The following is a 60,948-nucleotide window of genomic DNA, read 5'->3' on the forward strand; positions in this document are numbered from 1 at the left end:
TATAATAATATATATTCTTAATTAAATGACAACATGTAAATTATCTGATTCATTATATTTTCTATCAAACACTTTCTAAAATATTTTTAACATTATATTAACATTTGATATCATGTTGATTTCATAAACCAATATGATTTATATTAAATATGGATTAAGATATACAATTATACATTTTATCTATAAATTATATTTAGCTTCATCACACATTTAAAATGAGTTTGCCTTCATGCATTAATTTATCTTCCACTAAAAGACATATTTATCATCATAAACACACAATTATCATGAGATACATTTTACCATTTACAAATATATACTGTATATTTAACACACAATATATTTATCACTATTTGCTTCTAAAATGACATTTAGGAACATTTATTAAATGATGTTTCACATCATATATCATCTTGTTTTTAATAAACAGGAGCTGCTGCTGAATCAGTGAGATTATTAAATACTGTTTATTTGTAACATTACTGATATCAGACTTTTTGGCTGTAAACAAACTTTGATGTGATGCATAAATAAAGAAGAACTTGTGGTGTGCAGTGAGATTTGAAGCTCTTTTCAGGAGTTATGATTAGTTTTATGGAAGAATGGCTGCATCAAGAATTCTCTACTAAATATGAAAAAACTAACATGTAAAGCCTGAAGCAGCAGAAACTAAAACTAAAAACACATTTTCAACTTGTTCAATAAAACAACTGAAGGAAAATGAAAGTTTAGTCTTACCTACATACAGTTTAGTTCCAGAGCCAAAGATGAGGTCCTCACAGTGAATGAGACTGTGACAAAAACCTGTCTGCTGTTGAATGTGTCAGCTGAGGTGAACGAATCCAAATTATGAACCAGTATCATATTTCATCTCCATGATGTGTTTCTCTAATGTTCATATCAACATGACTGTCTCTTCTTTTATTTGATTTTAGCCACATTAGCAGTGTGACTATATGGATGCTAATGTCAGTCGGTTGGTCGGTCCACCACTTAAGTGCAGATCCATTGGATCTGATTTTGGATCAAAGGACGGATGGATTGTTCATTAAATGTTGTGCAGACGTTCACGGTCCCCAGAGGATTCAATTATTTATTTGACTTGATTGATTCTAACTTTGAATCTAGCGTCACCAGCAGGTTGACATGTTTGGTCCAGACTGAAATATCTTTCCATCTATTGGATGGATTGTCATGTAATTTAGTAGAAATATTCATGTTCCCCTCAGGATGAATTATAATAACTTTGATCCTCTGACTTTTCCTCTAGCGCCACCATCAGGTCAACATTTAAACTCAACTAAGAACTCATTTAAAATCAAACTGACATTTGTAATGATGCAAATTACTAAAAGCTGCTATAATCAATATTTTTATAATAACCATGATGTGTCAGTGTGTAATGTGTTGGTCGTGGCTCGTAGTGATGAACCTACAGAGAATTATCAGTGACTCTGCAGCTCCTCTCGGCTTTACGGAGCTTTATAGTGAGTTTCAGCTCATTGTTTATCTGTCCGGCTGCAACTTTACTGTTTTGTTAAATAAAAAAAAAATTAAAGTTCAAAAGTTGTAAAGTTCACATTTGAGGAGATTTGTTGGTATTATGAACTAAACCAAGTTAGGATGACATTAGTACCTGTGCTGCCATGCAGGTACATTTTCATAGGAGCCGTAGTTTTTGTTTGCTTGTCAATCAATTGATGTTTAACATTTTGAATCACATAAAGGATTAAATTTCTAATAGTAAATGCTGTAGTGGAGCCATTTGTCTTAGAATATGGACAGTAAACATCAGAACCTGTGGTTAAGGTTTAGTTAGGTTTAGGTAAAGATCATGGTTTGAGTTAAAATGACTTCCTCCTTAAGATGAGGGGAGCTGCGTCGTCATGGTTACAATAATAAACACGTGGTTAAAGTTCGGAAATGATGGTGGTCGTGTTAAAAGAAACAAACAGTGTCTGCTGTCGTTTCTCTTGTGAAGACAGTCTCAGCTGCTCACAGAGCAAAATCCATTTACATTTACCACATTTCTGTTGAGGGGAAATTGTCATAAATCCAAGAATTGTGTTGAATCTTTTACTAAAGTGAAATTATCTGTTGAAATCTGCTCAAAGATGTGATGTGAAGAATGCTGCCTGAAGGCTTTTATTGTGAAAGAGCCATAGGAGGTGTTTTCATTATTATTGTGAAGGAGGAATGAACTTTATTCCAGCAGCAGGTCAAAGAAGACCATTTTTATCTTCATCTCAAACTTTCAACTCTGTCAAACATCTTTTTCTATTTATTATTTTCTCAATTTTTGTTATTAAATCAAATGTTAATAAAGTTTCACTTTTCATCTCTCCATTATTTGTCTGTTTTATCTGTGTTATATTGTTGTTTGTTTGTTTGTTTGTTTGTCTTCATCTTGTTGTATCATTGTGCTTCTGTGTTGCTCCTTTGTTCTCACTGTGTGGAACAACAGGAAACCTGCTGAAATAGCTGATAAATAATATCAATGAAATATAATGTTTAAATCAAAATCCTGACACCAACAGACAAACATTTAGTCCTCAGCTCAGTTTGTTAGTGACTCTGGCTGAGATGGAGGTGAAATATGTGAACCTGGGCTGTGGTTTACTGCTCTCTTCCTGTCACAAACACTGTTTGACATCTGTTCATCTGGAGGTTTTTGTACAGGCTGCAGGGATCATTTCTCACTGTGGGAGCCAGTTTTATAACAGGCGCAGTAGTAGGTGGCTGAATGTGAGAGTTGAACTGTCTGAATCTGCAACTCACTGCTGTTCTGTTTATTTACAGCTGAGAAATCATCTTTCTGAGGATGATTGTGGCGACTTTTGGTTATGTCACCATTACTCTTGTTAATATCAAGAATCACTGTGAATGTGTCTGTGTCTTTCTTCTGGTACCAGAATACATATGGGAGTGTACTGTCACACTGGTCAGTTCCTCCACAGCTGAAGGAGACTTTTTCACCAGCTCTCCTGGTCAATGTTAAATCATCCTGAATCAGGTCTGCTGCCATGGCAACCAGCGCTGTAGAGAAACAGACACACAGATGAAGGTCAGTGTGACAGTGTTTGTTAAAGGTTGAGTTTGTTGGCTCCTGATTGGCTGGAAACACTCACCTGAACACAGACAGCACAGAGCAGCAGCTGGGATGAAAAGCATTTTGTGCAGTGGTGTTTCCTCTGGTGAACCTGGGGAGAAGTGGCGCTCTGATGCAGCTGAGGCCAAACAAGGACGAGCTGTGAGATCAGACGAGGGCCACGTGGTTTCTAACAGCTCCTCAAACCTCCCATCAGCCCCTGCGGCGGACAGATAAGGCTGCTGCTGCTGCTGCTGCTGCTGCTGTGTGGTTTTCCTCTGAGTGGAGGAGCAACAGGCTGCACACAGTTACCATGGAGATGGACGTCACTGACACATCACTGTTTGATTGTTCACAGGTGTTAATGTGAGAATTTATCAGCTCTATTCAAATATTTACAATCATTACAGCTGCATTTAAAAGAAGCAGAAACACAAACTCATATTAGTTTAACAGTGAAAGTGATGGAGAGCAGAGACGGACTGATATTATCTCAACTGGTTTTTAAAATGATTTGACTCTTATTTTTTAATCACATGTTTTCCTCCATGTCTCTGTTTCTCTGTGTGCTTCAGCTTCACTTTCTTCATCTTGATTTTAATCTGGCAGCAGATCAAAAATCTGGGACACAACAAAACACAAAAACATTCATGGAACCACAAACACGTTCAGGTTGGTGGTGAATTTAGCAACACAGATTGTTCTCTGTTGTTTGTAGAACAGATGTGATGAAAATAAAAAAAAACTACAAATCCACAAAGCTCCTCCCGAACTGTGATTTTAACCTTTAAATGTTCCCCTTATATTTATTTAATCCACTTTAATAAATGAATTGAATTTCCTGCATCATCTGATGGTATCATGCATTCATTGACGCTCTCTTTTAACACTGAGTTTAGACACATTTCCTCAAATTTCATCCTGACAGATTTGATATTTTTGGAAGCTTTTCTTATTATTCTTAATAATAATAATAATAATAATAATAATAATAACTTTCAGCTTCATATGCTTTGATACAGATAAAACTGTATTTAAAAATATGTTTTTCAGATTCATTATTATCTCTTCTATGTTTTTATTTCAGAGTTGTTTTAAGTCTAATATTCTAATGTTAATTTGTGTATAATATTCAATAATAATTCTAATATTACAAAATCTACAATAAGAGAAAATTCAGCTTATTTGTAAATAACTGAATATTTATTCATGATTATTTAATAAAAGGTTGGTACCAAATACAACCTGCACCAGTCTACATGTTCAGCTGTTTCCAGGAGCAAAACCAAAAGTAACTCTCTCCCTTTTTATCATATAATATTTATAATATATTTTACACATTATATTATATATTATTTATATTGTTCCAACATTTTATTAGACTTTAAAGCTGTAGTTTACATCTCATTCTCCACTTTATATTATATTACCTCTATCTGCTCTGTGCTGAGCTGTCAGTAATAAAACCTTTACACTGCTGCCCTCATGTGGCTGCAACAACACATTGCTTCTACTACTACTAGTCTCTTCAAACTTTTGTTTTCATGACCCCAAATGTGTATAAACAGTGTATATATGTGTGTATATATCATGTGTACATATAGTTTCATTTAATATTGTTTTAATTTCACTTACTTTGACACTTTCTTGTGTTTCTAATTCTTTTTTTAAAGTGTTTCCAAAGCACATTGAAACTGCCTCACTGTATGAACTGTGTTATATAATCAGACTTACTACTACTGTTACTGCTACTAGTACCAACAGACCTTTCTCACATCAGACATTGTGACTTATCTTAGCAGGAGAAGCAAGTGTGAGAACAAATGTTAATAATAACAAGAACTGCAACGACTAGTCAGTTGTATTGATGAGTTGATCGTGCAGCAAGGAAGGACTCACACATAGAGAACAAACAAGAATTCAGACTAAAGTCTAGATTTTAAATATTTCTATTTGTTACATTACAGGCCATACAGACAGTGAAACAATGTCCAAAAGTTCATACAGTGCAAGAGTGCAAATGTTTCAGTCAATGTTGAACTTTCCTCAGTGCAAAACCAGACATGCATGGTGAGTCACCCTGTATGTGGGTTACTCTACAGGTGCACCTAATCAATGATCCAGGGCTTGAACACCCATGAAGCCAATTGCTTGCAGATCCAGTCATTACAAAGTGATTAGGATAATATAATTCCATATCATGAACATATTCTCATACCCATACTGACATATAAACATACAAATGTTAGCTTTTACACTGGGAATGGCACCCACCGGTGCAGAAAGACAATAAGATGGAGTGACAGAAACAGGTCATATCTAATTCTTCATTCAAGCCACCAGAGTGTAACGTTTTAAGGTAGAAGATACACTGATCAGCCAAACCATTAAAACCACTGACAGGTGAAGTGAATAACATTGATTATCTCATTAAAATGTCACCTGTCAAGGGGTGGGATATATTAAGCAGCAAGTGAACAGTCAGTTCCTGAAATTGATGTGTTGGAAACAGGAAAAATGAGCAAGCGTAAGGATCTGATCCACTTTGACAAGGGACAGATTGTGATAGCTGGATGACTGAGTCAGAGCATCTCCAAAACAGCAAAAGTGGTCCAAGGAAGAACAAGCGGTGAACCTGTGACAGGGTCATGGGCACCTAAGGCTCACTGATGCACGTGGGAAGCGAAGGCTAGTCCATCTGGTCTGATCCCTCAGAAGAGTTACTGTAGCACAAATTGCTGAGAATCAATGCTGGCTATGATAGACAGGTGTCAGAACATGCTGACCTCTGTCCACCGCTGAAAGCACCTACAATGGGCACGTGAGCATCAGAACTGAACCATGGAGCAATGGAAGAAGGTGGCCTGGTCTGATGAATCATGTTTTCTTTTACATCATGTGGACAGTAAGCCTGCAACAGTCGTCGATGTTACCGGTGTTACACAGTGTTGGGACAGACACCAATTACATTACTTGCCCACCGTCCATACCATAGTTTTTCTTTTCTTTATACAAATAAACCCCATTCAGTTAAATTTAGTATATCATCAGCACCCACATTCATCAAATGAAAACTTTAATTTGAGGACGACTCACTGGCTGCAGCCTGAAGCCCACCGTCACTAACTCTTAAGAGAAAAGAGATGGTACCAAGATGCACTATGGGAGGAAGACAAGCCTGTGGAGGCAGTGTGATGCTCTGAGCAATGTTCTGCTGGGAAACCTTGGGTCCTGGCATTCATGTGGATGTTACTTTGACACGTACCACCTACCTAAACATTGTTGCAGACCAAGTACACCCCTTCATGGTGTTGGGCCTCAACCATAGGGTCAGACAAAGGCAGGCCTACATGTAAACTCTGAAGCCTGACCACGAGGCTTCAGAATTCATCATTGCCTTTACATTGTAACCGTGCCTGAAAGAAGCTTTGCTTTCTCCATGAGCCAGTTTACTAAAGGAGGTAACCCTGTGCACGTGTAATTCCCCTCACCGACTTTGCCCCATGTTCACCCGAACACAATCACCAGATCCAAGAGAGAGACCGCTGTTTGCAACCCACTGTTAACTGTGGCTGCAGAAGGAAAAAAGATTTCTTCACAGAGATGCGGAAAACTTCTGTGCCTGGCTGTCTATCAACTGGGTCGACTACCAGCCACCATCAGCCTTGAGGAACTAAGGACGGCACCGCTAGGACCACTCACTGTAGGACCCGTGCTGGATTTTACTGACAGACTGAAAAACACATCGATTCACTTCCAAGAACGATAAAAGTTAGAAGTCGTCTTGGCAGAGACTGTATTAGATTTTATGTGTTAATAAGCTTGTTGCTTGTATTTTGTTGTGTGATTTGACGGGCCGCCGAGTCCTTTTGCCTGCTATACTCTGAGGAGTATTTGAAGTTGCTGCCTGTTTAGTTTGTTTTCACCACTCTAGACTATTTGTGTTGTCTGCTGTGTTTGTGCCACCGCGAGTGAAAAGTAAGTTGACAACGTGCGTACCGTTTACCGTCCGTATGCACGCTCTCTGTAGATAAAGCAACCACTGCGGTTGTGGGACCCCGCAGAGAATCGTTTTTTCCTCCTCTTTCTTCCCTCTCTCACTACTAACCCACCCACACACACACACACACATACACGCACCTCTATTACACATCTGACAGTCAGATAGCGTGTGACACAGAGCCACTCTGCCCCTCGTCATCTGCCATCAGACACGTGTGTTTGATAAGTTGAATTGGGTGAAATCGAGACACCGATCATCGGTTGGCACCATCTTGCTATTGTTTAACAGAAACACTGCGGTCACATCCTCCACTTGATTCTTACGTGACATGACTTCCTCCAAAAGTCACACCAGCCATGTTGGATCTCGTGCGATGTCCTCTCGCCAGATCACATCCACCATCTTAGCTCGCGTGACGTCATCTGGCCAGATCATGTCCGCCATCTTGTCATCCACACACACATGCTTCTGCTTACATGTGGTTGACCGTACACAGCTGCTGTTCTATGTGTATTGTTTGATTAGTATTTGTTGGTAGTATAGTGTTTGTTAATTGAAACATTAGTTGACTTTATTGTTTCTTGTGGAGATTAATGAACACAGTTATAGCTTTAAAGAGAAGTCTTTTGTCATTATTGTGCATATTTATTGTGATAAGTGGCTGATTGAGAGTCAGAACTCTGGATTAAACCGTCACTGTTCACTCGTGGATGCTGACATCCCAGATATCAGCTCTACTAAGTGAACTATTTTGTTTATGAGAGTACCTTATTGATGCCTCGTATTATTAATTAATATTAATAATTTAATGGTTTAATAATTAATCATTATCTCTGATCATTATTATTTATTGCTAATAACCAAACACACTCATGCCAGCATAGACAATGGAAAAGGTATTCCCTGATGGCAGTGGCCTCTTTCAGCAGGATAATGCCACACTGCCTCACTGCAAAAACTGTTCAGGAATGGTTTGAGGAACATGATCAAGAGTTCAAGGTGTTGCCTTGGCCTCCTAATCCCCCACATCTCAATCTGATCAAGCATTCGTGGGATGTGCTGGAAAAACAAGGTGTAGAGAGACAGACAGAGACTCCTTCCATTTATGTTAGATATATTCAATTGTAATTCTAATATTACAAAATCTACAATAAGAGAAAATGCAGCTTATTTGCAAATGACTGGATATATTACTGAGATTATCACAAAAAATGACAACTGTATAACATGTTGCATTAAAAACAAGATAATTAACTAAAGAAAATGATAAAAATGTAAATTATTTAACCATAGTTATAATTGAATTGTAGTTTTTTTATTGTACATTCAGAAGTTAATCTTTATTGGAAATAAACTAGAGTATCATAAAACTACAATGAAATTACATAATCAGTAACTGTTAAGGCTTTATTTACAAATATACTGTGTATTTTTGGGGCATAACGCATTAAAATCAGTACAAATACAAATTTTAAAGAAAAATCAACAAAAGACAAAGATCTTCATAAACCACAAACGTGATGATGTTACAGTTTATTGAGAATATCACAGTTATGAATTAAAAAAGACAAATTTAACTTTGCAGAATGAATAAAACACCAATAAACATAATAAAAGTTTGAAAATACTAAAAACTAAATATATTTCTTTTTTATTTTTTGCATAATACAAGTCAAAGTTAAAAGTAGGAAACAAAACAAACCTGAGCTAAAAAAGCAACTGTTAAGGTTTAATTTGTAAATATATATGTGTATATATGTATTTATATATTCAGCACAACTGTATCTAACTTGTGCATAAAGAGAGAAAATGTAAAACCAACCACAACACGTCATAAGTGACATTTGTGAACACTGATCAAAGTGATAAATGAGATGAATTGATGAGATGTGATGGTGAGAAAAGGTGAGCAGAAAACAGTCAGTCAGCATGTGTGCAGTTGGTGGACGGTCCCTTGTTTCTGAGGATCATCAGCAGAGAGAGTCCACAGCAGTACACCAGACTCTTCACTATCAGCACTGTGTACAGCACACAGAGCAGCTTCACCTGGTACTGAGACTGGAAGGACACTGACACACACACACACACACACACACACACACACACACACAGGTCAGTCTTCTCTCCACACTGTTTCAGTCTGTTCAACTGTGGACATTTCATCACAATATCATCACATTTTCTTCAGTAGAACTTGGACTTTTCCAGACGGGACGACCAGCTTTACATGAAGACAGGGGTCGACTACAGTTTGACTGACAGCTCAAAGGCCCTTATTAAATACAACAAGTCAGGGCCGGACCCAGCTTTTTAGGGGCCCCGAACAGGATTTGATTTCCTGTTTTCAACTTAAAATAACTTTTGAATCCACAACTAACTACAATTTATAACAATTAAAATCACTGAAGGATAAAAAGCAAAGTCCAAATACTGTTTAAAAACACACAGGTTACTATAGATTTGAAGTTTTTACCACTTGGGGGCAGAAGAACTCCACAACAAGCTAACAAACTCCTCTCTGACATATTATGGTCTGTCTGCTGTTTGCTGCTGGGCAGGTAGTGTACAGTGGGTTTATCAGAAAACAGCTGCTGCTGCTGCTGCTGGAAACACTGAGACTGAAGCAGACAGGAAATGTGCTGCAAAACCACAACTAGGAGCTAAAAGAGGCTAAAAAGCTCATTTAGTCATTAGATTCATTCTTAATATAAAACTATTGATTAGTGGAGCTTTAAGATATACTCCCTAAACTTGTTCTATCACCCTGGAGGCCTAAAACTGAGTATAGCGCCCCCAAAAGGTGTTATTTGTCAGCCTGTGAAGTGAAAGCTCTCTCAGTGGGACTTGTTGTGCTGTGGGACACTCTAACAGAATCAGGGAGTGTATGTTTAAATCCTTCAATGATGAGCAGAAAGTGAACAGACTGATATGCAGCCCTAACTGCAGCAGGACATTGGAGCTGTCAGAGCATGCAGAGAGGCAGCAGGTGATCTTACAGTCAGCTTGCTGCAGAGCTGGCAGGTCTGCTGGCTCTCTCTCTGGAGGACAGGAGGCTGCTGGAGCTGGAAGCTCTGAAACACAAAAGGAGTCAAATGTTTGGAGTTGCAGTGAGAAATGTCAGTGCTCTGCTCCTCTGCTCTCTCTGACAGCGTCTCCAGATGAAGCTGAATCACTGCTGAACACAGTCACCAAGCCTTCATTACCTTGTTCTGTTTGGGCCTCCACTGTTCCCCCCTCGTGCTTGATGATTCATTGAATAACAAAACCCAAATTAATAATACTATTAACATTTTATAAAATTACATTTACTAATTTAATAATTGATACATATTATTTAAAAATATAGATTTTATATTTAATAGTTGTATTACTTTATTGTTGCTGTTTGTTTTATTATCAGTTTCTCTTATGAAGTTGTTTTTGTTAATAAAACAAACCAGTTTTTAAATTGTGGTGTTTCTGAAATCTTTCTTCTTCTTCTAAATTGAGGTTTTTACCTGCAGAGTGTTTAAATTCACACTGTAAGAACATTTTTAACATTCACTTCCTCTCTGCAACATTTAAAAAAATACATCCTACATTTGTTATCATCAATCAGAGCAGCAGAACACAAACTACACTGAGACAAACAAGTCATCTTTACTTGTATTAAAAAGAAAATACACCAATAATATAAGAACACAAACAGTCAGACAATAACACAATAAAGTTTCAAATGTGTATAATCAAGCAACATCAGCAGCTGGTCAAAGCAGAAAATGCTGTTGTTTTTCTCCCAAAAACCTCTTTAATGTTTTCACACTAGAAAGCTCCTCACATAGAGGTGATAACCAACTGATGACAGTTATTTCTGCAAATACTTTACCCAAAGGATGATTGGAAATCTGAGCCCAAAAGCTGCTGAAGCCTTTCTTGAGTACATTTATTATTTACTTTTAAATTAATGTTGCAAATGTCAGCAAAATCTTCTAGTATCTTTTATTGACTGTAGAAATCCTAAGTGTAATATTTAATGATGCCAAAAATGTAAAAATGAAAAGAAGAATAAGAGTAAAGGCAATAATTATTTTGCTTCTAGCAGTGCAGGGCTCATGAGTTCCTGGGTTTATTTGGTTAAAAAGTCCTTTTACTGTAAGAATAATTTATTTGCATGACCATGATCTTCTGACAACTGAAGGTAGTTTAGTTGACAAATCAGACGTTCAGATCAGAAAACACTCATATGTGTTATATTTGGAGGATACTGACAAACAGCCCCTTCTGTCATTTATGTATGAGCACTCGGCAATGACAAGTGTAAACTGTAAAGCAGTGATGGAAGAAGTGTTGAACTGTTTTACTTAAGTAAATGTACCAATAATACAATATAAAATACTACTTTACAAGTAATGGTTTTACTTTCAAAATTACAGAGGTACTATTCACTAAATGTACTTAAAGTATCAAAAGTAAAAGTACTCTTTATGTAAATTGGCCCCACACACTGTTACATTGATCATATACATATATACAGAGCCTGTGAAAAGTATTCACCACTCTTGAAATGTTTCATGTTGTATTGTTTTAAAACATAGAGTCAAAGGGGATTTAATGTGGCTTTTTGTACACTGAAAAAACCCTTATATGTAAAATGTTCTCTACAAAGTGATCTAAATGTATTTCAAATATAATAATAACTAACTAGTACTTATAGCTGTGAAGTAAGTGTAGTGGAGTAGAAAGTAAAATATCTCCCTCTGAAATGTAGTGGAGTGGACGTATAAAGAAGCATAAAATGGAAATACTCATGTAAAATACCTCACAATTGTACTTTATTACATTCCTCTCCTGCTGTAAAGTGCACCTTTGCTAAAAACTCCAAAAAAGAAAAAGTGACAAGACCTCCAGATGTGTGGCCTTTGTTGGTGGCTGGGCTCAGTTTGACTGTGTGGGTGGAGGGCTCAGTGGAAAAAAGGTTTACAGACAACAAGAGAAAAGACCCACATGACAAATGAGAGGGAGGGAAGTTCATGAGTGTACAGCAGCAGGTATGAATCTGTTCTCGGCGGTTATTAGGACTCATATAAAACTGTTGACAGTGAATCAACACTTCCTTTCCTGCAGCAGACGGGCCGTGTGGGTTTCTGCTCAGCAGCCTCCACACTGTTCACTGTGGTTTTTCATTTTATTAACACAATGACGGTTACAACCATCAACTCTGGTTAAAGAATGGTTCCAGGAACTTCAGTATGAATTCAGCGCTCGCTGTCTCAGTTTTAATCTGTGTTATTAATGTGTGAGAGAAGCAGCTGAAATCCTAAACTCAGAGCTGAGAAACTGACATCATTAAATAAAGGGAGACGTTCAAACTCCTGCAGTCTGCTCAGGTCCCACAGTCTGTACTGAGTTCACAAATAAATCACTCAATTCACTTTAAACAAATCGATGACAATAAAATGGTTGAAATTGTGATTGAGGTGCTAAACATCCTAATAATAATAATAAATAATGCATGACTAATATTAAGAATCCAACTTAAATCATATAACTTAAGATATTTTTATTAAATATAAAACACAAACAAACATATGTTATATATATTTACAAAGCAACATAAACATCACATGTATGTAAAAAAAAACAACTCCTGCTCATTTTTAATGAATAGAGCACACACAGCAATACATCTGTTGGTGTCACATATTCCACCTTAATTATAATAAATGATTAATTGAATAACAAAACCCACATTCATAATAATATTAATATTGTTCATAATTCCAATTTTCTTTGTATCTTCCTGTACACTTGTTTTTAGCACTATGTGAAAGTTTACTGAGATCTACTCAGGACAAGAGTCAATTTACTTGTAGGTATCAGCAAACTTGGCCAATATAGTTGATTCTGTGTCTGATTATTTGTATTATGTGAAGCCAAACGGAAATCAATAAAAACAAGAATGACTATAAATGACAGAATCTGTGATATTTCAGTTTATTGAGGATGTTACTTTGAATGACTTTGACAAACCTGCCACCCTCTGTATAATGTATTAAAAAGAAAATGCACAAGAAAGAAAAAATACTATAAGCAGCAAAATCAAGCATCAAGATAACAATATTCTACTGAATGTACATGTTTGTGTGTGTATTTATAGTTTTAGGACAACTGTGTCTTAACCATAAATTTACAACCAACCACAACACGTCATTACTGACATTTCTGAACGATTGTCAAAGTGATAAATGAGATGAATTGATGAGATGTGATGGTGAGAAAAGACGAGCAGAAAACAGTCAGTCAGCATGTGTGCAGTTGGTGGACGGTCCCTTGTTTCTGAGGATCATCAGCAGAGAGAGTCCACAGCAGTACACCAGACTCTTCACTATCAGCACTGTGTACAGCACACAGAGCAGCTTCACCTGGTACTGAGACGGGACAAGAGCTGCTGGTGGATCTGCTGATGGAGCTGGTGTCGGAGATTCTGATGGAGATGGTGTCGGAGATGCTGATGGAGCTGCTGGTGGAGTTGCAGTTGGAGCTGTTGTTGGAAGAGTAGAAAGATCTGAAACAGAAAAAAGTTAAAAACAAATTAGTCAGTGCTCTGCTCCTCTGCTCTCTCTGACAGCGTCTCCAGATGAAGCTGAATCACTGCTGAACACAGTCACCAAGCCTTCATTACCTTGTTCTGTTTGGGCCCTCACTGTGCCCCCTTCGTGCTTGACGGAGCAGCGGTATTTATATGTGCTCCTCTCTTGCTGATGGAGCAGCAGGATGGAGGCAGTGCGTCCCGTCTCTCTGAGCTCCAGCTGCTGTCCCTCAGCAGGGTTCAGATCCTCCAGCCGGCCGTTCTTCTGTCTTTTCCAGGAGAACTGGACCAGAGGAGGAGACATGGCTGAGGCCAGACACAGCAGGGAGCTCTCACCACCCTCCAGGTGGGCTGCTGGGTACACGCTCACCACGGGCTTCACTACCTGCTCATCTGAAGTTTGACAGCAGCAACAAGCAGCACAGACACACATTCACACAGTCAACAGCAGCTTACAGCACTGCACTGCATTCAGTCTGATCCTGGAAACTACATGATCACTAAACTACTCATCAATACACCACAAACATCATCTACACTGATACATATTTTCATTTATATCTTCATCTAGATAGAAGTTCAAGAAAAAATGGAAAGATGACAATAAAAAGTTCTGTTCATTATTATTTAAATTTTTACATATAATTCATGAAAAACAATGTCATATAAAATATAATAAAATTACATTTGTAGAATGCAGAATATTAACCTTCATCATAAAATAGGTATAAATTGTGTCTGCTATATTTTATGATATATATTACTAAACTTTATGCCATGCTTCATCATACATGAGATTGAAAAACTATACATATGCACAGCAATACATATGTACAGTATATTGATACATAAGTGTATCAATCAGTTTTCTTTAAAGTGCAGAGTCACCATGCAGCATGGTCCCAACACATTTACAATTAAAGAGAATACAATAAAAAACAAAACATATAGTAAGAGAATGAAATAATAATGAAATAAAATAAAACAAACACATTAAAAACACACACACACATATATATAAACTGGTATCACCACATACATGTCTGCAGATAAATAACCAGAAATAACACAACAAAGATGACAAAGATAATCCAGTAATACATAGTTTGTCCACCAGACAGCACTAACAAGTTTTCAGCTGTAAAATATCCTGCTTATTTCACACTTTGGTCACAATTCTTTTATAATAATAATTTTAAAAAACAAATATTTAAATTTTGTTTAATATAATAATTTTCAACATTAGTCAAGCTGCACTTTATATCATATTAAATATATCTTATAAAAAACAACATATTTACCTCCATATATACCATAACACCATATACCATAATAAATCTATGATAAAATACAATATATAAGTCCTAATTTGCTGACATTAAATCTGTGTTCATACTTTGTACTTCCTGACCATGTTGATGAAATTAGTGATTGTAGTTTTCATTGAAATGTAGTAAATGAAATGACGGACTGAGACTGAGAGCTTAATGAAATCAACACTGAATCTGTATGAGACTGAAGAATCCTGCTCATCAATGAAATTTACTTAAATTATCTCAAGATTGTGTATAAAAAGTCAACGGATGATCAGAGCAGGAAAATCTGCCACAATCATTCATCTAGAATTTAATTTCTTTCAGGAGAGAGAAGAAGTTTCATTGAACAGCAGCTGATGAGAATACAGAATGAAATTAGAATATCAGTGCTGAGTTTCTCTGAGTATTTGGAAGAGTTTAAAGATTTTAGTTTCCAAGAAACTTATGAAGACAAACTCCTTTTTGGTGCTTATTTAATGATAGAATGGTTGCACAATGAATTCTCTAATAATTATGGAAATTAATGTGTAAATCCTCAAGCAGCAGAAAATAAACTTAAAAACTTGTGCAATAAAACAACTGAAGGAAAATGAAAGTTTAGTCTTACCTACATACAGTTTAGTTCCAGAGCCAAAGATGAAGTAGAGGTTTCCTCCCACAGTGAATGTGACTGTGACAAAAACCTGTCTGCTGTTGAATGTGTCAGCTGAGGCGAATAAATCCAAATTATTAACCAGTATCATATTTCATCTCCATGATGTGTTTCTCTAATGTTCATATCAACATGACTGTCTCTTCTTTTGTTGTATTTCTCTTTATTTCAGCCTACTGAGGTAGAGAGAGGCGGGATCCTGCTATATTTCTAATCAGTCCAATACATGACACATGTTGTCTGTCAGTTTAATAAAATATGATTTTACATCGGGATCAGTAGCTGTGAAAAAAATAGAAAAATAACATAAATATGGGATATGAAATTCAGCCGCTCTGTAGCCTGCAATAGTAAAAAGTGTCCTCCATAAAAGTCAAAATACTCTTCCTGACTTGTACTTTATCCTCAGACTGTCATTTGAAATTAGAATCCTTTAGATTTTGGTCCTTGTTGATAACTTGTGTTTACTGTTGGTAACAGCCAGTGTGTTATAATAATACATCTACTGGAGCTTTGACAGAAAAGCCTTATCAACCACTGGGGGCAGCAAACACATCTTGTCACTCTGTCAAAAATGAATGAATGAATGAATGAATGAATGAATGAATGGACTTTTTTTGCTTTATGCTTTAAAATGCTTTTAAATTCATCAGCAAATTTTAAAAAAAATGCCAGTTTAAAACTGTACACATACACAAGGAGGAAAGGAGAAAATGAGAACAATGAGTGTCACTGTTTATAAAATATAATTTACATGGTTTCTTTGGAAAGAAAGTGAGGACAGTACATATGAAGAAGTCATTACATAAAAATTTGAGAAAATCATAAAAGATTGAAACAGGCAACTACAACGGCGTATTAGGGCCATCATAGGTTAAAAAATAAAAAAAAAAGGGGGCCGGGGAAGAGGGGTAATATTATGAGAAAAAAAATTTCAAACAGAATTTTCATGATTAAAGTCTTAAATTTTCAAACAAAAACTCAAATACTCTCTGAGATTTTAAAGTCATTAATTTTTAACTATCATTTGAATTGGCCGTAGATGTAACCAGTGATATTCTTACATCTGTCCATTGTGTTGTAGTTCCTGATGCACAAAAGCCATCCCCTCATCCAAATCACTATGTTGTTTTCTTCTGAATAGGCCCAGTTCACTGCAATGTCTCTTCAAAGTTTGGATGCTTATGATAATATGGTGATTCTGGGCTAAAATCATAAGTATTTCCTTATTGCTAACTCCAATTGCAAAGTATAATTTGATTAGGTCATCCACCGCAGCATAATTGTACAACTGTGGTGCTGATTTGTATCAAGCTGCATGGCGTGGCTCTGAGGAATTGTAGTTTTTAAAAAATATTAGTGTTTTTCCTTGCACTGGAAGGTATAAATACTGAATTGAGAGTACACTGTGGAGTTTAAGGGGATGGTAAATACATTTGTGTAATCAGAGGTCAAGAAACAAAGGTCAGTATTTCACAGCAGGAGCCATGTAGAAGCTTTATACTGACATACTGAATGTTACTCTCCAGGTCAAGACCTTTCCAAGAATGTATTTGGTTTAGCTCTTCGACAAAGTTTTGATGTTCTCATTTCATGGACACAAGCCTCCCTACGTCTAGTTTCAGGGAGTATATGTAACATTAATGGGAAATAAGTTAATAATAAAACACATAAATATAAGTGTAGGACTCTACAGCCATGCTAATAGCTCTGTGAGGCTGTACTCTAGCACAGTAGTGCTATGAGCTAACATTAGCATGCTAACATACTCATAATGATAATGCTAACATGCTGATGCTAAGCAGGGTGATATTTATCATGTTCACCATTAGAGTTTAGAATGCTAACATTAGCTAATTAGGGTAAACACAAAGTACTGGATGAACTGAAATTTACACCAAATAATGGTGCAAGATTAAAAGTTCACCGAAGTGATAACATTTCATCTCAAGGGGAACATTAATGTCTGTAGAAAATTTCATGTTAATCAATCAAATATTTGTTGAGTTAAGTCACTTAAAAACACAAATGTGAACCTCATGGTAGCGCTCGAGGAAAAGCCAGAGGATCTGAGAACCATGAAAAATTTGTGACAATGCATCTAATAGACATTGAGATATTTCACAATAAGTGAAAGCTTTGACCTGCTGGTGTTATTAGGTCAGAAATGCACCAAAGTCATTAAAATGGGCATTATGAACATCTGTACAAAAATGTCAGAGATATCCATCCAATCATTTCTGAGATATTTCAGTGTGGACAAACATACCTAGATTCACTCTACTAAAAACAACAACACGGGTCACCCTGTGGCTTCAGGATTAAGACTCAGACTATGACCCCCATTCAAGTACAACTGGGGACTCTTATTGCAACTCTTTCTCCCCTCATTTCCTGTCATCTTTCTACTGATGCTATCTAATAAAGGATTTGAGAAGTTGATGTTTATAGTACAGAAGGTCAAAAAGAAGTGAAGGTTTGTTTACATTGCCTCCGGAGCCACAGGAAGCTTCCTGAAGCTGACCAATCAGAACAGACTGGGCTCATCAGGAGGGGGGCCTTAAAGAGACAGGAGCTAAAATGGCCTGTTTAAGACAGAGGCTGAACTGAGGGGCTGCATAAATGGCCAGTATAAGATAAATAAGAAGTTTTCAACTGGAAATCTTGCAGATATTCCAGTAGAGCCCCAGAATATAAATATGAACCTGGAAATATGCAGAATATGTTGACCCTCATTGTTGACCCTCTGCTTCCATGCAGTCCTGCACATAATCTGAATTTTCCCTCCATTTAACACGTTCCTCTGTCAGCACCTGACAATGTCATCAAACGACATCACCACATGTTCCAAGTGAACTTAATGTGAACGGGAGCTCAGTTACAATAATGATTGACAACTGTACCAAGAGTATAATATGTAATACGTATAGTTATTATTTATTTGTTTGATCCAAAAGCCACTCCAGACCCATATGGTAACATTAACAAATTTGCTTTTGTCAATGAACAACAGTCTCCTCCCCCTGAGTGGCATATGAAAGAATATCTCAGTATTTGCTATTATACATCCACATGGAAGATTACAAATTAAATTAAAAGTAGATGGAGGTGAAATATGTGAACATTGGCTGTGGTTTATAATAATAATAATAATAGACCCTTTACAAAGGAAACAACAACACAAAAAGAAATAATGTCCATGAGTAAAGTGAACATATTAGAAGGGAGGAGAAGAACACAGTTCGTTAGAGATTGCAAGCAGTTTTGAAGAAGTGTGTTTTGAGCACCCCCGTGCACATCGAACCGCGGCGCAGTTGAAAGGCTTCTGACACGGGTATGTAGATGTCTTCAGACCCGGCCTGTTTTCAGACAGTGCAAGAAGGAGATAAACATCACTTTCTTTGTCCACTATTTTGCCTGCTGCGTCACGATGAGTCACAAGACTTTGACCTACAAATCATAAATTTACATGTGTTTTCTATCCTTTACTGTTCGAGGCGTGGCACAGTCCAAGGGCTTCTGTCACAAGCATGTAGATGTTGTCAGACCTGGGCTGACAGGTCTGACTTTACAAACATGTAAAGTTTGGTGCAGATTGGAGCATGTACAATAAACTTATAGCAACTTCCTGTGTCATGGTAAAACATCAAAACTAAACGGTTAGGTGGTCACTGTAATTTCAATTCATAATTTGAAAACCTTTGATGATTTTGTGTGTAAAAGAAATTCACTTCCTAATTTTCATCAAGTCTACTTTTAGAAAAGTAAAGACTTTTAACCCACATGACCTGGCCAAAGTTAGGGATTTCAGGGATAAACTGCAGTACAGAGCTACAAATTTTAGTTTTGATTTTATTTATTTTTTTTTTTTTATCACTAAACTGTCACTCTTACTCCATGTTTTCCCTTTCCCTCATAGGTCATCGCCACTACTGAATTATACATATAAGACTCATAATTATTATAACATAAATAATAATAACAACTTCATACAAAATTTGTATATAATGTACTGTATGTATATAGACCTTTCTGCTGTATCCTTCAAAAATGAGCTCCATTTATCCGTGACACCCATCCCCCCACTTTCTTCCCTCCCTCTCCCTCTCAGCTGGAGAGAAGGATTTCAGAGCAGTCTTCTAGTGGAAATATCTTCATAAATCCCATGACTTTGGCCAAATCTATTGATACAGGTTTGAAAGTGGTCTGACTTATAGTTTAGACATCAGAAGCCTCTGTTTGACACAAAGTTCATGCCCATAGATTGCCTCCCCATTGTTTTACATTGTAAGGGTGATGTGGCACTGCTACTTTCAGGGCTTATTAAATCCAAACCGTTCGAGTTATTACAAAATTTTTAACAACTTTTTTCAGCACAGTGTCATAAGTCATGTATCAAAGTTTGAAGCCGATACCATTAACGCCCTCGGAGGCGATAGCATTCGTTTGGGGTCCAAAATTGGGGCAAAGTCTTATTTTGAAAGGCTGATTGTGGACTTCCTGTTGAATTTAAGTCAGGTGTGTCTGCAGGTCTTGATGAGACGAATAATTGAGCAGCCATTGTTGTTAGATAGGTGGTGCTAGAGAGCACATTTTGGCACTTTGGGGGTTAATTTTTATTATCAAACCTCCTACTGTGTAAAACAGTAGTCCTCGCCTAAGAGCAAAGACCCTGTTGTTTTTCGTGTTTGTTTGTTTGTTTCTTTCTTTCTTTCTTTATTATTACGCCACTAAAACCTTAAATTTGACCCCCTAAACATGCTCAAAAACTCACCAAATTTGGCACGCACATTAGGTCTGGTGAAAAATTTGATAAAATGTAAAAATGAATCCCTAAATTGCCAAAACGTGCTGTCTAGTGCCACCTATCTAACAACAATGGCTCATGAAGACCTACAAATCATACACTAACACCCCTGACCTAAATCCAACAGGAAGTACGCAATTAGCTTTTCAAAATAAGACTTTGCCCCAATTTTGACCCCTGAACAAACGTTATCTCCTCCGAGGGCGTTAATGGTATCGGCTTCAAACTTCAATAGATGACTTATGACACTGTGCTGAAAAAAAGTTGTTAAAAACTTTGTAATAACTCGAACGGTTTGGATTTAATAAGCCCTGAAAGTAGCAGTACCACATCACCCTTACAATGTAAAACAATGGGGAGGCAATCTATGGGCATGAACTTTGTGTTCACACTCATTATAAAATCACGGGAGGAGCAAGAAAAGACTTTAAAACTCACACTCTAATATCTCAAAAACGGTAAAAGATAGAAAAAACATGTAAATTCAAGATTTGTAGGTCAAAGTCTCGTGACTCATTTAAAGTTCAAATGAAGTTTGTATCTAAAACTATGTGGAAGCAGTAAATGTTCAAAAAGGTGTGGGTTCACTCACACTCTCCATTCAAATATACGAGTATTTTTCTGTGTCCAGCTGCAGTTACTTATTGTCTCTACACACCTGACAGTACACATGTTAATCAAACTTTCAAAATAAAAGCACACCACACTTGTAAGAAATATCCCTCATTTTTAAAAAGCAAAATGATCTGATCCCGACGGGCCAGAGTGCGAGGTCCCGACCAACGCTGCTTGCAGCTTTAATTCAACATGTATTTTCTGACTTGCCGGAAAATAGACTTTGATTGTTAATTTTTCTTTTTTTACATTGTATTTTATTGGTATTAAACAGAGACTAAAGTTAACATTTGAATAAATTGACATATGAAAGGTTGTCACAATAACTGTTAGGTAATGTGCTCTGTTAAAACCAACTATCTGCTTTAAAGTTTTCAAATCTCATGTTCGTCCTTCTTTCAGTTTGTCGATTTGGGTGACAAGACTCAAGAGTTTAATGACAGAGTAACACTCAAACCTATCTTTGGATCATCTCAAAAACTTCCGTTTTTCGTTTTCATTTATTTTTCATCAGCCCCTGAATTTATGGAAAGATATTTCACTTTGACATCAGAGCTCACCTGAGAACCTGCCGCTCACCTGTCTGTGTGTCTCTGTGCTGTAGATTTTCATAATGAAATGATGCCTGACTGTCACAAACAGATCAGTTGAACAAGCTTTGGCTACTTATCTTATCAATCATTTTCATGTCTTATCGACACATATGCAATAATAACTCATGGAAAAATGGAAAGATGAGGTTAAATATGAAAAATTTATCCCACTAATTTCAAAGAAGATTAATGTTTGGATTGATTACAGAACATTCTTGTTAGCTAAGCTCAGTTGTTACTGACACTTTGGTTCTTCTTTAAAAACGACTTGATGTCTTCATATTATTTTGGGAGGACTTATAACAGTAATGAAGTTGTTTATTAAAATGACATGTCTGAGCAACAATCACAAATTAGCTACCAATACCTAACACTTGAAATTTAAATATAGTATCAGATGATCTTATATTCGTCCAGTGAAGACATTTTCATATTCTGTTATGTTTAAAACATTTAAACTATAAATACTAACCGCTTCAGATTCACCACCGTTCATTCATCACTGACTCTGCTGCTGCTGCTGCTGAGCTGCAGCTAGTCAACAATGTGTAAAACAGCTTGAAGTTGGGTTGCCAGATCATCAGGTCAGGGATCCCCCATATCAAGTTTTCTCTTTATCATAATAACCCACTTTTTGCAGAAAACACACAAACCTGGAAACTCTGCAGAGATCTCACCGTTAACATTATGGCAACTTAAAATAAAAAGATGTTTGAGATCAGTGAAAATGTTGGTAGGGACAATTCAGCAGCACCTTGACATTGGTAGCCACATGTCCCTTCTGTAATCACTCAAATCTACACCAATAATTTACATAAGTGATATTATATCATGAAATCTGCTGACAGATGTGTAGGGAAGAGCACAAGAAGGTTTTCATTGTGAAGGAGCAACAGGAAGATTTTGCATGTAGAGCAGATTAGCATTGTGATGGAGGAATGAACTTTATTGCAGCAGAAGGTCAAAGAAGCATCCATGTGTTCTGTATTCATCCTTTGTTCTCACTGTGTGAAACAACAGGAAACCTGCTGAAATACATAATACACATATAAATAAATATAATATTAAAAAAACACTGACAGCAGCAAAACAAGAAGATTGTCCTCAGCTCAGTTTGTTTGTGACTGTGGCTGAGATGGAGGTGAAATATGTGAACCTGGGCTGTGGTTTACTGCTCTCTTCCTGTCACAAACACTGTTTGACATCTGTTCATCTGGAGGTTTTTGTACAGGCTGCAGGGATCATTTCTCACTGTGGGAACCATCTTTCCAACACGAGCAGTAGTAGGTGGCTGAATGTGAATGTGTAACTTTCTGGATCTTCAACTCACAGCCTTTCGTTTTTTTTACAGCTAAGAAATCATCTCTCTGAGGATGATTGTACCCTTTATCTATTTTACAGTTACTCTTGTCAATATTTAGAATCACTGTGAATGTTTCTGTGTCTTTCTTCTGGAGCCAATATACATTATCCCTGTCACACTGGTTAGTTCCTCCACATCTGAAGTAGACTGTTTCACCAGCTCTCTTGGTCAATGTAAAATCTTCCTGAATCAGGTCTGCTGCCATGGCAACCAGCGCTGTAGAGAAACAGACTCACAGATGAAGGTCAGTGTGACAGTGTATGTTAAAGGTTGAGTTTGTTGGCTCCTGATTGGCTGGAAACACTCACCTGAACACAGACAGCACAGAGCAGCAGCTGGGAGGAAAAGCATTTTGTGCAGTGGTGTTTCCTCTGGTGAACCTGGGGAGAAGTGGCGCTCTGATGCAGCTGAGGCCAAACAAGGACGAGCTGTGAGATCAGACGAGGGCGTCGTGGTTTCTAACAGCTCCTCAAACCTCCCATCAGCCCCTGCGGCGGACAGATAAGGCTGCTGCTGCTGCTGCTGTGTGGTTTTACATTTCAGTTTAATAAATAAATTGAATTTCCTGCATCATCTGATGGTATCATGCATTCATTGACGTTCTCTTTTAACACTGAGTTCAGACACATTTCCTCAAATATCATCCTGACAGATTTGGTATTTTTGGAAGCTTTGTGATCTCTACTAGAATTAGAAATAAAGTTCTGAGGGTTTAGTTTGTGAAGACGAAGCCACCGGAGGGTTCAGAACAGTTTAAAGTCAGGTGTCGTCTACATGTCTCTTTGGTGGAACTGATAACAACCCATCTGCAACATGAGGAGACACAACTACACACTGCTTTACCCATTTAAAATATTAATAAAATATAGAAAATATTTAGACTAAATATTACTTTAACAATCCAAATATGTTTTTACACTGTAAATATTTTGTGCAGCATACATCATTTCAGTCTGATCTGAATATTTGTGTTACAGTTACAATAATTTAGAGGCTATTTGTAGTCTAATGACTGCATCTATTCAATCTGTATAATCCAATATTTTTAATAAAATTTCACAATATTATCTGCTACTGAATGTCTGCTTATAATTCAAAGCTCAGTTTCACAGGCTTCAACACTACAAAGTTTTGTAAAAAATGTCTGTTTTCAGATTCATTATGATTTCTATTTTTTAAAGTTTTTAATTCTGATATTCTAATATTAATTTCTATATATTCAATTATAATTCTAATATTACAAAATCTACAATAAGACAAAATGCAGCTTATTTGCAAATAACTGAACAGATTATCATGTCTGTATAACATGTTGCAGAATAAATTATAAATGATATAATTAACATAGTTAATAGTTTTTTTATTTATAAAAATAATACATATCTTCACATATGTGTGTGTGTGTATGTGTATTTTTTTAATTCAAACAATATTTTTTTTTTCTACGATCAGAATATGGAAATAAACTGGAGCACCATAATAACACTGAACTAAAAAATGTATAATCAGTAACTCTTAAGTCTTTATTTGCAAATATTTGTGTGCATATGGATTTATATATTAGGACAAAACATCAAAATCAATACAGAGACATAAATCTTGACAGAAATCAACAAAGACAAAATACTGTAACTTTATTAAACACAGACACTGTGATGTTACAGTTTATTAAGAATATCAAAATTATGATTTAAAAAGACAAATTTAGCTTTGCAGGATGAATAAAACGCAAAAAAATAAATGTAATAAAGGTTTGAAAAATACTAAAAACTAAATTATATTTTCTATATTTATTTTTATTTTTTGTATAATACAAGTAAGAGTTAAAAGTGGGAAACAAAACAAACCTGAGCTAAAAAAAAGTAACTGTTAAGGTTTAATTTGTAAATATATATGTGTATATATGTATTTATATATTTAGCACAACTGTATCTAACTTGTGCATTAAGAGAGAAAATGTAAAACCAACCACAACACGTCATAAGTGACATTTGTGAACACTGATCAAAGTGATAAATGAGATGAATTGATGAGATGTGATGGTGAGAAAAGGCGAGCAGAAAACAGTCAGTCAGCATGTGTGCAGTTGGTGGACGGTCCCTTGTTTCTGAGGATCATCAGCAGAGAGAGTCCACAGCAGTACACCAGACTCTTCACTATCAGCACTGTGTACAGCACACAGAGCAGCTTCACCTGGTACTGAGACGGGACAAGAGCTGCTGGTGGATCTGCTGATGGAGCTGGTGTTGGAGATGCCGGTGGAGATGGTGTTGGTGGAGGAAGAGCAAAAACCTCTGAAACAGAAAAAAAGAGAAAAACAAATGTCAGTGCTCTGCTCCTCTGCTCTCTCTGACAGCATCTCCAGATGAAGCTGAATCACTGCTAAACACAGTCACCAAGCCTTCATTACCTTGTTCTGTTTGGGCCTCCACTGTTCCCCCCTCGTGCTTGACGTAGCAGCGATATTTATATGTGTAGAGAGCATCCCAATCAACCACCCTGATGGCGACGGTGCGTCCCGGCTCTCTGAGCTCCAGCTGTTCTCCCTCAGCAGGGTTCGAATTCTCCAGCCTGCCGTTCTTCTTCTGTCTTTTCCAGGAGAACTGGACCACAGGAGGAGACATGGCTGAGGCCAGACACAGCAGGGAGCTCTTCCCCTCCAGGTGGGCTCTGGATGCTGCTGGGTACACGCTCACCACGGGCTTCACTACCTGCTCATCTGAAGTTTGACAGCAGCAACAAGCAGCACAGACACACATTCACACAGTCAACAGCAGCTTACAGCACTGCACTGCATTCAGTCTGATCCTGAAAACTACATGATCACTAAACTACTCATCAATACACCACAAACATCATCTACTGGACACTGTATCAATAATCATATCAAACTAAAGCATCATAGAAGCTCATCATATGTCATATATAAAGATTAAAACATCATTTAACACTTTATCAATATTTACCACAACATTAGTTACTAATATAATAGAGTTTATAAAATATAAAATATATCATGACATAACAGCTTCACATAAAATACATTTGCTGATGATTATAGTGTTTTATGTAAAATATATTTACCAACATATACTTTAATTATTAAAAATCAATAAATAATTTTAACATGAGTTTGATCTTTTACTTAAAACAATATTACCACCACCACGACTACCATGTTCAGATACGTCTAATATAATATAATATAATATAATATAATATAATATAATATAATATAATATAATATAATATAATATAATATAATATAATATAATATAATATAATATAATATGATGACGTTTGTCTTAGTGAAATTTAAAGTATAGTTTTATTACTTGGTTAAAATATATTATATTTATGTTACATTTGTAAATGATTATAGTGTTTTATATGAAGTATATTTACCAGCATATACTTTACTCTAATCAGACACACAATACATCAATACTTTTAACAACTTTTTAAAGAGTTTTAGCTTTTATATAAAACACAATTACCACAACATGTTCAGATATGTAAATAAAATGTAATATAATAATATAAAAATAATTAAATGACAACATGTAAATTATCTGATTCATGATATTTTCTGCCAAACACTCTCTTAAATATGTTTTAACACTATATATTTGACAATATGTTGATTTCATAAACCAATATGATTTATATTAAATATGGATTAATATATACAATTATACATTTTATCTATAAATTATATTTAGCTTCATCACACATTTAAAATGAGTTTGCCTTCATGCATTAATTTATCTTCCACTAAAAGACATATTTATCATCATAAACACACAATTATCATGAGATACATTTTACCATTTACAAATATATACTGTATATTTAACACACAATATATTTATCACTATTTGCTTCTAAAATGACATTTAGGAACATTTATTAAATGATGTTTCACATCATATATCATCTTGTTTTTAATAAACAGGAGCTGCTGCTGAATCAGTGAGATTATTAAATACTGTTTATTTGTAACATTACTGATATCAGACTTTTTGGCTGTAAACCAACTTTGATGTGATGCATAAATAAAGAAGAACTTGTGGTGTGCAGTGAGATTTGAAGCTCTTTTCAGGAGTTATTGATTAGTTTCATGGAAGAATGGCTGCATCAAGAATTCTCTAGTAAATATGAAAAAACTAACATGTAAAGCCTGAAGCAGCAGAAACTAAAACTAAAAACACATTTTCAACTTGTTCAATAAAACAACTGAAGGAAAATTTTAGTTAAAAGTTTAGTCTTACCTACATACAGTTTAGTTCCAGAGCCAAAGATGAAGTAGTCCTCATCTCCTCCCACAGTGAATGAGACTGTGACAAAAACCTGTCTGCTGTTGAATGTGTCAGCTGAGGTGAACGAATCCAAATTATGAACCAGTATCATATTTCATCTCCATGATGTGTTTCTCTAATGTTCATATCAACATGACTGTCTCTTCTTTTATTTGATTTTAGCCACATTAGCAGTGTGACTATATGGATGCTAATGTCAGTCGGTTGGTCGGTCCACCACTTAAGTGCAGATCCATTGGATCTGATTGTGGATCAAAGGACGGATGGATTGTTCATTAAATGTTGTGCAGACGTTCACGGTCCCCAGAGGATTCAATTCTTTATTTGACTTGATTGATTCTAACTTTGAATCTAGCGCCACCAGCAGGTTGACATGTTTGGTCCAGACTGAAATATCTTTTCATCTATTGGATGGATTGTCATGTAATTTAGTAGAAATATTCATGTTCCCCTCAGGATGAATTATAATAACTTTGATCCTCTGACTTTTCCTCTAGCGCCACCATCAGGTCAACATTTAAACTCAACTAAGAACTCATTTAAAATCATACTGACATTTGTAATGATGCAAATTACTTAAAGCTGCTATAATCAATATTTTTATAATAACCATGATGTGTCAGTGTGTAATGTGTTGGTCGTGGCTCGTAGTGATGAACCTACAGAGAATTATCAGTGACTCTGCAGCTCCTCTCGGCTTTACGGAGCTTTATAGTGAGTTTCAGCTCATTGTTTATCTGTCCGGCTGCAACTTTACTGTTTTGTTAAATAAAAAAAAATTAAAGTTCAAAAGTTGTAAAGTTGACATTTGAGGAGATTTGTTGAGTATTATGAACTAAACCAAGTTAGGATGACATTAGTACCTGTGCTGCCATGCAGGTACATTTTCATAGGAGCCGTAGTTTTTGTTTGCTTGTCAATCAATTGTTGTTTAACATTTTGAATCACATAAAGGATTAAATTTCTAATAGTAAATGCTGTAGTGGAGCCATTTGTCTTAGAATATGGACAGTAAACATCAGAATCTGTAGTTAAGGTTTAGTTAGGTTTAGGTAAAGATCATGGTTTGTGTTAAAATGACTTCCTTGTTAAGATGAGGGGAGCTGCGTCGTCATGGTTACAATAATAAACACGTGGTTAAAGTTAGGAAATGATGGTGGTCGTGTTAAAAGAAACAAACAGTGTCTGCTGTCGTTTCTCTTATGAAGACAGTCTCAGCTGCTCACAGAGCAAAATCCATTTACATTTACCACATTTCTGTTGAGGGGAAATTGTCATAAATCCAAGAATTGTGTTGAATCTTTTACTAAAGTGAAATTATCTGTTGAAATCTGCTCAAAGATGTGACGTGAAGAATGCTGCCTGAAGGCTTTTATTGTGAAAGAGACACAGGAAGTGTTTTCATTAACAGCAGATTATTATTGTGAAGGAGGAATGAACTTTATTCCAGCAGCAGGTCAAAGAAGACCATTTTTATCTTCATCTCAAACTTTCAACTCTGTCAAACATCTTTTTCTATTTATTATTTTCTCAATTTTTGTTATTAAATCAAAAGTTAATAAAGTTTCACTTTTGATCTCTCCATTATTTGTCTCTTTTATCTGTGTTATATTGTTGTTTGTTTGTTTGTTTGTCTTAATCTTGTTGTATCATTGTGCTTCTGTGTTGCTCCTTTGTTCTCACTGTGTGGAACAACAGGAAACCTGCTGAAATAGCTGATAAATAATATCAATGAAATATAATGTTTAAATCAAAATCCTGACACCAACAGACAAACATTTAGTCCTCAGCTCAGTTTGTTAGTGACTCTGGCTGAGATGGAGGTGAAATATGTGAACCTGGGCTGTGGTTTACTGCTCTCTTCCTGTCACAAACACTGTTTGACATCTGTTCATCTGGAGGTTTTTGTACAGGCTGCAGGGATCATTTCTCACTGTGGGAACCACTTTTATAACAGGAGCAGTAGTAGGTGGCTGAATGTGAGGGTTGAACTGTCTGAATCTTCAACTCATAGACGTTTTCATTTTTTTCACCTGAGAAATCATTTTCCTGAGGATGATTGTAACCTTTACCTACTCTACCATCATCCATGTCAATTCTCAGAATCCTTGTGAATGTTTCTGTGTCTTTCTTCTGGTACCAGAATACATAATAATTACTGCTACACTGGTCAGTTCCTCCACAGCTGAAGGAGACTGTTTCACCAGTACTCCTGGTCAATGTTAAATCATCCTGAATCAGGTCTGCTGCCATGGCAACCAGCGCTGTAGAGAAACAGACACACAGATGAAGGTCAGTGTGACAGTATTTGTTAAAGGTTGAGTTTGTTGGCTCCTGATTGGCTGGAAACACTCACCTGAACACAGACAGCACAGAGCAGCAGCTGGGAGGAAAAGCATTTTGTGCAGTGGTGTTTCCTCTGGTGAACCTGGGGAGAAGTGGCGCTCTGATGCAGCTGAGGCCAAACAAGGACGAGCTGTGAGATCAGACGAGGGCGTTGTGGTTTCTAACAGCTCCTCAAACCTCCCATCAGCCCCTGCGGCGGACAGATAAGGCTGCTGCTGCTGCTGCTGCTGCTGTGTGGTTTTACATTTCAGTTTAATAAATAAATTGAACTTCCTGCGTCATCTGATGGTATCATGCATTCATTGACGTTCTCTTTTAACACTGAGTTTAGACACATTCCCTCAAATATCATCCTGACAGATTTGGTATTTTTGGAAGCTTTGTGATCTCTACTAGAATTAAAAATAAAGTTCTGAGGGTTTAGTTTGTGGAGACGAAGCCACTGGAGGGTTCAGAAGAGTTTAAAGTCAGGTGTCGTCGACATGTCTCTTTGGTGGAACTGATAACAACCCATCTGCAACATGAGGAGACACAACTACACACTGCTTTACTGATTTATTGTATTTTTCAAGTTACTATATCTTTTTTTTTTAATCTAAATTTAAAATATTAATCTCAAAAGTAACTACAGCAACAAAAATACAATATTTTCCTCTGAAGTGTTGTGTAGTAGAGGTTTAAAGTAGTTTAAAATGGAAAAACTCAAGTTAAATACAAGTACTGTAAAACTGTACTTGAGTACATTAACTGAGTAAATGTACTTATTTACTTTTCACCTCTGTAGGAAAAAACAGCTGGATGTAATTTCATCATTTTTCATTCTTTTTTTGTTATTTTTGTGTCATTTATTTTTCCACATGTTGCGCCCTGCAGTTAAACAGCCCGATCATTTGACATATACATTCTATATACAATATGAATATATAAAATAAAGTATATAAGATATTTAGACTAAATATTACTTAAATATGATCAAAATATGTTTTTCCACTGTAAATATTTTGCGTAACATACATCATTTTAGTCTGATCTGAATATTTGTGTTACAGTTACAATCATTTAGAGGCTATTTGTAGTCTAATGAATGAATCTTTTTTACCGCCATTCTGTATAATCCAATATCTTTAATAAAATTTCACAATATTGTCTGCTACTGAATATCAGTTTATAAATCAAATTTCAATTTCACGTGCTTTTAACTAAAAAAGGTTTTAAAAAATGTCTGTTCTCAGATTCATTAAGATCTTTATTTTTTAAAGTTGCTTTTAATTCTGATATTCTAATATTAATTTGTACTAGTGCAGTGCTTGTTCAAAATATGTCTGTTATGAATGGGTTGATTACTTGGCCTCTGGTGTTGCTGCTTGCAGATTTCTCGAGAACCGCTCATCCAAACAACTTCACACTCGACACTGCACTTCATTGTGTCCTCAGCAAAACACCAGACAAGTGTGAAGTCGATCAGATGAACTGTTGTAGAGAAAATCGAAGGACACACATACATACAGACAGACAGAGACTCCTTCCATTTTAGTTAAATATATTCAAATGTAATTCTAATATTAGAAAATCTATAATAAAAGAAAATTCAACCAATTTGCAAATAACTAGACAGAATATTGAAGTGATCACATTTAAAAATGACAATTGTATGATAAGTTACAACAACAAGATAATCAACTAAATAAAAAATTTAAAGGTGTAAAATATTTAACCATAGTTCTTATTTAATTATATGTTTTTTTTATTGTTCATTGAGAAGTTACTATTGATTGGGAATAAACTAGAGCATTATAACACTGCAATAAAATTATATAATTAGTAACTGTTCAGGTGTTATTTGCAAATATACTGTATTTTTTGGGGCATAACACATTAAAATCAGTTCAGAGACACAAATTTGAACCCTATTTTGAAGGAAAATCAACAAAAACAAAGAACTTCATAAAACACAGACACTGTGATGTTACAGTTTATTAAGAATATCAAAGTTATGAATTAAAAAGACAAATCTAACTTTGCAGAATGTATTAAACACAAAATAATAAATGTAATAAAGGTTTGAAAAACACTAAAAACTAAATTATATTTTCTATGTTTATTTTTATTTTTTGTACAATAAAAATCAACATTAAAAGTAGGAAACAAAACAAACCTGAGCTAAAAAAGTAACTGTTAAGGTTTAATTTGTAAATATATATGTGTATATATGTATTTATATATTCAGCACAACTGTATCTAACTTGTGCATAAAGAGAGAAAAAGTAAAACCAACCACAACACGTCATAAGTGACATTTGTGAACACTGATCAAAGTGATTAATGAGATGAATTGATGAGATGTGATGGTGAGAAAAGGCGAGCAGAAAACAGTCAGTCAGCATGTGTGCAGTTGGTGGACGGTCCCTTGTTTCTGAGGATCATCAGCAGAGAGAGTCCACAGCAGTACACCAGACTCTTCACTATCAGCACTGTGTACAGCACACAGAGCAGCTTCACCTGGTACTGAGACGGGAAGGACACTGACACACACACACACACACACACACACACACACACACAGAGAGAGACACACACACACACACACACAGGTCAGTCTTCTCTCCACACTGTTTCAGTCTGTTCAACTGTGGACATTTCATCACAATATCATCACATTTTCTTCAGTAGAACTTGGACTTTTCCAGACGGGACGACCAGCTTTACATGAAGACAGGGGTCGACTACAGTTTGACTGACAGCTCAAAGGCCCTTATTAAATACAACAAGTCAGGGCCGGACCCAGCTTTTTAGGTGCCCGAAACAGGATTTGATTTCCTGTTTTCAACTTAAAATAACTTTTGAATCCACAACTAACTACAATTTATAACAATTAAAATCACTGAAGGATAAAAAGCAAAGTCCAAATACTGTTTAAAAACACACAGGTTACTATAGATTTGAAGTTTTTACCACTTGGGGGCAGAAGAACTCCACAACAAGCTAACAAACTCCTCTCTGACATATTATGGTCTGTCTGCTGTTTGCTGCTGGGCAGGTAGTGTACAGTGGGTTTATCAGGAAACAGCTGCTGCTGCTGGAAACACTGAGACTGAAGCAGACAGGAAATGTGCTGCAAAACCACAACTAGGAGCTAAAAGAGGCTAAAAAGCTCATTTAGTCATTAGATTCATTCTTAATATAAAACTATTGATTAGTGGAGCTTTAAGATATACTCCCTAAACTTGTTCTATCACCCTCGAGGCCTAAAACTGAGTATAGCGCCCCCAAAAGGTGTTATTTGTCAGCCTGTGAAGTGAAAGCTCTCTCAGTGGGACTTGTTGTGCTGTGGGACACTCTAACAGAATCAGGGAGTGTATGTTTAAATCCTTCAATGATGAGCAGAAAGTGAACAGACTGATATGCAGCCCTAACTGCAGCAGGACATTGGAGCTGTCAGAGCATGCAGAGAGGCAGCAGGTGATCTTACAGTCAGCTTGCTGCAGAGCTGGCAGGTCTGCTGGCTCTCTCTCTGGAGGACAGGAGGCTGCTGGAGCTGGAAGCTCTGAAACACAAAAGGAGTCAAATGTTTGGAGTTGCAGTGAGAAATGTCAGTGCTCTGCTCCTCTGCTCTCTCTGACAGCGTCTCCAGATGAAGCTGAATCACTGCTGAACACAGTCACCAAGCCTTCATTACCTTGTTCTGTTTGGGCCTCCACTGTTCCCCCCTCGTGCTTGATGATTCATTGAATAACAAAACCCAAATTAATAATACTATTCATAATTTATAAAATTACATATACTAATTTCATAATTAATATATATTGTTTAATCATATAGATTTTATATTTAATAGTTGTATTACTTTATTGTTGCTGTTTGTTTTATTATCAGTTTCTCTTATGAAGTTGTTTTTGTTAATAAAACAAACCAGTTTTTAAATTGTGGTGTTTCTGAAATCTTTCATCTTCTTCTAAATTGAGGTTTTTACCTGCAGAGTGTTTAAATTCACACTGTAAGAACATTTTTAACATTCACTTCCTCTCTGCAACATTTAAAAAAATACATCCTACATTTGTTATCATCAATCAGAGCAGCAGAACACAAACCACACTGAGACAAACAAGTCATCTTTACTTGTATTAAAAAGAAAATACACAAATAATAATAGAACACAAACAGTCAGACAATAACACAATAAAGTTTCAGACGTGTATAATCAAGCAACATCAGCAGCTGGTCAAAGCAGAAAATGCTGTTGTTTTTCTCCCATAAACCTCTTTAATGTTTTCACACTAGAAAGCTCCTCACATAGAGGTGATAACCAACTGATGACAGTTATTTCTGCAAATACTTTACCCAAAGGACAATTGGAAATCTGAGCCCAAAAGCTGCTGAATCCTTTCTTGAGTACATTTATTATTTACCTTTAAATTAATGTTGCAAACATCAGCAAAATCTTCTAGTATCTTTTATTCACTGAAGAAATGTAATATTTGTGTATATGTATATATTTAGTGTAACATTAAACGATACGAAAAATGTAAAAAAAGAAAAAAGAGGTCCTTTTACTTTAAGAATAATTTATTTGCATGACCATGATCTTCTGACAACTGAAGGTAGTTTAGTTGACAAATCAGACGTTCAGATCCGAAAACACTCATATGTGTTATATTTGGAGGATACTGACAAACAGCCCCTTCTGTCATTTATGTATGAACACTCGGCAATGACAAGTGTAAACTGTAAAGCAGTGGTGGAAGAAATATTGAACTGTTTCACTTAAGTAAATGTACCAATAATACAGTATAAAATACTACTTTACAAGTAATGGTTTTACTTTCAAAATTACAGAAGTATTATTTGCTAAATGTACTTAAAGTATCAAAAGTAAAAGTACTCTTTATGTAAATTGTCCTCACACACTGTTACATTGATCATATACATATATACAGAGTCTGTGAAAAGTATTCACCACTCTTGAAATGTTTCAATGTAGTGGAGTGGACGTATAAAGAAGCATAAAATGGAAATACTCATGTAAAATACCTCACAATTGCACTTTATTACATTCCTCCTGTACCTTTGCTAAAAACAAAAAAGAAAAAGTGACAAGACCTCCAGATGTGTGGCCTTTGTTGGTGGCTGGGCTCAGTTTGACTGTGTGGGTGGAGGGCTCAGTGGAAAAAAGGTTTACAGACAACAAGAGAAAAGACCCACATGACAAATGAGAGGGAGGGAAGTTCATGAGTGTACAGCAGCAGGTATGAATCTGTTCTCGGCGGTTATTAGGACTCATATAAAACTGTTGACAGGGAATCAACACTTCCTTTCCTGCAGCAGACGGGCCGTGTGGGTTTCTGCTCAGCAGCCTCCACTGTTGACAGTGAACAGCCACTGTTCACTGTGGTTTTTAACTTTACACAATGACGGTTACAACCATCAACTCTGGTTAAAGAAGGGTTCCAGGAACTTCAGTATGAATTCAGCGCTCACTGTCTCAGTTTTAATCTGTGTTATTAATGTGTGAGAGAAGCAGCTGAAATCCTAAACTCAGAGCTGAGAAACTGACATCATTAAATAAAGGGAGACGTTCAAACTCCTGCAGTCTGCTCAGGTCCCACAGTCTGTACTGAGTTCACAAATACATTACTCAATAAGTTTAAACAAATAGATCAAAATAAAATGGTTGAAATTGTGATTGAGGTGTTGAACATCCTAATATAATAATAATAATAATAATAATAATAATAATAATAATAATAATAATAATAATAATAATAATAATAATAAATGCATGACTCATGGAGTCATGCATTTATGTTTCCTATTATGTAAAAATACGAGTGCACATATACACATATGTTGGTGTGAACCAAGTTCATTTTCTCACATATTCCAGCTTAATTATAATAAATGATTGATTGAATAACAAAACCCACATTAATAAGAATATTACTATTGTACATAATTATATATATTAATTTAATAATGAATTAAAATTATTTTAAAATAGAGATTTTATATTTAACGGTTGTATTACTTTTTTGTTGCTGTTTGTTTTATTATCAGTTTCTCTCATGAAGTTGTTTTTGTTAATAAAACAAATCAATTTTTATATTGTGGTGTTTCTGAAATCTTTCATATTCTTCTAAATTGAAGTTTTTGACTGCCGTGTGTTTAAATTTACAGTGTTAGAATATTTTTAACATCCACTTCTCTCTGCAACGTTTAAAAAAAAATACATCCTATATTTGTTATCATCAATCAGAGCAGATGAACAAATAAATAATCTTAATTTTCTTATAATCATATTATATGTGAATGTACCAAACGATTTTGTCTTGATAAAACTGCAAGAGCTGATCAGTGTTTTGTTGATTTAGAAAAAAATAAAAAAACACCCCCATCATTTTGACAAGATTCAGGCTTCAGTCCAGACTAATCAAGCCGCTGTGTGATCATTTTTATAGCAGCTGTAGCTTCAAAGTAGCTCTCTGCTGTTTCGTCATGTGTGTAAACAACAGTTTCTTCAGCATAGAGTTGTACATTCACACTTAAACAATTATAAAAGATGATCAATACACAAGCTAAATAATCAGGGACCCATCACTTATTTTTGCATCATTTATTTTTGCTTCTCTTGACTTTGTTGTTTCTGTTTAGCTGTAAACTTTTCTTTGTATCTTCCTGTACATTTGCTTTTAGCACTATGTGAAAGTTTACTGAGATCTACTCACGACAAGAGTCAAATTACTTGTACGTTTCAAACTTGGCTAATTTAGTGGATTCTGTGTCTGATTATTTGTATTATGTGAAGCTAAAGTCAAATCAATAAAAACATGGATGATTATAAATAACAGAAACTGTGATGTTTCAGTTTATTGAGAATGTTTCTCTGAATGACTTTGACAAACCTGCCACCCTCTGCATAATGTATTAAAAAGAAAATACACAAGAAAGAAAAAATACTGTAAGCACTTCAATATCTACCAGGTAGCTAATGATTCAACTTCATTTTACACTATTATACAAGTCATGATTAAAAGTGGAATTAAAATAGAGCATCAAGATATTAATATTCTACAGAATTTACACTTAATAACTGCAAATATACTGTATGTGTGCGTGTGTGTATTTATAGTTTTAGGACAACTGTGTCTTAACCATAAATTTAACCACAACACATCATAAGTGACATTTCTGAACACTGATCAAAGTGATAAATGAGATGAATTGATGAGATGTGATGGTGAGAAAAGGCGAGCAGAAAACAGTCAGTCAGCATGTGTGCAGTTGGTGGACGGTCCCTTGTTTCTGAGGATCATCAGCAGACAGAGTCCACAGCAGTACACCAGACTCTTCACTATCAGCACTGTGTACAGCACACAGAGCAGCTTCACCTGGTACTGAGACGGGACAAAACCTGCTGGTGGAGCTGCTGGTGGCTCTGCTGATGGAGCTGGTGTTGGAGATGCTGATGGAGCTGGTGTTGGTGATGCCGGTGGAGCTGGTGTTGGTGGAGGAAGAGCAAAAACCTCTGAAACAGAAAAAAAGAGAAAAACAAATGTCAGTGCTCTGCTCCTCTGCTCTCTCTGACAGCATCTCCAGATGAAGCTGAATCAAGCTGAATACAGTCACCAAGCCTTCATTACCTTGTTCTGTTTGGGCCCTCACTGTGCCCCCCTTGTGCTTGACGTAGCAGTGGTATTTATATGTGTAGAGAGCATCCCGATCAACCACTCTGATGGCGACGGTGCGTTCTCGCTCTCTGAGCTCCAGTTGCTCTCCCTCAGCAGGGGGCAGATCCTCCAGCGGGCCGTTCTTCTTCTGTCTTTTCCAGGAGAACTGGACCAGAGGAGGAGACATGGCTGAGGCCAGACACAGCAGGGAGCTCTTCCCCTCCAGGTGGGCTGCTGGGTACACGCTCACCACGGGCTTCACTACCTGCTCAACTGAAGTTTGACAGCAGCAACAAGCAGCACAGACACACATTCACACAGTCAACAGCAGCTTACAGCACTGCACTGCATTCAGTCTGATCCTGGAAACTACATGATCACTAAATGGAAACTAATGGTTTCATATATGTCATATATCTTCATCTGGATAAAAGTTGACAACAAAAAGTTCTGTTCATTAATATTCAAATTGTGACATATAATTCATGAATAACAATAAGAATATAAAATACAATAAATTTACATTTGTAGAATGTCGAATATTAACCTTCATCATAAAATAGGAATAAATTGTGTCTCCTATATTTTATGACAGTGATTCTCAACTGGTGGTTCACGACCCAAAAGTGGGTGGCAGAACCATTCTGGGTGGGTCGCGGGCAGCTGGTCAAAAATAAATAAATAATATTTAATACGCATCGGATATTGGACTTGTCTTTTATTTTGAAAAAAATATATTCTGACAGGGAAAGATGTGCAGCAGTCTCGCGCCGTAGCCATGGTAACCATCATTTGATTGACGTTCACTTTAAGTTTGTGTTGACGTTCAGAGGCAATATGGCGAAGCAAAATATGACCCGGAGTATTTAAAATGTGGATTTTCGTACATTGAGGATAAAAAGGGATAGAAACCCCAGTGTTTGATATATAGTGACGTGCTTGCAACTCAGAGTATGAAATAGGGCTGTGCGATTACTCGAATCTTATTTTCCATTACGATTTTGGCTACCCTCCACAGACTCCACTTCACTCAGCTGCCCGACAGACCCGCTGCTTCTTCCCACTTTAACCTGAGTAACAAACTGGCTGAGTGAGGTGGAGCCTGTGGAGGAAGCACCTGGGCCGTCAGGATGTTATAGTCCGTGGAGGTGCTGCGGTATTCGGCTGCACAGATGGAAAACCCCTCGGCTGACAAGATGTACCACTCTGTTTGAAAAACCTTTTTCTTCTTCTCCTTTTTGGTTTATATCAGCGGTTGGCAACCAGCGTATTAGGTGTATTACCGCCACCCTCTGCCTCGGACTGTGGACCAAAGATTAAATCCTACACATTAATCCTGTCTGTCTAATAAAGTCAAAGAAAACTACTGCTCCACCCACTTGGCAGGATCATTAAAGTTTTAATGCTGAACTCCAGTCTTCCTTAGTTCCTCTCTTATATATTGTCTGTCTTGATCATTAGTACAATCTATGATTGCATGTGTAATATTCTCCTCAGCCAGGTGGAAAAAAATATGTGCATTTATCGGCATTGGCAATCAACAAAATGAGAGTCAAAAAGTAAATGTTGTGGTAAATAATCGTAATCTCAATATTGACCAAAATAATTGTGATTATGATTTTTGCCATAATATCTAATTTTGTGGCCTTATTTATTTTGTGCAGTTTTGATATTTATTTTAGTGTACATGCAGTTTTTATTGTCCTCCTCAGTTTCTTAATAATGTGCTCTGAAATGCACTTTGTACATGTAAATATATGTATTTATGTTATAAAAAAAAGGTGACATACGTGTGTTTTCAAAGGATATTTTTGAAAAATAAATTTTCTTGGTTTGAATTCTATAAAAGTGGGTCGTGACTTAATGACCATGGGAAAATATGGGTCCCAGAGTGAGACCAGTTGAGAACCCCTGTTTTATGATATATATCGCTAAACTTTATGCCATGCTTCATCATACATGAGATTGAAAAACTATACATATGCACAGCAATACATATGTACAGTATGTACATGTATTGCTGTTTGTTGTGTATGTACACAACAAAGATGAAAAAGATAATCCAGTAATACATAGTTTGTCCACCAGACAGCACTAACAACTTTTCAGCTGTAAAATATCCTGCTTATTTCACACTTTGGTCACAATTCTTTTATAATAATAATTTAAAAAAAAAAAACAAATATAGATGTTGGTATGGTCTCCAATTTTTAACATTAGTCAAGCTGCATTTTATATCATAGTAAATATATCTTATAAAAAACAACATATTTACCTCCATATATACCATAACTCCATATACCATAATATATCCATAATAAAATACTTTTATACTTTTTAATGTTGATTAAATTAGTGATTGTAGTTTCCATTGAAATGTAGTAAATGAAATGACGGACTGAGACTGAGAGCTTAATGAAATCAACTCTGAATCTGTATGAGACTGAAGAATCCTGCTCATCAATGAAATTTACTTAAATTATCTCAAGATTGTGTATAAAAAGTCAACAGATGATCAGAGCAGGAAAATCTTCCACAATCATTCATCTAGAATTTAATTTCTTTCAGGAGAGAAAGAAGAAGTTTCATTGAACAACAGCTGATGAGAATACAGAATGAAATTAGAATATCAGTGCTGAGTTTCTCTGAGTATTTGGAGGAGTTTAAAGATTTTATGAAGACAAACTCCTTTCTGGTGCTTATTTAATGATAGAATGGTTGCACAATGAATTCTCTAATTATTATAGAAAATTAATGTGTAAATCCTGAAGCTGCAGAAAATAAACTTGTAAACTTGTTCAATAAAACAACTGAAGGGAAATGAAAGTTTAGTCTTACCTACATACAGTGTAGTTCCAGAGCCAAAGATGAGGTAGTCATCAGCTCCCACAGTGAATGTGACTGTGACAAAAACCTGTCTGCTGTTGAATGTGTCAGCTGAGGCGAATAAATCCAAATTATTAACCAGTATCATATTTCATCTCCACGATGTGTTTCTCTAATGTTCATATCAACATGACTGTCTCTTCTTTTGTTGTATTTCTCTTTATTTCAGCCTACTGAGGTAGAGAGAGGCGGGATCCTGCTACATTTCTAATCAGTCCAATACATGAAACATGTTGTCTGTAAGTTTAATAAAATATGATTTTACATCGGGATCAGTAGCTGTGAAAAAATAGAAAAATAACATAAATATGTAATGTGAAATTCAGCCGGTCTGTAGCCTGAGTGTCCTAGACACTCAGTGTGACAAAAGTGTCCTCCATAAAAGTCAAAATACTCTTCCTGACTTGTACTTTATCCTCAGACTGTCATTTGAAGTTAGAATCCTTTAGATTTTGGTCCTTGTTGATAACTTGTGTTTACTGTTGGTAACAGCCAGTGTGTTATAATAATACATCTACTGGAGCTTTGACAGAAAAGCCTTATCAACCACTGGGGGCAGAAATGAATGAATGTCACTCTGTCAGAAATGAATGAATGAATGAATGAATGAATGAATGAATGAATGAACTTCATTTATATACCACCTTCCATGCACAGAATGCAGCTCAAAGTGCTTTACAATTCATCAGCAAATTTAAAAAAAGACGTGTTTAAAACTGTACACATACACAAGGAGGAAAGGAGAACATGAGAACAATGAGTGTTACTGTTCATAAAATACCATTTACATGGTTTCTTTGGAAAGAAAGTGGGGACAGTACATATGAAAAAGTCATTAAATAAAAATTAGAGAAAATCATAAAAGATTGAAACAGACAACTACAACAGCGTATTAGGGCCATCATAGGTTAAAAAAAAAAGTTACGGAGCTCAGGGAGGGAGGGTAATATTCTGAGGAAAAAATCAGAATTTTCAAGATTAAATTCTTAAATTTACGAGAAAAAAATTTGAATACTCTCTGAGACTATAAAGTCATACATTTGCAAGAAAAAGTGTGTTTGAATAGAATAGAATAGTGATTGATGATCTGTCGTATTTCTGTACCACAAATATCATTTGAATTGGCCGTAGATGTAACCAGTGATATTCTTACATCTGTCCATTGCATTTTAGTTTTTGATGCATAAAAGTCATCACCATCATCCAAATCACTATGTTGTTTTCTTCTGAATAGACTCAGTTCACAGGAATGTCTCTTCAAAGTCAGGATGCTTCTGATAATATGGTGATGCTGGGCTAAAATTATGAGTATTTCCTTGTTGCTAAATCCAATTGCAAAGTATAATTTGATTAGGTCATCTACTGCAGCATTGTTTCTCAACCCGTGGACTGCAGACCCCTAGTGGTATGTGGTGTAATTGCAAGGACTCTGTCAAACAATACAATATATATTTTAAAAAGATGCTATGGCCCTTATAGACATAGTCTATATATCCTCAAATAGTGACCCGAGCCTTTACTTACCTCAGGTATCAGGCCTTTATTTCTAATTCCCTATGTTTGATAAGTATAGTAATTGCTCATATTTTAGTACGAAGCCACATTTTGATCCGTTCTCATTTGCCCTGCATTACACTGTTAATACAAACTCAACACTCCCTGTATCCATTTGAAATTAAAAGCCTTCTAGCGTTTCAGTGGACAGAATCCCTTTCTTAACAAGGCTTTTATTGTGACACATCTGCAGGAACGTGGTGTGGAAAACTTATTGACTTACGAGGTTCAGTATACGGCACTTAAAATGTAGCTACAAACACACAAACACACAAACACACAAGCATAAAGAAGAGGAGGAACTCTTTTTATTATTATAAATTTTAGAATTAGCAATATGGAGAAATGACTAAAACTAAACAAACGGTTGTCTATTTTGGACACTGGTCAAACAGACTCTGGTCCACGTGAGAAGAAAACCAACACAGAGAGCAAAGAGAGGCAATATAAAGAGGATTACATCATCTTCATATCGATAGTGTATACATATGCTGTTTAATGCAGTTGTATTACAATAAACAACCCAGTCTCACATCAAAATGTATAATAGCTACGTTGGTCCACAGCGCAAAATGTATTACTTTTACAATAACAGCTCTAAAATAGTGAGATTCCTACAATATTTGTGGCCTATTCTTTGTTATCGGCCTGCATCCACGTAATGTTACTGTCAAGTTTCTGTCTGCTCAAACAAAAAGTCATGGCTGCCATTCCTTTTATTCTCAGTGGAAAATGTAATATTTTAAGTTTCTGCATTAAAATGTGTTTTGATAACATTTCTAGCAGGATATTCGTTCAGTGAATGTATATGATTAGTTTGTTGTTATTATGGAGATTCTTGCAAGCTTTCTGTTGTTGCTATGGTAGTTGCTATGGACACTGCTGAATTGTCTTTGTGTCATGTAGGTATCTGAGCTGTTATGTTATTTGTGTTGTTTTATGTAACTGTATGATGATGTTCTTTCAAAAAAAAACAACATAGATTTTAGAGCTTCTCAGGGACGAATTGAATTTGAAATCCAGAATTTGAAACTTTGCAATTGGCTGACCAGAGGACCCGCCACTCAGAAGTATTTTCCTCTATTTCGCTGTGTTACAGTTGTTTTTCAAAGTATGTTACCATAGAAACCAATAGATCAGTTCTAGTTGCAGGAAAGTTAGGCATTAATCTACTGCAATTGTTAACATATTGATAAGCATTCAGGAGGCAGTTTAATACATGATGTGGCTGAACAAACATTTTGAATCCATAACAAACAAACTCCTTAAACACAGTTTGAAGCACTGCATAATTCCTGCCAACACTGAACACCAACCGAAAACCCATTTCTAGAATACTAGCTAAAATATCTGCTATAAACCAACATTCTTACTTTTTCTTAACATAGATCATCCAGATGCAGTGTAATTACTAATTTGGCTGTACTAGATATTTGATATATCCGGTAGATATATCTTTTTACGACCCTATTTTGCAACCCACTTTGCAACTAGGAGAACTACAACTTTGGTGCTGATTTGTATCAAGCTGCATGGTGCAGCTCTGAGGAATGTATTCAATTTCAATTTCATTTTTATTAAATTTTATTTATATAGCGCCAAATCACAACAAAAGTCATCTCAGGACACTTTTCACATAGAGCAGGTCTAGACCATACTCTTTAATTTACAGAGACCCAACAATTCCCCCATCAGCAGTGCTTGGCGACAGCGGTAAGGAAAAACTCCCCTTTAACAGGAAGGGACACAAAGAAGCAGAACAACAAGAGCAACAACAACAACAACAACAGATACATGGCTAGCAACAACAAACAGCAGCAACAGCTGGAGAAGGACATCCCCATGGCTAAGGGCCACAGCTTGGTCCATGGGGTTTCCTGCGGATGAGAAAGCAGGAAGAATTCCAGGGAAGAAGCCAAGTTAGTAACATACAGTAATGGTATATGAATACATACAGATGGAGAGGAGGAGAGAGTAGCTCAGTGCATCATGGGAAGTCCCCCGCCAGTCTAGGCCTATAGCAGTATAACCAAGGCCTGGTCCAAGGTGAGCTTGGTCAGCCCTAACTATAAGCTTTATCAAAAAGGAAAGTTTTAAGCCTACTCCTAAACGTAGAGAGGATGTCTGCCCTCCGGACCGAATCCGGAAGATGGCTCCACAGGAGAGGAGCCTGTTAGCTGAAGGCTCTGCCTCCCATTCTACTTTTGGAGACTGAAGGAACCACAAGTAAGCCTGCAGTCTGGGAGCGCAGTGTTGTAGTGGGGTATTAGGGTACTATGAGCTCTTTAAGATATGATGGTGCCTGACCATTAAGAGCTTTGTAGGTGAGAAAAAGGATTTTAAATTCTGGATTCAATTTTGGATTTTACTGGAAGCCAGTGCAGCGAAGCTAAGATGGTAGAAATATGATATCTTTTTCTAGTTTTTGTCAATACATGTGCAACAGCATTCTGGACCAGCTGGAGAGTCTTTAGAGACTTGTTAGGGCCGCCTGATAATACAGAATTGCAATAATCCAGCCTAGAGGTAACAAATGCGTGGACTATTTTTTCTGCATCTTTTTGGGCAAGGATGTGCCTGATTTTTGCAGTATTATGTAAGTGAAAAAAGGCAGTCCTAGTCCTTGAAATTTGTTTCATGTGGGAGTTAAAGGACATATCCTGATCAAAAATAACTCCCAGATTCCTTACAGTGGTGCTGGAGGCCAGGGTAATGCCATCTAGAGAGCTATATCATTAGTTAATGTGTTTCTAAGGTGTTTAGGGCCAAGCACAATAATGTTTTGTCTGAGTTTAGTAGCAGGAAATTGCGGGTCATCCAGGTCTTTATGTCCTTAAGGCATGTTTGGAGTTTACTGATAAGTGTCATCTGGCTTCATTCATAAATATATTTGGGTATCATCTACATAGCAATGAAAATTTATGGAGTGTTTCCGAATAATATTACCTAAAGGAAGCGTATACAAGGTGAATAGTATTGGTCCAAGTACAGAACCTTGTGGAACTCCGTGTCTAGCTCTTGCCTTCATGGAGAATTCATAATTAACGTGTACAAACTGAAATTGATCTGATAAATAGGACTTAAACCAGATTAATGCAGTTCCTTTAATTCCTTTAAATGTTCCAGTCTCTGTAATAGGATGTGATGATCAATTGTGTCAAATGCGGCACTGAGGTCTAACAAGACAAGTACAGAGAGAAATCCTTTGTCTGATGCATCATTTGTGACTTTCACCAGTGCTATCTCTGTGCTATGATGCGCTCTAAATCTTGACTGAAAATCCTCAAATAAACTATTGTTATGTAGAAAGTCACACAACTGATTGGTGACTGCTTTCTCAAGGATCTTAGAGAGAAATGGAAGGTTAGATATAGGTCTATAGTTGGCTAAGACACCTGAATCAAGAGTAGGCTTCTTAAGAAGAGGTTTAAAGGACTGTGGTACATAGCCTATGAAGACAGATTGATCATATCTAGTAAAGAAGTGCTAATTAAGGGCAAGACTTCCTTAAGCAGCCTAGTTGAGATGGGGTCTAAGAGACAGGTTGATGGTTTGGATGAAGAAATTGTTGAAGTTAATTCAGAAAGGTCAATTGGAGAAAAACAGCCTAAATATATGTCAGATTTTACAGCTGTTTCTAAGGGTCCTGTGTTTGTGGATAAATCGGTGCCTGTTTAGGGCAACAGGTGTTGACTTTTGTCTCTAATAGTTATAATTTTATCATTAAAGAGTTATTACTCTTTGTCAGCCTGGCCAAAGTGCTGAATAGAAACCTAGGGCTGTTTTTATTCTCCTCTATTAATGATAAGTAATAGGCTCTGGAATGGCAGATGGCCTTCCTATATGTTTTAAGACTATCCTTGTAGTTTTTAAAAAATATTAGTGTTCCTCCTTGAACTGGAAGGTGTAAATACTAAATTGGGAATACACTGTGGAGTTTAAGGCAATGTTAAACATATTTGTGTAATCGGATATTAAATATCTGATTGTTAAATGGTTGAAAATTAATTTTAACCATGTTTTACCCATATTTGACAGTGCCCCCAGTTGTTGACTATAATCACATGGTAGCTGAGGCCAAGAGCTCTCTATAACAGTTGGTTTCATGTCTTCAGCCCCTTTTGTTGCTGAGTTATAAGCCTTCAGGCTCTCCAGGCCGAGACCTTTCCAAAGATGTATTTGGTTTAGCTCTACAGCAAAGTTTTGACTTTCTCATGTCATGGACACAAGCCATCCCAGGCCCAGTTTCAGAGAGCACTTAAAAGGCCTAAGATATAAAATGAAGCTTTTTGTTTGTTTGTGTTTTTTTCTTTTTTAGTGGAAATAGTGACCAAAATGAGTCACCTTCAGTGATTAGAATACTGCTGACAATCTACAGCATTACTACAGGCTTGGAGGAAGTCCTGAAGTGCTTGGGTTAGAGTTAGGACTGAAAAGACCAACCTGTTCTCATTCATGCATAGGCTACTAGTTACTGGGCCCTCACACCAAGATATTCATGAGCAGCAGCGGTTGCTCTGATTTGTGGCCGCTCACTGCCAGCCCGTAGCAGTGCACGGCAGGGGACGGGTCATTCAAGCAGCGCTATTTTTTTTAAATTTTCAGTTGTGGCCAATATCAAGTTTGTAGTAGAGCTATTTGGCAGCCTGGCCATGAACTTGACAGGGATGATAAAATATACAATGTTTCGTGTTTCCACTGTGTATTATTTAGCAAGAAAATGTGCCTAGTCTATATTTCTGTTAATTAAAAAATAAAAATGCTGTTTTACTTTCAAAATCATGGCCGCGTAGCCTATGGAATAAAGCATTATAGGCTAGTTTTGTTCATGTCACGGTAAACAAACAATGACGAATCGTATAGCTCCGGGAAGCCGGATTTCTCTTCCATTGTCAACATGATATATTGATATATTCCAAAGGAAATACAGCACTAAAGAAGCTAACAGAAGAGTATTTGTTGAAAACAAAGCAAGAAGAAAACTTAAAGGATCCTTTCTGGTAATGTAATCCACATATGCTGGAGCCACTCTGTGCACCCTGGACTTAAGAAGTGATGGCATATGACTGGGGGTCACTCATCGGGATGGGGAGATGGTCAGCTCATCCCCCTGCCAACCCTTCTACCAGGCCAGTCCAGGTTTTTAAACATAAACATCAGATTAAACATCAAGTAAGACCATCTGTACATCCATCTCAACATCGAAGGAAACGATATTGGACACATGGATCTTCTGGGGTTCCTAACCGCCCGGATGGCGGCCTTTTCTCCCCGCTGAGGTCAAGAGGAGGTTCCAGGTGCACTGGGCCGGTGCTGAGGGGCTTAAGAGGAGCTTCTACCCTCTGGCCACCAGGATCCTGAATGGGATTGCTACATAGGACTGTCCTTTGAGGCCGTTTATCGTACCACAGAGCATGCCTGTCAAACCTTGCGTCAAGTTCAAATCAGTGTTTCATCAGCAAAAACACCTGGGCTGTGTTTCATGGAGTTCTCTTTGGACTACTGTTTGTACTCATTTCTGTATTGGCTGTACATGTCTGTCTGACCAGAGCATTCAACATTGATGGAAAACAACTGGGACACCAAGTGATTGAGCTTGGGACAAATGCTGGCTAATGGCCAGTTGACATTCCTACAGTGAGTTTCATCATAACTTACTGGGATATTTTGCAATCTATTCCTCTGTCCTGCGGCACAGGCGAGCCCAGGTACCAGAGCGAATCACTGATCCAGTGGACCGGTCATCTGCCACCCCATTTCAGTGAAGAGCAGGTCTCCTCTTCATGCTGATCCTGCTCTCCAGAGATGTTCAGCTAAATCCTGGATCAGTGACCCCTGGAGTGCTTCAGAACTTCGATTCTGATTTGTGCCTGAATGTGTCTGGGACTCCTCTGGTGCCAGTGATGAATGAGCAACAATTTTCTAAGCCGGGCTTCTCCCTTAACAGACTAAACTTTGTTAACACAAGGCATGATGGCTCAATGAATAACTTTTCGCTACCGGGCTGTAGAAACCGCGATAGGTCCAGTGTCTCTCTCATAAAACCTGCTGCTGACACCACTGTGTGTCGAAACCCTGCAGTGAGGAGGCAGAGGTTATTCAAAACCTTCCAAACTGTCAATCATGCAAAAGTCTTATGGGACCCGAAGCTGAAACCAAAGGGGCTAATCGGTGGACATTTTAACATCAGAAGCATTACTGCAAAGAGCAATCAGCTAACTCATCATGTGTCTGACTCAAATCTGGACTTTCTCTGTCTGACTGAAACATGGTTGAAACAAACAACTCCTGCAAGTGTGTTCATGGTGCCTGGATACCAATGTTTCAGAAGATACAGACCTGATGGAAGAGGAGGAGGGGTGCTTTTTTATGTGAGAGACAACATCAAATGTGAACCTGTGGTTTATAATGCGGGTAACACGTTAGAATATGTTGGGATAAAAATAATGTTATCCCAACAAATGTCTTTTAACATCATAGGTGTCTAGAGGCCCCCTTCTGCAGATGACACTTTCTACGATCAACTAACAGAAGTCTTGAAAGAGTGTAATCTCAACAAAGAATTATTACTTATGGGTGATTTTAATGTGAACTGGGAGGATAAAACTAAGAGGAAAGAATTAAAATGATCACAGAGAAATTCCAACTAGAACAATGATCCAGCAAAATGCTCCAGTACACAAATTGATCTAATATTTACAACCAGAAAGAATAACTAAAAGTTATAATTTAATCACTGGCTTATCAGATCATAACCTAACCCTATGTGCCAGAAAACTGACTAAAAGTAGATTTAAGACCACGGCAACTAAGACAATGATCCATCAATGCATACCCAGAGCTAAGCAAGAAGAATTTACCAATGAATTTAACAGCTTGAACTGGGGTGATGTACTGTCCTCTGATGATCTGGACTATGGCTGTGATACTTTTACTCACAGAATCAACTCTGTGAGGGAAAGATTTAATGTGAGGATACAGATAAAATCTAAAAATAAAAACAATTTACCGTGGTTTAATGAAAATTTGTGGTAACTAATGAAATCTAGAGATGCTGCACTAAGGAAGGCCATTAAAACTAGAAGAGACACCGACATGCTGCTTTATAAAGGTTTAAGGAACAAAGTTATCCAAGAGCTAAGAGAATCTAAATCTCGTTTTTATCTCATTATTTTGAATGAGGCAAAAGGCAACAGTAAATTGATCTGGAAAAACATTGATAATCTCACAAGGAGGGACCCAAAATTTTTAGGAGATTTTAAACTCAAAGTACAGGGAAGGTTAATTGAAGATCATCTTACTGTTGCTTCTGTCTTTAATAATTTTTTTCTTGAGTCTGTAAATGAGTTAGGAAAAAAAATTACGAAAAGGAAACTGGATATTGTTCCTATGGATGGTATAAGGTTTTTGAGCTGGTAGAAATTAATGAGTTACAAGTAAACAAAATCATCAGCTCCTTAAAAAGCTCCAAAAGTAGAGATGCTTTCCAATTCGACACCATGTTTGTCAAATCACACAAAGATATTTTAACTCCCCCTATTGCTCATTTAATTAATTATCTTTTAAAGACAGCACCTTTCCTGATGACTGGAAATGTGCCATTGTCACGCCTATTTTTAAATCTGGAGACCGCCTTGAAGCCAGTAACTACAGACCAATAAGAATACTGCCAGTACTCTCAAAGGTTGCTGAGAAAGTTGTCATTAAACAATTGACAACATTTCTTAATACAAACAATTTGGTCTACATTGTATGCAATTTGGCTTTAGAGCAAATCATTCCACCGAAACTGCTACCTTGCACTTAGTAGAGCAAATTAAATCGACACTTGACAAAGGAGGAGTAGTTGGTGCTGTATTTTTAGATCTGCGTAAAGCATTCAACACAGTCAATCATGATCTTTTAATATCGAAACTCTCTAAATTTAACATCTCATCTAGAGCACTGGCATGGATGTCTTCATATTTATCTAATAGGAGACAATGTATTAAAGTTGTTGACACACTGTCCAGTAACATGAAGTGCACAATGGGTGTTCCTCAAGGGTCAGTGTTAGGTCCCCTATTATTTAGCCTATATATTAACGATCTCCCTCAACAGTGTCATGATGCAGAACTACAAATGTATGCAGATGAAACTGTTGTGTACACACATGCAAAAACAGCTGAGTTAGCTGCTGCAAAGCTAACAATTGCATTGGAAAGGATCACAAATTGGCTTGATCAAACATGTCTGAGTCTAAATGTAAACAAGACAAAGGGTATGTTTTTCTCTAAGACTATGATGCAACCTCCTAATGCTGATATTTTCATCAAAGGTGAAAAAATTGACATAGTTACTGATTTGAAATATCTTGGTGTGACACTGGATCCAAATTTGAACTTTAAGAAACATGTTAAAAAAACAGTTAAAACCATAAAGTACAACTTAGCAAATTTTAGACATATTAGAAACTGTCTCTCGGACGCAGCCAAGATATTTATGCAGCTATGATTCTTTCCCATATGTCTTATTGCATCACATGTTGGGGGCAGGTTGGAGAAACAGCCATAAGACCTCTTGAGTCCTTATATAAACAAACTCTTAAAACTCTGGACAAAAAGCCAATGCATTTCCATCACTGTAGGGTTCTGGAGAAATACAATTTGACAATTTTAGATTATTCTCAAATTTGTGCCAAGTTTTAAATGGTTTGGTCCCTCCTCCACTATGTGACTTTGTGTACACTCGCTCAGTAAGTTCTATTAGATCCTCCAGAATATCCTCTATACAAGATTGTATCAGACCATTTCGTCGCACTGCATTTGGGCAGTCAGCTTTCTCTGTGAAAGTCACAACTCAGTGGAATGCCCTACCCGATGATGTGAAGAACTGTAGTTCAATCAATACATTCAAGGCCAAATTAAAAAAATCTACAAGAGACCAATCAGCTGTGACCATTGAGTCTAAACTCCATCTATGGTCTTGATTTAAATTTGACAAGTTCTAATTGATATTGTGGGTGTATGTGATGTTCTGTGTGTAGTTTTGTATTTTGTATGGTGTGTTCTGTGTGTGTGTTTTTTTTGTTTGTTTTTTTGCTTTGTACTGTTTGTTGTTGTGCTGTTGTATGTTTTTTGTTGGGGACTACACATGCAAACTAGCTACAAGCTAACTGCTGGTGCAGTGCAGTGCTGCTCTCAATGTTTCAATCTGTACATTGTCAATAAATCAGTCAATCAATATGGAATGGAACAGATGTTTGCCAGGAACTTTAGTACAGTGGTTGCTATGGGTGGAAAATCAAATCCCTATCTGCAATTGGTTGCTGCTTCAGCGGTGTCGCTGCTAATTTGCATATAGTTAAACTCTGCTCAACTTCAACTCGTCGTTCTTGGCTCTGGCATCGCGTTGCTCACTGCTGCCAAGGCGTCTGAAGCCCTTCGTCACCAGCTTTCACTGAAAATGAATGACTGCCAGCTGCTTTTGTTGTTTATAAATCTTTGGATGTGAGTGTATCTGTATGTCTACTCTGCTGCTGCTGCCGCTGAGCTGCTGCTTGTCAACGATGTGCAAAACGGCTTGACATTGTGTTGCCAGATCATCAGGTCAGGGATCCCCCATATCACGTTTTTTCACTCTTTATCATAATAACCCACTTTTTGCATAAAACACACAAACCTGGAAACTCTGCAGAGATCTTATTGTTAACATCATGTCAAGTTAAAATGAAAAGATGTTTGAGATCGGTGAAAATGTTGGTAGGGACAATTCAGCAACACCTTGACATTGATAGCGACATGTCCCTTCTGTCCTCACTCAAATCTACACCCATGAGTAATGTAAGTGACTTCATATTATGAAATCTGCTGATAGATGTATAGGGAAGGGCACAAGAAGGTTTTTATTGTGAAGGAGCAACAGGAAGTTTTGGCATTTAGAGCAGATTAGCATTGTGAGGGAGGCGTGAACTTTATTGCAACAGAAGGTCAAAGAAGCATCCATGTGTTCTGTATTCATCCTTTGTTCTCACTGTGTGGAACAACAAGAATCCTTCTGAAATACCTGATCAACATTTTAAAAAAAACAATATTAACAAACACTGACAGCAGCAAAACAAGAAAATTGTCCTCAGCTCAGTTTGTTAGTGACTCTGGCTGAGATGGAGGTGAAATATGTGAACCTGGGCTGTGGTTTACTGCTCTCTTCCTGTCACAAACACTGTTTGACATCTGTTCATCTGGAGGTTTTTGTACAGGCTGCAGGGATCATTTCTCACTGTGGGAGCCAGTTTTATAACAGGCGCAGTAGTAGGTGGCTGAATGTGAGGATTTAATTTTAATCACCAAGTCACAGCCGTTCTTTTTTCTTGCAGCTGAGAAATCATCTCTCTGGGGATGATTGTACCCTCTATCAATTTTACCATTATTCTTATCAATATGTAGAATCACTGTGAATGTTGATGTGTCTTCCTTCTGGAGCCAGTATACATTTGTACCACCACACTGATCAGTTCCTTTACATCTGAAGGAGACTTTTTCACCAGCTTTCTTGGTCAATGTTAAATCTTCCTGAATCAGCTCTTCTGCCATGGCAACCAGCGCTGTAGAGAAACAGACACACAGATGAAGGTGAGTGTGACAGTGTTTGTTAAAGGTTGAGTTTGTTGGCTCCTGATTGGCTGGAAACACTCACCTGAACACAGACAGCACAGAGCAGCAGCTGGGAGGAAAAGCATTTTGTGCAGTGGTGTTTCCTCTGGTGAACCTGGGGAGAAGTGGCGCTCTGATGCAGCTGAGGCCAAACAAGGACGAGCTGTGAGATCAGACGAGGGCGTCGTGGTTTCTAACAGCTCCTCAAACCTCCCATCAGCCCCTGCGGCGGACAGATAAGGCTGCTGCTGCTGCTGTGTGGTTTTACATTTCAGTTTAATAAATAAATTGAATTTCCTGCATCATCTGATGGTATCATGCATTCATTGACGTTCTCTTTTAACACTGAGTTTAGACACATTTCCTCAAATTGACAGATTTGGTATTTTTGGAAGCTTTGTGATCTCTACTAGAATTAAAAATAAAGTTCTGAGGGTAAGTTTGTGAAGATGAAGCCACCGGAGGGTTCAGAAGAGTTTAAAGTCAGGTGTCATCTACATGTCTCTTTGGTGGAACTGATAACAACCCATCTGCAACATGAGGAGACACAACTACACACTGCTTTACTGATTTATTGTATTTTTTAAGTTACCATATCTTTTTTTTTAATTTAAATTTAAAATATTAATCTCAAAAGTAACTACAGCAACAAAAACACAATATTTTCCTCTGAAGTGTTGTGTAGTAGAGGTTTAAAGTAGTTTAAAATGGAAAAACTCAAGTTAAATACAAGTACTGTAAAACTGTACTTGAGTACATTAACTGAGTAAATGTACTTATTTACTTTTCACCTCTGTAGGAAAAAACAGCTGGATGTAATTTCATCATTTTTCATTCTTTTTTTGTTATTTTAGTGTCATTTATTTTTCCACATGTTGCGCCCTGCAGTTAAACAGCCCGATTATTTGACATATACATTCTATATACAATATGAATATATAAAATAAAATATATAAGATATTTAGACTAAATATTACTTAAATATGATCCAAATATGTTTTTCCACTGTAAATGTTTTGCACAACATACATCATTTTAGTCTGATCTGAATATTTGTGTTACAGTTACAATCATTTAGAGGCTATTTGTAGTCTAATGAATGAATCTTTTTTACCGCCATTCTGTATAATCCAATATCTTTAATAAAATTTCACAATATTATCTGCTACTGAATATCAGTTTATAAATCAAAGTTCAATTTCACGTGCTTTTAAATAAAAAAGGTTTTAAAAAATGTCTGTTCTCAGATTCATTAAGATCTTTATTTTTTAAAGTTGCTTTTAATTCTGATATTCTAATATTAATTTGTACTAGTGCAGTGCTTGTTCAAAATATGTCTGTTATGAATGGGTTGATTACTTGGCCTCTGGTGTTGCTGCTTGCGGATTTCTCGAGAACCGCTCATCCAAACAACTTCACACTCGACACTGCACTTCATTGTGTCCTCAGCAAAACACCAGACAAGTGTGAAGTCGATCGGATGAACTGTTGTAGAGAAAATCGAAGGACACACATACATACAGACAGACAGAGACTCCTTCCATTTTAGTTAAATATATTCAAATGTAATTCTAATATTAGAAAATCTATAATAAAAGAAAATTCAACCAATTTGCAAATAACTAGACAGATTATTGAAATAATCACATTTAAAAATAACAATTGTATGATAAGTTACAACAACAAGATAATCAACTAAATAAAAAATGAAAGGTGTAAAATATTTAACCATAGTTCTTATTTAATCATATGTTTTTTATTGTTCATTGAGAAGTTACTATTGATTGGGAATAAACTAGAGCATTATAACACTGCAATAAAATTATATAATTAGTAACTGTTCAGGTGTTATTTGCAAATATACTGTATATTTTGGGGCATAACACATTAAATCAGTTCAGAGACACAAATTTGAACCCTTTTTTGAAGGAAAATCAACAAAAACAAAGAACTTCATAAAACACAGACACTGTGATGTTACAGTTTATTAAGAATATCAAAGTTATGAATTAAAAAGACAAATCTAACTTTGCAGAATGTATTAAACACGAAATAATAAATGTAATAAAGGTTTGAAAAATTCTAAAAACTAAATTATGTTTTCTATGTTTATTTTTATTTTTTGTATAATACAAGTAAGAGTTAAAAGTGGGAAACAAAACAAACCTGAGCTAAAAAAGTAACTGTTAAGGTTTAATTTGTAAATATATATGTGTATATATGTATTTATATATTTAGCACAACTGTATCTAACTTGTGCATAAAGAGAGAAAAAGTAAAACCAACCACAACACGTCATAAGTGACATTTGTGAAAACTGATCAAAATGATAAATGAGATGAATTGATGAGATGTGATGGTGAGAAAAGGCGAGCAGAAAACAGTCAGTCAGCATGTGTGCAGTTGGTGGACGGTCCCTTGTTTCTGAGGATCATCAGCAGAGAGAGTCCACAGCAGTACACCAGACTCTTCACTATCAGCACTGTGTACAGCACACAGAGCAGCTTCACCTGGTACTGAGACTGGAAGGACACTGACACACACACACACACACACACACACACACAGGTCAGTCTTCTCTCCACACTGTTTCAGTCTGTTCAACTGTGGACATTTCATCACAATATCATCACATTTTCTTCAGTAGAACTTGGACTTTTCCAGACGGGACGACCAGCTTTACATGAAGACAGGGGTCGACTACAGTTTGACTGACAGCTCAAAGGCCCTTATTAAATACAACAAGTCAGGGCCGGACCCAGCTTTTTAGGGGCCCCAAACAGGATTTGATTTCCTGTTTTCAACTTAAAATAACTTTTGAATCCACAACTAACTACAATTTATAACAATTAAAATCACTGAAGGATAAAAAGCAAAGTCCAAATACTGTTTAAAAACACACAGGTTACTATAGATTTGAAGTTTTCACCACTTGGGGGCAGAAGAACTCCACAACAAGCTAACAAACTCCTCTCTGACATATTATGGTCTGTCTGCTGTTTGCTGCTGGGCAGGTAGTGTACAGTGGGTTTATCAGGAAACAGCTGCTGCTGCTGGAAACACTGAAACTGAAGCAGACAGGAAATGTGCTGCAAAACCACAACTAGGAGCTAAAAGAGGCTAAAAAGCTCATTTAGTCATTAGATTCATTCTTAATATAAAACTATTGATTAGTGGAGCTTTAAGATATACTCCCTAAACTTGTTCTATCACCCTCGAGGCCTAAAACTAAGTATAGCGCCCCAAAAAATGTTATTTGTCAGCCTGTGAAGTGAAAGCTCTCTCAGTGGGACTTGTTGTGCTGTGGGACACTCTAACAGAATCAGGGAGTGTATGTTTAAATCCTTCAATGATGAGCAGAAAGTGAACAGACTGATATGCAGCCCTAACTGCAGCAGGACATTGGAGCTGTCAGAGCATGCAGAGAGGCAGCAGGTGATCTTACAGTCAGCTTGCTGCAGAGCTGGCAGGTCTGCTGGCTCTCTCTCTGGAGGACAGGAGGCTGCTGAAAACACAAAAGGAGTCAAATGTTTGGAGTTGCAGTGAGAAATGTCAGTGCTCTGCTCCTCTGCTCTCTCTGACAGCGTCTCCAGATGAAGCTGAATCACTGCTGAACACAGTCACCAAGCCTTCATTACCTTGTTCTGTTTGGGCCTCCACTGTTCCCCCCTCGTGCTTGACGTAGCAGTGGTATTTATATGTGCTGTTCTCTTGCTGATTGAGCAGCAGGATGGCAACGGTGCGTCCCGGCTCTCTGAGCTCCAGCTGCTGTCCCTCAGCAGAGGTCAGATTCTCCAGCGGGCCGTTCTTCTTCTGTCTTTTCCAGGAGAACTGGACCAGAGGAGGAGACATGGCTGAGGCCAGACACAGCAGGGAGCTCTTCCCCTCCAGGTGGGCTCTGGATGCTGCTGGGTACACGCTCACCACGGGCTTCACTACCTGCTCAACTGAAGTTTGACAGCAGCAACAAGCAGCACAGACACACATTCACACAGTCAACAGCAGCTTACAGCACTGCACTGCATTCAGTCTGATCCTGGAAACTACATGATCACTAAACTACTCATCAATACACCACAAACATCATCTACTGGACACTGTATCAATAATCATATCAAACTAAAGCATCATGGAAGCTCATCATATGTCATATATAAAGATTAAAACATCATTTACCACTTTATCAATAATTACCACAACATTAGTTACTAATATAATAGAGTTTATAAAATATAAAATATATCATGACATAACAGCTTCATATAAAATACATTTGCTGATGATTACAGTGTTTTATATAAAATATATTTACCAACATATACTTTAATTAATAAAAATCAATAAATAATTTTAACATGAGTTTTATCTTTTACTTAAAACAATATTACCACCACCACGACTACCATGTTCAGATACGTCTAATATAATATAATATAATATAATATAATATAATATAATATAATATAATATAATATAATATAATATAATATAATATAATATAATATGATGACATTTGTCTTAGTAAAATTTAAAGTATAGTTTTATTACTCGGTTAAAATATATTATATTTATGTTACATTTGTAAATGATTATAGTGTTTATATGAAGTATATTTACCAGCATATAATTTACTCTAATCAGACACACAATACATCAATACTTTTAACAACTTTTTTTCAGTTTTAGCTTTTATATAAAACACAATTACCACAACATGTTCAGATATGTAAATAAAATATAATATAATAATATATATTCTTAATTAAATGACAACATGTAAATTATCTGATTCATTATATTTTCTATCAAACACTTTCTAAAATATTTTTAACATCATATATTTGACATCATGTTGATTTCATAAACCAATATGATTTATATTAAATATGGATTAAGATATACAATTATACATTTTATCTATAAATTATATTTAGCTTCATCACACATTTAAAATGAGTTTGCCTTCATGCATTAATTTATCTTCCACTAAAAGACATATTTATCATCATAAACACACAATTATCATGAGATACATTTTACCATTTACAAATATATACTGTATATTTAACACACAAAATATTTATCACTATTTGCTTCTAAAATGACATTTAGGAACATTTATTAAATGATGTTTCACATCATATATCATCTTGTTTTTAATAAACAGGAGCTGCTGCTGAATCAGTGAGATTATTAAATACTGTTTATTTGTAACATTACTGATATCAGACTTTTTGGCTGTAAACAAACTTTGATGTGATGCATAAATAAAGAAGAACTTGTGGTGTGCAGTGAGATTTGAAGCTCTTTTCAGGAGTTATTGATTAGTTTTATGGAAGAATGGCTGCATCAAGAATTCTCTACTAAATATGAAAAAACTAACATGTAAAGCCTGAAGCAGCAGAAACTAAAACTAAAAACACATTTTCAACTTGTTCAATAAAACAACTGAAGGAAAATGAAAGTTTAGTCTTACCTACATACAGTTTAGTTCCAGAGACAAAGATCCAGTAGTAGTCTGTTCCTCCCACAGTGAATGAGACTGTGACAAAAACCTGTCTGCTGTTGAATGTGTCAGCTGAGGTGAACGAATCCAAATTATGAACCAGTATCATATTTCATCTCCATGATGTGTTTCTCTAATGTTCATATCAACATGACTGTCTCTTCTTTTATTTGATTTTAGCCACATTAGCAGTGTGACTATATGGATGCTAATGTCAGTCGGTTGGTCGGTCCACCACTTAAGTGCAGATCCATTGGATCTGATTGTGGATCAAAGGACGGATGGATTGTTCATTAAATGTTGTGCAGACGTTCACGGTCCCCAGAGGATTCAATTATTTATTTGACTTGATTGATTCTAACTTTGAATCTAGCGCCACCAGCAGGTTGACATGTTTGGTCCAGACTGAAATATCTTTTCATCTATTGGATGGATTGTCATGTAATTTAGTAGAAATATTCATGTTCCCCTCAGGATGAATTATAATAACTTTGATCCTCTGACTTTTCCTCTAGCGCCACCATCAGGTCAACATTTAAACTCAACTAAGAACTCATTTAAAATCAAACTGACATTTGTAATGATGCAAATTACTTAAAGCTGCTATAATCAATATTTTTATAATAACCATGATGTGTCAGTGTGTAATGTGTTGGTCGTGGCTCGTAGTGATGAACCTACAGAGAATTATCAGTGACTCTGCAGCTCCTCTCGGCTTTACGGAGCTTTATAGTGAGTTTCAGCTCATTGTTTATCTGTCCGGCTGCAACTTTACTGTTTTGTTAAATAAAAAATGAAAGTTCAAAAGTTGTAAAGTTCATATTTGAGGAGATTTGTTGAGTATTATGAACTAAACCAAGTTAGGATGACATTAGTACCTGTGCTGCCATGCAGGTACATTTTCATAGGAGCCGTAGTTTTTGTTTGCTTGTCAATCAATTGATGTTTAACATTTTGAATCACATAAAGGATTAAATTTCTAATAGTAAATGCTGTAGTGGAGCCATTTGTCTTAGAATATGGACAGTAAACATCAGAACCTGTGGTTAAGGTTTAGTTAGGTTTAGGTAAAGATCATGGTTTGGGTTAAAATGACTTCCTCCTTAAGATGAGGGGAGCGGTGTCGTCATGGTTACAATAATAAACACGTGGTTAAAGTCAGGAAATGATGGTGGTCGTGTTAAAAGAAACAAACAGTGTCTGCTGTCGTTTCTCTCGTTTCTCAGCTGCTCACAGAGCAAAATCCATTTACATTTACCACATTTCTGTTGAGGGGAAATTGTCATAAATCCAAGAATTGTGTTGAATCTTTTACTAAAGTGAAATTATCTGTTGAAATCTGCTCAAAGATGTGACGTGAAGAATCCTGCCTGAAGACTTCTATTGTGAAAGAGCCACAGGATGTGTTTTCATTAACAGCAGATTATTATTGTGAAGGAGGAATGAACTTTATTCCAGCAGCAGGTCAAAGAAGACCATTTTTATCTTCATCTCAAACTTTCAACTCTGTCAAACATCTTTTTCTATTTATTATTTTCTCAATTTTTGTTATTAAATCAAAAGTTAATAAAGTTTCACTTTTGATCTCTCCATTATTTGTCTGTTTTATCTGTGTTATATTGTTGTTTGTTTGTTTGTTTGTCTTCATCTTGTTGTATCATTGTGCTTCTGTGTTGCTCCTTTGTTCTCACTGTGTGGAACAACAGGAAACCTGCTGAAATAGCTGATAAATAATATCAATGAAATATAATGTTTAAATCAAAATCCTGACACCAACAGACAAACATTTAGTCCTCAGCTCAGTTTGTTAGTGACTCTGGCTGAGATGGAGGTGAAATATGTGAACCTGGGCTGTGGTTTACTGCTCTCTTCCTGTCACAAACACTGTTTGACATCTGTTCATCTGGAGGTTTTTGTTCAGGCTGCAGGGATCATTTCTCACTGTGGGTATCTCTCTTATAACAGACGCAGTAGTAGGTGGCTGAATGTGAGAGTTTAACTGTCTGGATCTGCAACTCACAGCCGTTCTCTTTATTTACAGCTGAGAAATCATCTTTCTGAGGATGATTGTAACTATTATCTATTTTACCATTACTCTTGTCAATATAAAGAATCCTTGTGAATGTTTCTGTGTCTTTCTTCTGGTACCAGAATACTTCATCAAACAAACACTGGTCAGTTCCTCCACAGCTGAAGGAGACGTTTTCACCAACTCTCCTGGTCAATGTTAAATCATCCTGAATCAGGTCTGCTGCCATGGCAACCAGCGCTGTAGAGAAACAGACACACAGATGAAGGTGAGTGTGACAGTGTTTGTTAAAGGTTGAGTTTGTTGGCTCCTGATTGGCTGGAAACACTCACCTGAACACAGACAGCACAGAGCAGCAGCTGGGAGGAAAAGCATTTTGTGCAGTGGTGTTTCCTCTGGTGAACCTGGGGAGAAGTGGCGCTCTGATGCAGCTGAGGCCAAACAAGGACGAGCTGTGAGATCAGACGAGGGCCACGTGGTTTCTAACAGCTCCTCAAACCTCCCATCAGCCCCTGCGGCGGACAGATAAGGCTGCTGCTGCTGCTGCTGCTGCTGCTGCTGCTGTGTGGTTTTCCTCTGAGTGGAGGAGCAACAGGCTGCACACAGTTACCATGGAGATGGACGTCACTGACACATCACTGTTTGATTGTTCACAGGTGTTAATGTGAGAATTTATCAGGTCTATTCAAATATTTACAATCATTACAGCTGCATTTAAAAGAAGCAGAAACACAAACTCATATTAGTTTAACAGTGAAAGTGATGGAGAGCAGAGACGGACTGATATTATCTCAACTGGTTTTTAAAATGATTTGACTCTTATTTTTTAATCATATGTTTTCCTCCACGTCTCTGTTTCTCTGTGTGCTTCACTTTCACTTTCTTCATCTTGATTTTAATCTGGCAGCAGATCAAAAATCTGGGACACAACAAAACACAAAAACATTCATGGAACCACAAACACGTTCAGGTTGGTGGTGAATTTAGCAACACAGATTGTTCTCTGTTGTT

The 60,948-nt window shown here is 36.6% G+C and overlaps 4 protein-coding genes across 4 annotated transcripts; all 4 read right to left on the minus strand.

Moving 5' to 3' along the window:
- Positions 1–12,726: 12,726 nt before the first annotated feature.
- On the minus strand, positions 12,727–15,718 carry LOC137193534 (uncharacterized). The gene is made up of 3 exons (XM_067604745.1): positions 15,583–15,718; positions 13,753–14,052; positions 12,727–13,635 (listed from the first exon to the last, which is right to left on the minus strand). The coding sequence occupies exons 1-3, from the start codon at positions 15,716–15,718 to the stop codon at positions 13,367–13,369; spliced, it is 705 nt and encodes a 234-aa protein (XP_067460846.1). The 3' UTR covers positions 12,727–13,366.
- A 9,270-nt stretch (positions 15,719–24,988) lies between these two features.
- LOC137193535 (uncharacterized) lies at positions 24,989–30,775 on the minus strand. The gene is made up of 6 exons (XM_067604746.1): positions 30,770–30,775; positions 29,681–29,900; positions 29,406–29,588; positions 27,277–27,378; positions 25,416–25,724; positions 24,989–25,299 (listed from the first exon to the last, which is right to left on the minus strand). Exons 1-6 carry the CDS (start codon positions 30,773–30,775, stop codon positions 25,073–25,075), a joined length of 1,047 nt encoding a protein of 348 aa, XP_067460847.1. The 3' UTR covers positions 24,989–25,072.
- Positions 30,776–36,598: 5,823 nt separating this feature from the next.
- LOC137193537 (uncharacterized) lies at positions 36,599–53,840 on the minus strand. Its single transcript, XM_067604747.1, has 6 exons — positions 53,762–53,840; positions 52,446–52,544; positions 52,273–52,353; positions 38,415–38,495; positions 37,305–37,604; positions 36,599–37,189 (listed from the first exon to the last, which is right to left on the minus strand). The coding sequence occupies exons 1-6, from the start codon at positions 53,838–53,840 to the stop codon at positions 36,927–36,929; spliced, it is 903 nt and encodes a 300-aa protein (XP_067460848.1). The 3' UTR covers positions 36,599–36,926.
- Positions 53,841–54,543: 703 nt separating this feature from the next.
- LOC137193464 (immunoglobulin lambda-1 light chain-like) lies at positions 54,544–60,312 on the minus strand. Its single transcript, XM_067604688.1, has 6 exons — positions 60,270–60,312; positions 59,851–60,177; positions 57,879–57,920; positions 56,041–56,349; positions 55,848–55,907; positions 54,544–54,935 (listed from the first exon to the last, which is right to left on the minus strand). Exons 1-6 carry the CDS (start codon positions 60,310–60,312, stop codon positions 54,787–54,789), a joined length of 930 nt encoding a protein of 309 aa, XP_067460789.1. The 3' UTR covers positions 54,544–54,786.
- Between the last annotated feature and the right edge of the window lie 636 nt (positions 60,313–60,948).

The sequence above is a fragment of the Thunnus thynnus genome, chromosome 12, assembly GCF_963924715.1.
Source record: "Thunnus thynnus chromosome 12, fThuThy2.1, whole genome shotgun sequence".
NCBI lineage: Eukaryota > Metazoa > Chordata > Actinopteri > Scombriformes > Scombridae > Thunnus > Thunnus thynnus.

Excerpts from the sequence above, each read along its gene's own strand:
- LOC137193464 (XM_067604688.1), bottom strand. The coding sequence starts at position 60,312 with ATGCTTTTCCTCCCAGCTGCTGCTCTGTGCTGTCTGTGTTCAG. Across the intron at positions 60,178-60,269 it reads TCTGTGCTGTCTGTGTTCAG|CGCTGGTTGCCATGGCAGCA; the intron begins GTGAGTGTTTCC and ends GTTTCTCTACAG. Across the intron at positions 55,908-56,040 it reads GGAGGCCCAAACAGAACAAG|CAGCCTCCTGTCCTCCAGAG; the intron begins GTAATGAAGGCT and ends TTGTGTTTTCAG.
- LOC137193537 (XM_067604747.1), bottom strand. The coding sequence starts at position 53,840 with ATGAAGTGCAGTGTCGAGTGTGAAGTTGTTTGGATGAGCGGTTCTCGA. Across the intron at positions 52,354-52,445 it reads TCTGTGCTGTCTGTGTTCAG|CGCTGGTTGCCATGGCAGAA; the intron begins GTGAGTGTTTCC and ends GTTTCTCTACAG. Across the intron at positions 38,496-52,272 it reads TGAAAAAGTCTCCTTCAGAT|CCGAATACCGCAGCACCTCC; the intron begins GTAAAGGAACTG and ends CCATCTGTGCAG.
- LOC137193535 (XM_067604746.1), bottom strand. Across the intron at positions 25,725-27,276 it reads TGGAACTAAACTGTATGTAG|ATGAGCAGGTAGTGAAGCCC; the intron begins GTAAGACTAAAC and ends GTCAAACTTCAG. Across the intron at positions 25,300-25,415 it reads GGAGGCCCAAACAGAACAAG|AGGTTTTTGCTCTTCCTCCA; the intron begins GTAATGAAGGCT and ends TTTCTGTTTCAG.
- LOC137193534 (XM_067604745.1), bottom strand. The coding sequence starts at position 15,718 with ATGATACTGGTTAATAATTTGGATTTATTCGCCTCAGCTGACACATTC. Across the intron at positions 14,053-15,582 it reads TGGAACTAAACTGTATGTAG|ATGAGCAGGTAGTGAAGCCC; the intron begins GTAAGACTAAAC and ends GTCAAACTTCAG. Across the intron at positions 13,636-13,752 it reads GAGGGCCCAAACAGAACAAG|ATCTTTCTACTCTTCCAACA; the intron begins GTAATGAAGGCT and ends TTTCTGTTTCAG.